Raw genomic sequence first — 69,541 nt, 5'->3', positions numbered from 1 at the left:
CTGGCTCCTGGAGGCCCGTCCCTGTGAGGCCTTCTGGGTGACAAAAGGGACACTGAGGCCCAGAGAAGGGCAGGTGTCGCCTGAAGCTCTGTCTGCTGGTCAGTGGCCGAATCAGGTGGGTCTGGTGCACGGATAGGTGCACGGGCGTGGGAGAAAGAATCTTCCAGAGCTCGGTGAAGAATGGTGTTCCCGTGCTCTGTGCTCACCCTCCAGAAGTTTCCAGCATCTGACAGGCCGATATGCCCCGCACAGCTGTTCTCATCGCTGGCGTGGGGCCCCTTTCCTGGGCATCGGGTGCCAAGCTGCCTTCTTCCAGGTGGCATCTCTGGGCCCTCCCGTGCCCTCCCTGGTGGGGATTTGGGTTGTTCCCAGTGGGGCGGGGTACCCGGCCGGCCGACACCACGAGCATCCCCAGGCCTCCTGGACGGCTTTCAGGAGCGCAGTGGCCGGGTCGAGAGCATGTCCCTCGCGTCCCCACGTCGACAGGACCCAGACGGCATCTTGGTCACCTGAGGGTGAAGTGCAGGCGTTCAGAGTTGTGCTGGGGAGATGCGGAAGAGGCTGTCACGGCTGCCAAACCCAGGCTGTCCCCAGAGAAACTGTGACAGCGCACCGCCTGGCCGAGACGGCCTGGGGGAGGTTCCTGGCGTGCTGGGACCGCCTCGGGTGGACGGCACGGCTCCCTTACCTCCGAGAAGTCCTGTCCCTGCTAGTTGGAGGGTCCTGGAGCCTCCGGCTGCTTGGCGGCCGTCAGCCGGTGAGGGGGCCTTCACGTGACAGCTGCCCACCCTCCGCAGTGCTGGGGATGTGGGGAAGCCTGGGCCCAGCGCTCGGGTCCCCGCCTCTCCTCCCTCAGCCGGAACTAGCTCCTGACGGGGCTGCTCCGATGCTCCTTGGAGGCCGAGGACAGGTGATGGCCGTCTGTTCATGCCACCTGCCAAAGGCTCCCCTGAGCCCCGCACTGCCGTGTGCCCCGGGGACTAAACGGGAGAAAACACTGTGACAGGCGCCTGGCGGCGCGCGTAGGGCTTGGGTCCTAGGAGAAGATCTCCCACCTTCTTCTTGAGAGCAAGGAGGGCCGTGGAGGGTTGGTGTAGCAAACCACCCTGAAACTTGTTGGCTTAAGGCAACAGTAGCCGTCGATCCTCCTCTACCGTTTCTGTGGGTCAGGAACTGAGAAGCAGCTCAGGGGTGGTCCTGGCTGGCGCTGCATCCTCTGCGGGCTTGACCAGGGCCGGAGGAGCTGCTCCCGGGGTCGCCGCCGCGTGGCGGGCCGGCTTGTCCCCCTGCAGGACCCCGGGAGGGGGGCAGGGAGCTGCTTGAGCGTCCTCACAACATGGTGGCCGGCTCCCCAGCACACGTGGTCGGGGCCCAGGGGAAGCCACCGCCTTGAAGTCCTGCACTGTCACTCACACGCTGTCCTCCTGGTCACCTGGCCCTCGGGTGGCCCGCTCGGCTCAGCCGGGTCCCAGCAGTGGCCTTTCTCCAAGATGGCCCTCGTGGCACCAACCTGTGGCCCATTTTCTCACACTCCTGACTCTTCTCACTGGGACCCAGCGTCTGATACGCGGGATGCTTCCGTCAGTGTCTGGGTTGAGCTGGGCCCCAGGCCTCCCTGCTTGCCTTGTGCCCAGGCCTAAATGGCCCCTGGGGGGCCTGCGGGGACTGTTTTGTGTCTTGGGGGGAGCATTGCAGCCTGGTGGGATGTGTGTTCCAACTCCGGCCGCCTGACCTCAGGTATGTCCCTGGGCTCCCTGGCCTCGGTTTCCTTGTCTGTCAAATGGGGATAAAAGAGGAACCCCCTCCTCAGGCATAAAGGTTTCAGCACAGCATCCGGCCGAGAGTCAAGCCAGTGTGACGGGACTGTCCCAGCGGCAGCTGCCCTAAGCCAGGCTGTGCGCCGCGTCTGTCTGTCGGCCTCTGCCCTGGGAGGGCTGTGCTGGGCCATGCGGGCCTGGGGGGAGGCTAGAGGCAGATGAGGGCCACTCACTTCCCGGCTGCAGGCTGCTGTCGGTGGCTATGGGGAAGGGGGGGCGAGGGTGGCACCTGTGACGCGGGGCAGCGCCGGGCACGGCGAGAGGGCCCAGCCAGCTCTGCACACCGAGGCCGCGTGCGTTAGGAACGCAGCTCTGGCGCTTCCGGTGTGTCTTCTGCATCTTTATTGCAGCTGAACTCCTGCTACTCCTTTTCATGGAGACAACCAGTCAGTCACAGCCCCCATGCGGCATCTGTCTGCCTGAAGACGGTCTGTAGGGTGAGGGCGTTGATGTTGCTGGAGTCACAACTGGGCAATAAAAAGCCCAGCCAACAGAGCACCCAGCCAGGCAGGAGGTTGGAGCAGCCAATGAAACGGGGACATGTCGGTGGCTGAGACAGGGAGGCCCCTGGTCGTCCCGGCCATCTGGTATCCATCCACAGGCCTGTGGCCACGGACCCTCCCCAGGCTCCAGAAGTTTCCATGTTTGTGCAGGTCACTGGCCTGGAGACTGTCCCAAACTTCTCCACAGAATCAGTTTCCATTGCCTGTTACTCAATGGTCTTTTTCATTAAAAAAAAAAAAAAGAATAAAAAAGTTTTAAAAGGAGGGCAGAGGAGTCACCCTCAAGGCTTGCTTAGCGTTCACTTCGGAAGGCGCAGGAGTGAGGAGGTGTCTGCCCGGGAAGGGCCAGGCTCCGCAGGAAGCGGGTCGGGGGAGAGCTGCCTCTGTGCCGCCCGTCCCTCTCCATCCCCACGGCCACCTCCCCGCGAGGCCACCTCCACTGCCCTCTGCAGCAGCAGCAGTGTCCGGGTCACCCCTCTCTTGCCAGAGGTGACTTAGTCATCTGTCCTCACCCCAATCTGATTATCTCTCCCATGAGGAAAAACCCAGAGTCCCAACTTGAAGGCTGCTCGCTCTTAAGCTGCGGGTCAGGCTGGACCTCCCCTCCCCTTACCCCCGCCCAACCCTCCCGGAGCTCCCGCCGCGGGCACCTCTGCGCTCTCCTCACCTGGCTCCCTCTTCCCCTCTTTCGGTGCACGGCTGAGGCCCCAGAGACGCACGGCTGAGGCCCCAGAGGCACCCGGCTGGGCTCGGGGCCCTCCTCTGCACCCCCGTTCCCCAGGAGCTCAGCGCAGCCATCCACTTCCACCCTCGGACAGCGGCCTCTGCGACGCCCCGTTGAGCCTCCCTCCTTCCGTGTCCCCAGGCTTGGCCAGTGTAGGTGCCTGTGGGCGTCCAAGCAGAGCCTTGTCCAGAGCTCAGCTGCATCCCTATCGTGATGGTGGGAGTGGGCGTGGGGCCGAGGGAGCCGCCCGGGACCTGTGAGCAGGCAGCCCAGGGGGCCAGGAGGAAATGAAGAAGACCTTTCTCCTCTACAGTTCCCCTTGGTCTTGGCCCAGCCAATGTGGGGCCTAGGTGGCCAGTTAGCTCTAAGCTAGCGGCCTTAGCCCCCAGAGATCCCACCGTAGACAGAGCTCCTGTTCTGCACTGGATATCTGAGTCCTTGTAGGGGGTACATGCGGAGAGGTTGAGGATGGACCGCGATGCTCTATGCCCCGTGGGGAGAGGCGGGGGCATCCCAGCAGGCGCGTTGTGTGGCCAAGACATGGTGGTGATCAATGGAATATTTATAAATGGATTATTTCCTGCCATATCAATAAACAAAGGAGGTCACAGTCACCAATGATGGCAGCCCTCCGACATGAGCAGGTGAGCCCTGAGGAAACGCAGGGTGTGAGAACACAGGACACAGGCCCCAGAAAGCTAAGGTGTACGTCAGTCAAGGAATGATTTCAGTGAGCCCAGACTCTTGCATCTTCCCATACACAGAGAAGTGCTAACTTCCTTTTTTTTTTTTTTTTTTTTTTGCAGTTCGCGGGCCTCTCACTCCTGTGGCCTCTCCCGCACAGGCTCCGGACGCACAGGCTCAGCGGCCATGACTCACGGGCCCAGCCGCTCTGCGGCATGTGGGATCTTCCCGGACCAGGGCACAAACCCGCGTCCCCTGCATCGGCAGGCGGACTCTCAACCTCCGCGCCACCAGGGAAACCCAAGCGCTAACTTCCTTAACTTGAGATATCTGGTTTTCTTTAATTAACAATAATCCTCTGACAGTTCCCCACTACCTGCCCTTTGTTGCAAAACTCCAGTATATCCCGGAGCCCCCCCGGCCTCCTCGGAGCAGTTTCTCAGAGCCATCTGAAACGCTGTCTCCCGGGCTGCAGTCCTCATTTTGCCCCCAATAAAACTTAACTCGCAACTCTCACGTTGTGCATTTTTTAAAGTCAACAGTGGGGTTCCCAGCTACATCCCATGCGGGTGAAAACCTGACACCCACTGGGGCCAACCTGTGTGGAGGGCATCCGTGTTTGCGGCCCCTAGGGGCCATCTTGGGGCTTCCCGGGCAGGCAGGCCTCTTGGGGTAGAGCCAGAAGGTCTGAGCCACTGCGGCTCTGGAGCGCCGGTGTCCTGCTTCTGTTCGGCTCACTTAGCTGACCTCTGCATGCCCGGCCCTGACCCACGTCCCTTGCTTCACTGTCACTGGGCCCGATGGCCTCAGCTCACGTGCTAATTCTAGGTCTGGAGCTGCAGCTGAAGTCACCCGGGCCCTGCAGGCCGGCTGAACTGAGGGCCAGGAAGTGGAGGTGGGCTCTGGGTGCCCTACAGCCCTTGATCTTCCTCTCTCGTCTCCAGAGAAGGGCCCCACCTGCGCGTAGGTACGTGACCGGGAGCCCGGGCGTGACCTGGGGGGCGGGGAATGGATGAAAGTGTCGAAGCCCTGTACAAGCAGCCTGCAGTTACACCATGATGACCAGACACTCCAGACTCGGGGCCCTCCGGGGATGCACCCAGGCGGCTCTCCCGGGCATCCCTCTGCCTACACAGTGGCTCGGTTACCCCGGAGCCTCCCCCGGGGATGTCCCTAACTCCCCCCCTAGCAGCCGTGCCCCCAGGGGAGGAGAGGCCACCCTCGCTGGCAAGGAGCCTTCAGAAGGCAAGTGACCACGGAAGCCTGGACCTTTGTGAGTCCCGTGTCTTCAGTGGATGCCCACCTGCCAGACGGAAGGTCTGGGGAGAGCAGTGCAGGGCTCCCAGGAGGCCTTGGTGGCCTAGAAACTATTTTGAATAAGGCGTTTGGGTCCCCCAAATCTCTGATCTGCCTGAAAGCAGAGACGCCCAAAAGAACTCCAAAGAATCCAATTGTCATAAATCCCGTCCTCGGAGGCACCAGTAAAGACTGTTTGCACGAGCGTGCCGGGGCTTACACACCGCACCCGAGCAGACACGTGCAAAGCTGTCACAGCTCCTGCCCTTCTCCTAGGGGCCCAGGAAGCCTTCCGGAAAGTCACGTGTTTTCCTGCCAGTACCCTTCTCCCCCTCCCCTTCCCCATCATGTACCCGTAAGGCGGCATATAAGCCCCACGTTCTAATTGCCTGAGTCAAATTTTTCTGTGAACTCCCAAGTACAAATGCAAAGGAATAAAAATCTGTCTTTTCTCTCCCATAATCTCTCTCTTGCCTCCAAAACTGAACATAAGAGGACAGGGGAAAAGTTTCACCTCCCTAACGGGAGATGTTTCCAGAACCTCTCACACGTTGAAGGGAGCCGGGGTGAGCAGGGGTGGTAGGCCCAGGGTGGGGGTCAGCTGACCTCTTTCCTGCTGTGCACCACGTGGTCTGGGTCCCTGCCTCTGCCTGGCAAGCCTGGTGAACTCCTATTCACCTGTCCAAGCCCTTCCCTCCCTCCTTGCCTGAGTGTCTGTTTTTGCTGCCCTCCATGAATCAGGTCCTGCACCAGGTAGTTTAGGTAAAGTGATGTCCTTACTGTTTAGAAGCAGGTACAGACAGGGGAGGCGAGGCTTAGAGGGCCCACAGGGCTGACACTTGTGCTGCGCTGACCAGGCCGGCCCCTCCCCTGGGACACCCCACGACCCAGCTGTTAGGGACCACACACTGCCCCCAGCTCAACCATTTGCTCCGAGGTCCAGGCGAGTTCCTGTGCCTCTCTGGACTCCAGTTTCTCCCCTGCACCATGAGGCCTTTTTACCAGCAGACCTGGGCCCCTTCTGGCCCAGAAAGTCTGCGCAGAGTAGGAAACCAGCCACACGGATTCAGCGTTGCTATTGTATTTAGCAACTGCAGAAACAAACTCACCATGAGCTGTATTTTGGCCCTAAAAAGAGGCCATTTGAAGAGGGTGGGCTGGCCTTTCTGGGCCTGTGTGTCCGGCAGCTGGGAGCTGGGGCTGGCCGGGAGAGGAGGCCGGAGGAGCCTGGGGTCAGGCGTGTTTTATGTCAGGATGTCTCGGGCTGCGCGGGAGCCTCAGCGTTTTGCCAGAACAACGTTTAAAACATCTCGGGAAACATGCAGCCACTTCGTTTCCACGGGACGTGGCCCAGTCCTCCCAGCTCCTCCGTGAGGGTGGGGGACTGGGCGGCGGGGGAGTGGGGGACGCCGGCTCCAGAGAGAGAGAGAGAGAGAGGCTGCGGCCCTTGGGGGGCTCCATGCTCGCCGGTGCCCGGCCTGCAGCAGGCCCTGCCCCCTCCCTGCCCCCTCCTTCCCACCCTGTCCCTGCATTCCCCCTTACCTCCCTCTCTTCCTGTTTCCCCCCCTACTCCCTCTCTCCCCTCCTCTCTCCCCCTACCAGCCTCCCGGACTCCCTCACCACCCGCCCCAGAGTGTCAGAGCTCAGTCTCTGTTTCCTTCACCCCCGAGACCGCCCTGGGACCTGGGCATAAACCCATTTCACAGATGAGCAACCAAGGCCGGGGTAGGGGCCTGGCTGAGTCCAACCCACCCAGTGTGGAAGCTGGGAGCTGGACCAGCTGCAGAACTTGCGGGCCCCAGTGCAAAAGGAAACTGCAGGGGTCCTCGTTCGAGGATAATTAAAAATCTCACAACCACAGAGCACGGCCTCCTGAGCGCGGCCTGTCTGGGTCTTCGCCCCACCCCACTTGCACTCATGCCCGAGGCCGCGGGTGTGACTGGCCCCAGGTCCTGCTCACAGGCCCTCCTGCCCCACTGACCCTGACGGGCCCTGAAGTTGCGGACACTAGGAGGCAGAGGAAGCCTACCCAAGCAGGGGCCTGGCCACGGGCAGCCCGGGGGACCTGAGGGGTGTCCTGGGCTGGGGTGGTGGCTCACTCTTCCTCAGGTGGTACCCCGGGCCTCGGGGTTGCAGGAACCGTCTGGAGGCTCAGTGCCGGGCCTTGAGGCTCTTGCAGATGGAGGGTTTGACCGGGCCTTACTCTGGAGCCGCAGGCCTGGGGCAGGTCACCCCAGTTCCCAGCAGGCAAGGCGGAAGTCACGGCGCCGACCACAGGAGCTTTTCTGAGGACCCTTCCCTTCACATGTGGTCATTGGCATGCCACGTGCCGGGCCCTGTCCTCCCATGTCCTAGGTCCAGACAGAGTCCGTTCACTAGCGGGGTGTTGGGCTGTCACGTCTGTGAGGGGCACTTGGTGCCCTCTGGGGACCCTCAGTTCCACCCTGCCAGGGTTCCCAGCTGGAATCAGAGCCCCAGGACCTGACCCTGCCCCACTGTCAGCTTTTCCCAGGAGGAGGCTGGGTGGTCTGAGCTTGGGGCTTCTCTGGCCTTCGGGGTGCAAACTGCATGTGATCGTGGCTCTGGCCCCTGCGGTGAGCAGGGCCCCAAGGTGCAGGGGGAGCTGGGGAGGAGGCTGCGGCCTGCCCTCCACGAGGTCCCGCCCAGGCTTGTGTCCCGTCTTCCCACTCGGGGCATCTCCCGGGGAGTGAGGGAAGCACTTGGCTTTCCTCCCCAGCTTTTCTTCTTGTCCGGGCTGCGCCTCACATCTGCTCGGGAAGCCTGCCCTGACACCCGCATTGGGTGTCCGTTTGGGAGGCCGAGGGGTGCTGGGACTGGGCTGGCTTTGGGGAAGAAGCTCTGTGAGCCTCTGACTTGGGCCGACTTTCTTTCGTCTTGGAAACTCGGGAGGTGACGGGGCTCCGTCTAAGCGCCAGGGCTGAGCTCGGCCAAGCACTGGGGCTCGGCTTCGTGGTCCTGACCTGGGCTGAGCCTGGTGGCTGGAGCACCCGGCAGCTGCATGGCTGGGGAGGGGGTAATGTGACCCCCCCGGGCATCTGTGACGGGGGTGGCCGTCCCCCCTGCTTGGGCTGTCGTGAGATCACCCGCATTCAGTGCCTGGGTCCCCGAGCACGGCACAGTCCCGGGTCAGTGCAGCCCTATGGCTCCTGCCTTTCTCTGGGGAGATCTGCAAGGAGGCGGGTGGCTTGTGTGTGGAGGGGGAACTGGAAGAGGGCCTTGCGGGCCCTGCGTACCCCCCAGCAGCCACCCGCACTGCCCTCGGGATGAGGCCAAGCCCTGCTGGTGCCCCTCCCGTGGACCTCTCTTCTCCCCCAAACACCCTGCTCCTGCGGCTTCCCCTGGGGGAGCATTTGCAGACCCCTCGGGGTGGGAGGATGTGCTGGGCAAACTCCCAGAACCTTCCAGAGCCACCTCCTGGGTGTTCCGTCATCACGGGCTTCCCCCGCAGTGCCTCACATCTGAGGTCTGCAAGCAGCAGGGCAGCAGCGGCTGGAGCAGGGCCAGCCTGGGGCCAGGCCGTCCCCTGCCTGCTCCGTGCCGGCGCTTTCCGTCAGTGCTGCCTTGGACGGTGCCGGCCTCCTGGTCTGGACGGTGGGACTGCCGGGGGAGGATTTAGCCTGGCCTGGAGATAGTGCCCCACGTCCACCTTGGAGACACTTCACGCACAGACACTCCAGGCACACAGTTGGCACTCAGTGTGTTTAGGGAGAGGGTGGCCTGTACAACCGCAGGAGACACTCGCTTTCCTCCCCAGGCATCAGCTGTCTGCACCATCAAGACAAGGGGAGGGCCAGAGGCAGCTCCGTCCCGGCTCTGGGATGCCACCGGGGCCTGGTCTGGCCTCCCTCTCGCTCCCTTCCACCGTGGCCTCCTGGGAGCCCCTCCTGCCTCAGGGCCTTTGCGTTTGCCGCACCCTCTGCCTGGAGCACCTTCCCAGAACTCCAGGCTCTCTCCGCCACCGCCGTGTCCTCACTCGGGTGTCGCTTCTGAGGGTCCCCGCCCCCCCAACCCTGCTCTCCATCTCCTCCCTGCATCTTCCTTCCTCAGGTGGGGTCGGCAACCCATATGCTTGTTTATTTGTTCTCTTCGGGGGACCCAGAGCAGAGACATAGGCTTTGTTCCGGGCTGTGTCCCTGGTGCCAGGGCAGACCTCGCACACAGAGGCGTGGCTTTGGCCCCGAGGGAAAGCGTGGTCCTGGGAGCTGGGTGAGCCCCTGCTGCTGGTGGGGGAGACCTGCATGTCCCGCACCCTGACCAGCTCCTGGGCCCTGTCCCTGCTGTCCTGGGCTCGGGGGACAGGCACAAGCCAGTTCTGCAGGGCAGAGGAGGGCAGAGTTGGAGAAGGGCATGAAGGGGAGGGGCGTGAAGGGCCAGCGGAGAGGAGGGGGTGCCGCTGGTCCCAGTAGGGTCCTCCCCACCCCCTGGGGAGCCTGCCTGGGTGAGGCTGCTGGCCGGGGCGGGCGCTCAGGAACTGCCACGTGGACGCGGCCTGCACTCTTCCTCTTCTGCACCCATGTTCAGGAAATGAACTTTTTCCTCCTCCTTTTCTGGGTGGCTTCCCGGGGGTGGGGGGTGGGGCTGTGAGGGGAGGCGGGCCCTGGCCCAGGAGATGCTCCTGAGCGCCTCTCCCCACCCAGGGCTCTCCCCTCTCCCAACCAGGCCCCCCCAAAACAAGCCACACCCCAACTCCGCCCGCCCCGGAGCCCTGAAGCCCAGGGAGGGTGTGGGTTGGCTGGGATGCAGCCAGGGTCAGCGGTCCCTCCAGCCCTGACACATTATCAGAGTGGGGCTCCCTGGAAGCTTCCAGAGCCCCTGGAGGGTCTCAGCACAAGTCCGTGAACACACACGGGACCCCCACCTGCACCGCCGGCTGCCTCGCTTTGACCCTCTGTGTGCCGGGCTGAGAGCTGCAGGGGTGGCCAGGTGGGTGTGGACCCGATGTGCGGCTTTGGTGGTGCACAGGCTGGTCCCAGCCTGGCCACGTCTCAGCTCTGCAGCCTTGAGCGAGTGGCTTTCGCTGCCTGAGCCTCAGTTTCCCTGCCTCTGTAACGGTGTAAATGCTCAGTCAGTGGGAAGAGTTGTGGCCACCGAGGCGACTGCTTGTGTCCCCCGGAGCTGGTGGGGCAGCCTCAAGGGACCAAGTGAGGCCAGAGCCCTGGGAGGGAGGAGGGTGTGGGAGCGGGCACACAGGGATGCCTGCCCACCGCATCCTGCCGCCTCCCAGGCCGGCTTCTCCTGTGTCAACCCCGAGACAAGCTTGCTCCCCAGCCCTGCCATCAGCAAGTCTAGGACTGTGGCCTGGACGCCACCATTGCTCCTGCACCGCGACTGACTCAGCCCGTGGGGAGCCCGGAGGGAAGGGGCGGGGCGGCCGGCCGAGCAGATGCCTGGGCCCGGGCCTGGAGCGGCCCAGCTGCCCCACTCTGGGCAGAAGTCCAGCCGTGCCCTGGAGCCAGGCTCTGGGGCAGGGGCGCGCTGATGAAATCAGAATTAGACACAAGCTCACGTCCCCTCCGCCCCCTCCTCCCTCTGGCGGGAGTCACTCACCCCTCCTTGTAAGTGTGTTCTTGAGCACACTTTGGAAGGGGAAGGAATTTTAAGTCTTTGTGAAGTTTTATTTGGGAATACAGAGACCAGGTGGACAAAATTAGTTGCACCTAGGTTTTATAACACTTGTGACATCTATTCAGAATGCTTCAGGGGCTTCCCTGGTGGCGCAGAGGTTGAGAGTCCGTCTGCCGATGCAGGGGACACGAGTTCATGCCCTGGTCCGGGAAGATCCCACATGCCGTGGAGCGGCTGGGCCCGTGAGCCCTGGCCGCTGAGCCTGCGCATCCGGAGCCTGTTGCTCCGCAACGGGAGAGGCCACAACAGTGAGAGGCCCACGTACCGCCAAAAAAAATAATAATTTTATATATATATATATATATATATATATATATATATATAAGACTTATACAATGAAAGCTACAAAACATTATTGAAAGCAATTAAAGAAGGCTGAAATAAATGGAAAGATATCCCACATTCATGGATCAAAAGACTTTATACTATTAAGATAGTGGGCTTCCCTGGTGGTGCAGTGGTTGAGAGTCTGCCTGCCAATGCAGGGGCCACGGGTTCGTGCCCTGGTCCGAGAAGATCCCACATGCCGCGGAGCGGCTGGGCCCATGAGCCATGGCCGCTGAGCCTGTGCGTCCGGAGCCTGTGCTCCGCAACGGGAGAGGCCACAACAGTGAGAGGCCCACGTACAGGAAAAAAAAAAAAAAAGAATGATTCAAGTGCAGTTTTTGATACTCCTTTCAAGGGAAGTGGGAAAACGTTTTTGAATTCAGTACTTGAGGAAAATTCAAGTCCCTTGGGATGCAGTTCTAAGCCAGCTTTTGTTTCTCTCTTAAAAGGTCAGAAGTCCTGGGGCTCTGGGTGGGGGGGGGGCGGGGAGGGCGTCCGGGTGGTTCTGGCTGGGATGCTGTTGTCCAGGGCCGTGCGGCTGAGCAGAGCAGGTGGTGAGCCTGCTGTCAGTTCTCAGTTTGCACCCCCAAACCCAGCGAGCCCCTCTGCACCCCAGCTTGCAGGTGGAGGGCTTTCCTCCTCCCCCATCTCGCTGTGTGGGACCCTGGACCACCGAGGAGCAAGCCGAGGGGCTGGCTGCGCTACAGGGGGACGGCTCTAGGACACGTGACCCTGCCCTCGGAGGGGCCCGCTTCCACCCTGCCGGGGCCACGGAGTGCCAGGAGGTGCCTTTCAAAAGGCGCGCGATTCTCCGCTGAGGACAGCCTGCTCCAGCCTAGGGGCCTCTCTGTTTCTCCCACTGAGGCGGGTCTGTTTTCCCGGCCAGGGGACAAGCCCAGTGTCCGCAGTCTCTCCCAAAGCATCCTCCTTCCCGGATGACTCTATGACCCGGTCGCTGCTCTGGCGTCCTCAGACCGAGTCCTGTGTGTTCCCCGTCTCTCCACTGCTGGGGTGGCGCCCCCTCGTCCCTAATCAGGCTATGACTTAACCCTAGTTATGGGCCCTGCGTGCAGGGGAGGTGGGGTGCTGTTACCAACCAGGGTCCTTGGCCTCCTTAAGCAACAGAAATTGACAAGAGGCCAGATAAGAAGTTCAGGCGAGGCTGTACCGCGGCCCCTGCTGCAGCGGGGGTGGGGGGAGCGAGCGAGAATAAACAGGTTCCCTTGCTCGCTTTCTCCCTGAGGGAGGGGCCAGCTGCTTCCTTATATGGGGCGAGGGTAGGGTGCCCGCCCCCTTGGCGGTGTTGCGTGTTGCGTGCAGGGGGCATGCGCAGTACCCTGCTTTTGCTCTCGACTCTTCAGAAGTGGCGGTTGGGTTGTTTTGGTCTCTTTGTATCTTTTGTCCAGAATTTGCCCCGCCTGCGCATGCACGCAGTTATTTTTAGTCCCTTATGGTTTCTTTGTATTTCGCCGCTCCAGGAGGCGTGTGTCCACCCGGGTCCCGGGTCCCAGGTCCCAGCCTGCCTCAACCACACTTACTGTCTCACAGGGGAGGCCCCCCACTCTGTGGGCAGGGGTGGGGTGTAGCTCGCAGGGCTGGGTGGGCTCCAGCTGTGGCTCGGAAGGCTTGGAGGACCTGGGGACGGGCATCTTCAGATATTTCATCCCGTGTGCCGTGGTTCCAGCTTCCCCCAGCCAGGCCCCTGACCTTGGCCCGGCAGGCCTGCCTGGTCGGACGTTTGGCTGTCTGTGGAGTCCAGCCACTCTGACCATCCTGGCCCTCGGACTTGTGCTGGGTGTTCTCAGCCGCGCCCCCCCCCCCCAGGGTCCCTGGCTTGCACACCTGCGCTCTAACTGCCTGCCCTGGCCCCCAGGGGTCCCTCGTCTTTCTCTGGGACATTGGTGGGCTTCGCAGTGACCATCCAGTCTTTAGTCCTCACAGATACCATCTGGTCCCTTCCAGCAGCGCAGTCCCAGTTCCTCCTGTTCAAAGTTTCGACACCTGGGCCGCCAGCCCTGCAGGGGGTTTGAGCCTTGCGAGCCAGCAGGGATGGAATCCGTGAGCGTTTCGCTCCCCACCCCTCTGGAAGGGGGGCTGCCTTCTCAGACCACTCGGGAACCACTGTCTCAGGCTGGGTGTTCCGGAAGCAGATGCTGTGCCGGAGGTGGGGGGCCGGATGTGTGTGAGGGGTCCACACTGCGCAGGGCAGGGGGAGGTGGGACTGGGCCAAGAAAGTGTCTGCAGGGGCTTCAGGCCTGTAAGGCGTCGCCTATCCCCGAGGGCGCCCCAGAGCCACTGCCCCCGACAGAGCATCCAACGTTAGGCTGCGGTGGCTGAACCTCTAGAGTGACCTCTCGCTCGCTCTGAATGTGGGGTGAAGGGAGGGGCGAGACCTCGAAGGAGGTGACAGCTAGAGGCTGAGCGCTGAGCGCTCCCTGGGGCTGGGTGGCGGGATCCCGCTGGAGGAGCTGTGCCAAGCCCAGGTCCTACGGGGACATCAGGGCTCAGTCATGCTTGAAAGGACTGCTGCCTTCCCCAATTTTACAGCAGTGCCAGGAGAGGGCTGACGCAGCCCGGGGGTGGGGCTCGGCCTCCAGCACCCTGGACGCCTCTGGTCTTTACCGTCCGTCTTCCTGGTGGGCTGGTGGCTCTGTGCGGGCAGGGGTGCGGTCTGCGGTCTGCCGCTGTAGCCGTTCTGGGCACGGCTCAGCTGTGTCTATTTTGAGCACCAACTGTGTGCCAGGCTCTGATTATTTCCCAGAGGAGTGCCGAATGGGTGCACGGCGTGGCTACCCTCGTGTGTCTCCTGCTGGGTCCCCCACCTTGTCGGGACCTGGGGCTTTGATTCCGGGGTGGTGAGTCTGAGCGGGGAGCCTCGTGCAGCCGCAGGACCTCGATGGCCTTTTAAACATTTGAAGGGGGGAAAAGCTCCGTGTTTAGTTTGCTCATGGGTTGGCAGAGAAGTGACCTTTCAGGCCATTTGTGAAGCGGCAGTAAACTGTGACTGAGGCAGGAACTGGGTCAGGACGTGTCAGCGAATGGGTGAGGCCAGTGGTCCTGTCACAGAACCGGCTCCCTCGGGGCTCCTCTGTCTGCTGGACTATGTGGGTCTCCTCGCCAGCCTCTGACTCACCTTGGGGACAGATTCACTGGCTGGACTCAGAAGGGCGAGTGGCCACGTGGAGTCTGGGCCGGAGGCACTGCCATTCACGCATCCATTCCAGGGAGAACAACCCCTGGCTCAGAAAGGCCTGTCACCTTGGTATAACGCTGTCACCCCAAACCTATTTCACTGTGGAATCTTCTTTTCTCAAAACACCTGTTACTCTTGCATGCACACTGGTGTTTGACGGAAAATGTTTTGGGAAGTTTTGACAATAAAGTTTCCTTTATTGTCAAAGGAAATAAGAGAAAGTCCAGGGTAGATTCCCTTGTCCATGGTTGAGGGAGAGACATAAGCCTCTCTTTGCAGATGGCCATGGGGGTCTCTTATGGACTGAATGGGCCACCCCCTTCATCTAACCCCCAGTGAGACTATATTTGGACATGGGGCCTTTATGGAGGTAATTAAGGTTAAATGATGTCATAAGGGTGGGGCCCTGATCCTATATAATTAGTGTCCTTATAAGGAGAGGTGAGTCTCTCTTTCTCTCCCTGCCATGTGAGGACAGTGGGAAGGTGGCCATCTAAAAGCCAGGAAGAGAGCTCTCACCAGAGACTGAACTGGTTGGAACTTTGATCTTGGACTCTCAGCCTCTAGAGCTGTGAGAAATGCTTTGCTGTCCAGGCCCCAGTCTATGGCATTTTGTTATGGCCGCCTGAGCAGACTAAGAAAGGGTCTGAATGTCCAAATGCTTAGCAATGCTAATGCAGCATGAATGGTGGCTTTGGTTAAGCAAATACAACCATGACACCCTTGGGTGGTAGCCAGAGAGAACTGAGCTTGGGGAGCCTCTGGTGAGCTGGAGACCTTGGGAAAGAAAGGGGCGACAGGATCCCACTGGAGCCGAGGTAGGTTCCCAAGTCACAGTTGGCTTAGAAACCTTGAGCATGAGTTTGTGTTTTTGAGGCTGACCTTCTTTCTGGTTAATGGGTCTTGGGAGCCAGAGTGGTCTTCAATATTTGAGTAGTCCTTTGTGCATTTTAGCATGATCACTGAAGTTAGAGATATTATTTTCTTTAAAACGCTCAGCAGAGTAAATCCTCCGTCCAGTCTAGCTGCCACTTTGAGCATCTCGTGCTCACCACCAACGTAGCAGTGTGAAATGACACACTTTTGTCATCTCGCGGTTTCTGGGGCAGGAGGCTGGGTTGCATCTGGAGGCTCAGCTGGGGAAGAGTCCAAGCTCCTGTGGCTGTTGGGGGAGGATCCAGGTGCTTGTGGGGTGTCACATGAGCGCTTCCGTTTCTTGCTGGCCGTCACCTGGAAGCTGCCCTCAGTTCCTCGCTGGCCGTCGCGGGGGCTGCCCTCAGGTCACCCTCAGTCACGTGGGGCCCTCTCACATGGCAGCTCCTTCATCAAAGCCAGTAAGGGAGACAGTCTCCCAGAAAGATGGGCGTTATGCAGTTCTGTAAAGTACTCGCAAAGGGGACATTCCATAACTGTTGCTATAGTCTAGTGATTACAAACAGGGGACAGCTCAGCCCCCACTCAAGGGGAGGGGGTTACACCAGAAGGCTTGGATCACAAAGCCACTTTAGGATTCATCCAGCAGAGTCTGTTCTTTGGCCCCCAGTGATTCATGTCCCTCCCGCCTGTAAAAAATACAGTTATCCTTCCAAGGGTCCCAAGAGTCTCCTCCCATTACCGCATTTGCTCAAAGTCCAGAGGCTCCGCAGTTGGGTGTTGGGTGAGGGGCTGACCCCCACCCCCCCCATTTTTTCTGTTTTTGGCCACTCCATGCTGCACGGTGTGCAGGATCTCAGTTCCCTGACCAGGGATCGACCCTGAGCCCCCTGCAGTGAAAGTGGAGTCCTAACCACTGCACCGCCTGGGGAGTCCCCGAACCCCCATATCTGCCCAAGGTGCATGAGAAGGAGAGCGGGAAGAGATGCTACAGAGGACGAGGGACCACAACAGCCAGGCCTGCGGGGGGGTGGGGGGGGGCACTGCAGCCAGGGGAGGTGCCCACTCAGCACGGGTGCCTGGGCTTCTGCACGGAGTTTCATCCTTGGGATTATGCGGGGTGGAGATGCGCACCCTGAAATTTACATCGAGTTTGTTTTACACACAAACAAGTGATGTGCAGCCCTTGGCTCTTCCAGCATCCCTCCGCAGAGCCCTTGGGCGACTGTGCTGGCGCTGGCTTGGCCTGGTCCTGGGCTCGAGGGGAAGCAGGTCGCACCCTCCAATGCAGAGCATGATGAGGACCTAGCCGGCCCCGGACCCTGAGGGCCTGACCTTGGGTTCACCAGGACAGAGGCCAGGGACATACACTTCCTCTCAGAGCCGGGCCAGGTCAGTGGAGGGACAATAGGAAATGTCCCACTTCCGACTTGCCCAGGGCCCGTATCTGTCAAATGGGAAGAGCGGCCCGGCTGTGTGCGCCTCACTGGACGGTAATGAGTGTCAGGTGGGAGGCTGGCCTCTTCAGGCGCTAGGAGGTGTGGGGGCACGCACCCACAGGTAGGATCAGCGTGCAGCGTTGTCCAGGGGCCCGGGTGCTGTGCGCCGTGCCTGGGGAGGCGGGCAGTGGGATAACCCCTCCAGACACATTTGGCCTCATCTGTTGAAGCTCAGCCTGCCGTACGCTGTGACTCAAGGCTCTTCCCCTCGGGAAACGCACACATGGGCCCCAGGAGATGTGTACCAACATATTTCAACAGCCCAAAGCGAGAGGCAGGCCAACTGTCCCTCCACAGGAAAATGGGTAAGTAACTTGTCGTGTGTATAGGCGAACAACATTCAGCAATGGAGATAAAGGATCTTTAGCTGTGTAAACGCACGACGAATGTCAAACGTAACGTGCAGAAGAGACCGGATACCAGGAAGAGGTAAGCAGCACTGCGCCGCTGACGTGAAGCTGGGAAACGGGCAGACGGCACTGAGCTCCGGGATCTCGGGTGAACAAAGAGGTGGGGAAGTGAGAGGAAATGTGGGACCGGGGGCCAAAAGAGGGTGGTTCTGGGGACTGGGATGCAGAGTGGTCTCAAGACGATAGGTAAAGTTTTCTTTCTTTCTTTTTTTTTTTTTTGCGTTATGCGGGCCTCTCACTGTTGCGGCCTCTCCCGTTGCGGAGCACAGGCTCCGGACGCGCAGGCTCAGCGGCCATGGCTCATGGGCCCAGCCGCTCCGCGGCATGTGGGATCCTCCCGGACCGGGGCACGAACCCGCGTCCCCTGCATCGGCAGGCGGACTCCCAACCACTGCGCCACCAGGGAAGTCCTAAAGTTTTCTTTCTTAATCTGGGTGGTGGGCATGGGAATGCCGGTTTCATTTTTATTGTCTTTAAAATAAAATATCCCCACGTTATAACCTTTTCTATATCTGGTACCTAGGATAATACATACAGAACGGCTTCCCAGGTGTCATCATGTCCTTTACACACGTTACCCTCCCTTAATCCTCACCACCCATCCATAACCACCTTGTTGTTGCCCCCATGAAAGATGGTCCATCGGGCTGCTGCTGGGGACCAGGCTCCGGGTCAGTGATGACATTTCCCAGCACCTCTGTCGCGCCTGGGTGGAGCCACGTGGCCAAGGTCCAGCCAGGGGAATGTGGGCACCGTCTTGATCCCTGGTCCCTAAACCCTCCACACAACCCCCCACGCGCTCCCTTCCTACGCTGACTGGGTGTTGACTTGGACACTGATGCCCATGGTGACTTTGGGAAACCACACTTGGAAGAGCCTCTGTGAGCCTGGGTCCCTGCACAGCTCCCTGGCTTGGAAGACCAGGCCACCCGCCTGCACGATCGTTGGATGTGACACAAGAGGAAGCAAACTTCTATTTTCTTGGGCCACTGAGATTTGGGCCTTAGGTATGACAGCGGGGGTCAGCAGACTATAGCCTGGGAGCCACATTTGTTACCTGCTTTCGTGTGGACCTGAGCTAAGAATGGTTTTCCATGCAAGGCTGGGGTGACTTCAGCTGTGCCGAAGCTGGGCTGGCCTCCCGTCTCCACACATCTCCTTGGTTCTGAGATTAACTTTTCAGTTCATGGTTCACGGTCCTGTGGGCTGGAGAGCTTATCCAAGGATAATAACCACGGGCTCATGAAATCATAGGATTCCTGGGGCTGGGCGGGACCACAGGGGGCCCTCTGCTCCATCTCCTTGTTGGACAGAGCGAGAGACTGGCCCACAGCAGGCAGGGCGGGCCAATCTCAAATGACCTCGTGTCGGGAGGTCTGGAAGCTGAGCCCTGGCGTCCTCTGGAGGCCTGGCCACCTTATGCTCTCTCCGCTCTGTGCCTGAGGCAGTGGTCCCTGCTCTGGGTCCCTGTACCAGGGGGTTAGCTAGAGAGCGGGAGTCCCTCCACATCTGGGTTTGAGCTCAGGTCATGGGCCCCCATCTGCTTTGCTGGGGCTCTGCGTCACATGGTGTGGAACAGAAACCCAGATCAAAGGAAGCCGTGTCCGCTGACCCTCTGTTCTTTTCCTGGGTGTGTCCCTTCCTCTGTGAGGAGGACGATGGGCAGGGCTGGATGTAGACATCCCTGGACGTCCCAGCAACAGCCTCGCCACCAGGAACACGCTCTGTGGCCATGAGCACAGCAAGCCCTCTTCCCATCTGCTGTTGGAGACTCTGACGGGATTCCCCTCGCTTTGTCGACACAGTGATGCCTCCTCCGACCTCCTGGAATCTGTCTCACTATCTTCCCCGGCAAAGACTGCTAATGACGAGTGAACGCCTTTTCTCATATTGACGTATTGACAAACTTGACCTCTGGGAAAGCGACCCAGCTTCCAGCTCTCCATCTGGTGGCCAGGGCTGTCTATACCCCACACGTCTGACACAGGAGCTTCCCACTCTGTTTTCCTCTTTTCGTCGGACGGGGGAGGCCTGCTCTGCTCGCCCGGACTCCTGGTTCCTTCATTGATCTGCGGGCACTGCCGGTGGTGGGGCTGCCTCAGCGGCTGCACCACAAAACCACGGCGCCCACTCAGTAGATCGGGCTGCTCCTGCTTGGTTCTCCTCTGAGCGTTCCTCGGACACCCAGGCTCCACCCGGAAGCCTGTACAGAGAGAGCACGGCTACGTGTGTGCCTCTGACCACCCGGACCCGGAAGTGCTTGGGGCACTTCCTCTTCCCTTCCATTGGTGGGAACTAATCACACGGTTCCACTCAGCTGCAAGGGAGGCTGGGAAACTGGCGGGGCACCGGCCCCCAGCATAACTACACCTCGGAAAGGGAGGCAGATACTGGCGGGTCAGCTGGTCATTTCTGCCCCTGGCTCAGGCCTCCCCATCTTGGCCTGGTAACGCTTCCTTTAACTTTCCACAATCTCAGCCATTGTGTGTTGATTTTATGGTCAGGTGATCAGATCTGAGGGCCATCTACCATCTGCCTTCAGATCTTCTGTGCCATCTCTTGTATGCTAGTGCTAGATGAGGGGACAGTGGGAAACTCGGCCAAGTACTGGGTTGAACTTTTGGCTAGACTTTGTGGGTGAGCAGACTGTCCCATATCCTCCACCAGCTGCGTCTCCTGCATTTCGATCTGCATTGCCGCTGGGATCACGGAAGCAGAAGGTGGGTGTTTTGGTGGAGGTATCTTTCTAGCTGAAGCAGGAGGGGCTGCTCTAAGACAGGGGCAGATTCTTAGCACCTCCGCCACAGCCCACGGGCCATTGTTAGTTGGCCACTGAGCCCCGAAGAAGCCTCAGAATCCTTCTTAACATAGAGCCCCAGGGGAAAATAAATGAAGGCCAATAAAATGAGAAAAGCAAAGACTGCTTATTCAGGTCTTGCTATAGCAAGGGAGTCATGTATCACGACTTTCATTTTGGCAGAGACTCAGAGGCAGGCAGGGGAGTGGGGTTTTGTTTTTAATTAATTTATTTTACTTATTTATTTTTGGCTGCATTGGGTCTTCGTTGCTGCGCATGGGCTTTCTCTAGTTGCGGTGCGCGGGCTTCTCATTGTGGTGGCTTCTCTTGCCGCGGAGCACAGGCTCTAGGTGCGCGGGCTTCAGTAGTTGTGGCTTGCGGGCTCTAGAGCGCAGGCTCAGTAGTTGTGGCGCATGGGCTTAGTTGCTCCGCGACATGTGGGATCTTCCTGGACCAGGGCTCTAACGCGTGTCCCCTACACTGGCAGGCGGATTCTTAACCACCGCGCCACCAGAGAAGTCCCAGAGTGGGTAAGTTTTATAGTGGAAAAAAGGGGACGGATATGCCGTGATTGGAGGCTGCTGGTCTGGGGAAGCTGTAGGAGGGCTAACCAGAAGCAGGCATCCTATGTGATGGGTTAGGGTGTATAGAGTAGATGCTGGAATCAGTTCCTTACTACTGATAACTGGTTTTCCAGAATCTCGGCTGTAGCAGTGAGGAAGGGTCTACTCCTTGCAGACAGATATGATGCCTGATACCACCTGGAAGGAAGCATCCTCTCCCTCAGGATTTCGGGAGACGATGAAAGTTGCAAATGGCTGAGCCTACAAATTAGCATGAAAACTCTGGGGAGGACACTCTGAAGTCACCCACGACGTGGGTATGTCCGACATCTAGAAGAGGCAGGCAGTGGGACCGGAGGATACATGACCAGCTCCTTCTTGCCAGAGAGCTTGGGGCTTCACCCGGTGATGCTGTGAGGGCAGACTTTTGCTCTGGTCTTTTCCCTCTTTTCTGCATAGGTGGTCCTGAAAGAGCAGTTCTGGGGTCAGTGGCCTGCGTTCAAATCCTGGCTTCACCGTGTGGGATCCTGGGCAATCTAATGACCCTTCAGAACCTCCCGATTGTAAAACTGGGGTGATGGCGGTGCCTGCCATGTTGGGCTGTTGGGCGGAATCCACGAGATAAAGGGGGAGAACACTTTGCCTGGGACCTTCCCTGAGTGACCGCTCGGCAAAGATACCCAAGGATCACGTTACTGTGTTTCTGTCTGTGCCATGCTGCTCCCAACCTGGCCTGTGTGCACCTAAGGGACTGGAGCTCTTCATCGTCACTGGAGGAACCCTTCCAGCAGAGCGTTTGTGTCTCGCTGCTTTTCCTCCAATAAACTCTCCAGAAAGAGTTGTCTGTTCCCAGAGGGCTCTGTTTGCCATGTGTGCCTCCACGATTCTTCCCGTCTTGCTTCTTCATTTGCACGCTTGTTATCCTGGGTCTGTGCTCTCTCCGTAGATGAAGAATGGGCTTCATCATAATCTGAGCCCCAAACAGGATCCTTTCGTGGCCAGAAATACGGCCCCCAGGACAGTGGTCCTGTGGCTATTATTACCGAGCCGGGATCCTGGGATACAGTAGGTACATAACAAAGTCATTCACACACAGCAATTGCCTAGTGTGTGCCAGGCACAGTGTAAATGCTTGAAGAAGAGTGGTTTTCCCCCTATTTACGGACGAGGCTCTGGGGTAAGTGACTTGCCATGGGCCACGGAGGGGCCGAGAGCCATGATTCGAAGGCCGGTCCAGCTCCAGGGATGCCTACTTAACTGCTCCGGTGCCCTGACCTCCCCGGTGGTAGCAATTTCCCTGCTCTCCCCGCCGCACCCACTTGCCTCCCAGCCCCTCCAGCTACAGCAAGTGTGGGGTAAATACTTGTCGTGGTGGAGTTGGAGCACGGACCACTGCTGACGCGTGTAAAATTCTGTACGCGCCCTCGGAGTTGGGGAAATGGGTGTCAGGGAAGGTTTTGGAGAAGGTGGGACATGGATTCTCTCAAAGACTGGTCATGGCGGCCCTGTCAGGCCTCATCAGCCCACCAGAAGGGCTGTGTCTAGCCCTCCAGCTGGGGCCTGTGCAGCCAGCGGGCCCAGATCTGCCTCTGAAGGACTTCAACACCGGCATGAAGAAACAGTCCCTATGTTTCAGAAGAGCCCGCTCAGCCCCGCCCAGCATCTGCTAGAGATTAAGGATCAGTGAATTCGCTCCCCGCCCGCCCCTGCCCTCGAGCGTTACTGGTTTGCTGTGTCTCTAAATGGACAGTTAAGATTAAAGTGAGTTCCAGGATTTTGTGCAATCCTTGAAGATAAGAAGTCCAGCTGGGGTTTGGAGCAGAATTCTTTGTGCTGCCGAAGCATTCCTGAGAGTCCAGTCACAGAGAGGCCGAGCTTCCCACGTGTACCGCTTGCCGTCACCAGCTGGGGGGGCTGGCGGGGGGCTGGGGCCCAGATCGGATGGCATTTCATTCACGCCTTCATTCAGAGACTTGCTGAGTTCCTGCTCTGGGCTGGTACCTTGCCCAGTGCCGGGAATACAATGATGAGAAAGAAAGGAAAACCAAAAGTACCCCCAGCCTGTTCCTGCTCCGGAGAAGCTAGCCCTGTAGAGGAGAGGAGAGATTTAGCCAAGTAGCCGGGAACTGAGTGTAATTACCTGGGCGGGAGGTGCTGAAAAGGCAGGTGCCGGAACCACGGAAGAAGCAACGGGACCAGAGCTGTCTCGGGGGCCGGGGAGGGGTGGGGGCTTCCTGGAGGAAGCGGCTTTTGAGGAAGCGGCTTTTGACGGATGAGTAGGAACTAGTGAGGGGGAGGGACAGCCTGTGCTCCGTGGCTGGAGGGAGTGGGGCCGGTCCAGGGCTCTAAGGAGGTGACGCTGGAGCAAAGGCACAGGCGACAGTGGGGAGGCAGTGGGACAGGTTGGTGAGAATGGATGGCCAGCCGGGCTGGAGCAAGGTCCTGGAATGGACCCTGTAGTCTCGGAGAGATCCCGGCGTTTGGGAAGACAGGGGAGCATGGAACGTCACCATTTACTGACCGATGAGGCAGTATTTCAATATTTTGTGCCCCGTCCCAGTGGTCCTGTGTCCCAGAGGCACTGCAGCCCTGGAGCAATGGGAAGATTTTCATGGGAGTAGAGTGTGTGGTGGGGATGTCATCAGGCGGCATCTGGCTAAGCCCCGCTGACTGCAGGGTGAGGACAGGCTGTCAAGGACGTGAAGGGGATGTACCACCAGGTACCAGGGTCCCACTGTCCTCTGGGCGCGAGAGGGCGCTGGACACTCGGCCAGGCTGGGCAGGGTGGACGTGGGGTGGACCTGGAGTGGAGGAGTGCTGGGCTCTGGGTCTGCCTGGGTGAGTCCACCTTGAAGCCTCCTTTCCTGGCGCAGGTGGCAAATTCGGCAGTGTCTCCGTCCCTTCGTCGTGTGGTCGATTCTGGGGAATGACTTTGTACTTTTCCTTCTCCTTTTCAGACACAGCTGACCTCTTCCTGCCCAGGAGGGCCTCAGGGCCTTAGTTTGTTGTAGACTGGCTTCCCACCAAGTCAGACCCCCAGGCGAAGATTCGGATGCAAATAATTTACATTGGCGGTGACGCTAGGAGTCACTCGGGGCGGGGCCACCGACGGGAGTGTGCCTGACTGAGCGGGCCTCTGAGTCGTCCCGATGAGGGTGGTGACGGTGCTGGGGTGCTTCTTGGCCCTTCTCATCCCTTATTCTTCGAGGGTCATTCTGGGCTTTCGATCCCCTGCATTCGTGGACAGAGCAACCCCACGTCAGAGAAGCATGGCGAGCGGGGGTCGCTGTGGGAGGGAGCTGTGTGCCGGCGGCCTTGGGGCAGGTTGCGGGCATGTGGGCGGGGCATCCGCCCGGTGGGGATGGCCCGTCCTTTGCACTGTTCAGATCGCTTGAGGCTCTCTGTAAGCCCATCCTGTCCTGTCTTTGACGCTTCAGTGTGGTGGCTCTTAGCACCCCCCCACGCCCACCCCAGAAAACACCTCCCTTCAGGAGAGCTGGTGGGACGAGCTGCAGCACTGTCACTGCAGTGCCCTCCACGGCATCAGCGAGACGCCCCGCCCTGCACCCACGCCCTGTACCCGCACTTCTCCTGGCCTGGGCTGCTTGCTGTGAAATAACCGCAGCCTTCCAGCCCCGGGGTGGCTGCTGTGATTGCCCATGACTGTCATCCCCAGGGCGGCAGCCCCAGGAGGGGGCCCAGGACGATGCCTCCCTGCCCCCGTCACACAGAGAGGGGGCGGAGAGGTAGGTCGGAGAGACTCCTGTCTTTGCTTCACGCTCAGCTGCCGGGAGGAACCCAGAGCCAGAAGGCAATTGTCACGTCAGGGTCACAGGGACCCTTGTAAACTGCCCTGAAGGAAGGGCTTCATCCCTGGGGACTGGGACCCTTGTAAACTGCCCTGAAGGAAGGGCTTCATCCCTGGGGACTGGGACCTCTCATCCTCCAGAGTGTGAAGCTGTGGGGTCGGGAAGCGCAGGTTCCCCCCGGTGGGCACGGGAAGCCGTAGCGAGAAGGCTCACTCCGCCCTCCACACCTTGGCTCGGGGACACGTGTCTTCTAACTACTGGGGTCAGAGCAGTCACTGTACGGTGGCCATAGGTTCAAAATGCATATTGTACCTTGAAGGACAACGGTTCAAAATATATACTGAAAGTTTCTCTTTTCTCTTTCACTTCATATACTTCTATCAAAATGAAATTCACTAACATGTAATTATCCACTTTAAAGTGAGCAATTCAGCGGCATTGAGTGCGTTCACAATGTCGGGTGACCATCACCTCTATCTAGCTCTCCAACATTTTTATCGCCCCACAAGAACACCCCACAGCCATGAAACCATCGCTGCCGTCCTCTTCCTCCCGTCTCCTGGCAACTGCTGATCGGCTCTCTGTCTCCACAGACCTGCTTATTCTGAATGTTTTATATGCATGGGATCGAACGATGCGTGGGTCTTCCGCGCCTGGTTTCTTTCACCGAGTGATGTTTTCTCGGTCCATCCCCGTTGCAGCATGGACCAGTACTACTTCCCCTTTTGTGACTGAATGATACTCCGCTGCGCGGTAGACTGCGTTTGTTCATCCATTCTCCTGTTGCCGGGCACTTGGGCTGTTTCTAGCTTTTGGCTATTAGACACTGTATCTTGAAGGACAGTGTCCTAGCTCCACAGTGGTCATTGTCAAGCCGAGGCAGTAGCTAAGCCTTTCAGGAGCCTTTTATATTCTAGCAGGCTGGAGGTTCTGGGTGACAAGGTATGAGACAGGATCCGTGGGTCCCGGGGTCATGGTCCCATTGTCACTCTACCTTCACCATGACGGGGATCTGCTGGCCTGAGGCACATCCTGCTGGACCCTGTGTTGTTGAGTGAGATGCCCTGTGAGGTCGTGGTGAATGCTGTTGGCAGAGGCTGTGTGGACAGGGAAAGAGAACCCACGCCTGGAGCACTGACCAATGCAGGAAGGCAAATTGCCTCCAGGGCAGAAAGGCTGATGGTTCTGATATACTCGCCTTGACACAGGGATGCTGGCTGGCTGCGCGGAGGAATGGCCGTCGCCCTGTGCGGGGCTCAGCGGTGGTGTTGCTGCTGACAGCTGCACACTCAGCAGGGGCAGAAGCTAGAGCAGCCCCGGTGAGAGGGGCCTGAGGTCGGTGGGCCGCTGCAGAGTCCCCAGCCTCAGCGGCACGCAGCTCTGTTCCCGCACTCATTGTTCAAGCCCTGGGTGATGAGAGAGAGGCTGGCTGACCCTCTCCAGGCGAGCATCCCGCCTTCGTGGCTGTGCTCACACCAGTGCCCCCCAGAGACCATCACCTGCAGGGGAGCCCACCTACCTCTCGCCAAGACCTCCGGGTCCCTGACCTTCCAATCCTGCTCCTTTCAAGCCACTTACCCCTGCCCCAGACGCATGGTGTATGCTAATCTTCTGCCGTTTCTGCTGCCACACGAAGTTGATGACAAGCTTCCTGCTTGACGCTCTGTCTTTCAGGGCCACCCCCAAGTGAGGGGGGCTGGAGCATGGTGGGTGCTGTGGTCTTGACGGGCGTGAGTCACTAGGCGGCCAGTGGGTGGGGAGGGGTGGAAATTACCCGTTAGGAAACCATGAATGGCGTGTGCAGAAGGAAGGCCGAGTGGCCATGGAGTAGAGGCAGAATAGGCTGAACCCCCCCCTGTGGTTTTGTCATTTATTGAATGGTGCAAATCCACAGCTATTTTTTTTTATTGCTCTTGGTAATGCTTTTAAAATTTTGCAATAAACCCATTCAGTGGCAACCAGCAGAAACATGAAAATCGCACTTAAAAAAACGATTGAAGTTTGATTCCTTTTCCTCGAGAAAGTGGAACATTTAACTTGTATGAACTCGGTGTGGACCTTGAGCTCCAACGTGGGGCAGTGGTGACAACGCTGAGTGGGCGGGAGCCAGAGGGCACGGCTGTGGGTGTGGTACCAGCTGGTCACCAGTGGGCGGTCCCCCGAAGCCTGGGGCAATGGCACAGGTGCCGCCGCAGGTCAGGGGCACGTGACTCCGAAGCCCGTCATTTTTTTCAGAGGGAACGTCTGTTCTTTGAAATGGATTTTGCTTGCTTTTTTATTCCAAGTCTTGTTGTACGCGCATCCTCAGAAGAACTTGGCGAGCCATTGAGTGACTCCTGTTCAGATTAGCGACATCAGTTGTTTCAAGCAAGAAATCAGTTAAATTAATTCCAAAAATGTTTTGCTTTTTTTTTTTTAATCCAGTGGATGGAATATAGGTAAAGCAATTGGAAGTTCATTCGAACAAATGTGAAATAGCTGATGTCCTGTCAATCCTGGTGCAAATTCAGTAACAAAACAAACCCTTCAACATTGAAATTTTGTTCATCTTGAAGGGGTTTACGAGATGAATTTGGAAGGATCACAGCACTGTGATAAAAAATACAATATTTTGACTAAATTAAGAAATCCATTATTATTGGGAACTGCTTGTGGTTTGTATGAAATTCCTAACTGCATTTAAGCTAGCTTGATGTGTGGCCAATAGATATAGAAGGTGGAGTCATCAAAATGGACTTCCCTGGCGGTCCAGTGGTTAAGACTCTGCGCTTCCACTGCAGGGGGCACGGGTTCGATCCCTGGTCGGGGAACTAAGGTACCGCATGCCGCGTGGTGCGGCCAAAAAATTAAAATTAAAATTAAACTGAACTATAAAATTTGTTTCAAAGGTGATGTGTCATTAAAGAAAAAACCCTTCAGCGTAGCAGCTTGTACGTTCTCTGTTTGCTGCATGCCATCTGAGTTCAGAAATGTCTGGGCCATCGAAGAATTACCTGGGATGGTATTGAACGTTTTGGAAAAGGAGTCTTTTGCATTGGATTGAAATTCGCTGGGAGAGCTTTCATCAAACGTTTTGACAAAGAGTCAAAGCACGTGAGCTTTTGAATCTTTTAAGAATTGTCATGATTGAAAACAAAGTCTGCAGAGTTGAGGCCACTGATGCTTATCCCTCTGAAAGCAAAGGAGGAAACAGACAAATTTAACTGGAGGGCTCAGACAGTGCATAAGATCCAATTTCAAGTTGTATAATTGTGCTTCGGAAAATCGTACTTGTGGGAAGAATGTTTTGAGGGCGCTTTTAGGTTTAATTGGATACATTTACTTCCTGAAGCTAAATGGAACAAAATTGAGAGAGCTGTTCAAGGGAATCACGTGTAGAGACCACCCATCTGAATGTTGCCTGATAAATAGACTTGCCGAAGAAAGGCTCTCTGAGTAGAGATGCACCTGAAAGAATATTGGGGTTGAAATATGTACACGTTTAGGTAAAACAAAAACAACAAACCAAGACTCCAAACAAATAAACCTAAGATTGCAAATACCCTCCGTTCAGCAGAAATTGCTTTGAGCTTATCGGGTATCTCAGCATTTATCAAGAATATATTTTCTCAAATAGAAATACTATGGTTTACAGAGAAAGGGCTAGCAAAGGCCTCAAGGAATTCAGATTAATTCCCATAAATTTGAATGATCTGCCAGCAATTTCATGAAAAACATAAAAAATAAGACCAACTTGGAATAAACACCAGCAATGAGCATTAAAGGTCCGCGCGGCCGAGATGGGTAACGGACCAAGGATGATAAATACAGACACACGTTTTATTTCACTTTAATGTACTCAGATGTATTTTCCTACTTTTAGAAAGCATTTTATTTTGGGACATAGTTTTGGGATCGAACTATTTTACAGAATCTCCATTACAATACAACCAACTTGCAGGTGAAAGCGCGTTGCCAGCCCGGGTAACTTTGGTTACGGCTGACACCCCTCCGCGGCTGTGTCTGTACTTATAATGCCTGGTACGGTGCCAGGCACTCAGCTCAGTCATGTGGAACTCTAAAATTGGTGTTTATCTTAATGTGGTCTCAAAAAAAATTCTTTTTCATGAAATTTCTGGCAAATCATTCAAGTTCATGGGAATCAATCTGACTTCCTTGAGGCCCTCACTAGCTCTTTCGCTGTCGACCGTCGTATTTTTATTTGAGGAATATCCTCTCGATGGAGTCTGGGATGTCCCGCGGTGGGGATGAACCCAGCGTCACCCTAGCTGGGCTGAGCGAGAGAGATGGCATCGGCCACGACCCCCTGGGCGCCGTCTGGGGAGCACTGCCCCTCAGGCGCCAACTCTGGACCGTAGCCCCGGGGGCACAGGCCCCTTCAGGTCAGACCGGCTCCTCAGCGTGTCCCTGCAGCCAGGACCCAGTGGCCTCCAGACATCTCTTTCCCTCTGCACCCAGACCCTGGGGGAAGGCAGGGTCTCAGCCTTAGGTTGTGGGGAGCAGAGGGCTGGCTGCTCCGGGCCAGCTGTGCGACTTGCTCTGGCTTCTGGTAGCAGATGAGCTTGCGGGCTTCAGCGCAGAGGGTTCCGTGGAGGGGCCTCTAGACGGGAGGGGGATGCAGGGACAGGCCGGCCCAGGCCTGAGGGCCACCTTCCACTGTCTCAGATGGGGGTGCCCGGGGAGCACTGTGCTCCTAGGCGTGGGACCGGTGGGCTGGACCCCTGCGAGGATGGACCAGGAGGGTGGCCAGCGGGTGCGGCCACGGGGCCTGGACCCAGCCTGGCTCTTGCTTGCTTTCAGACCCCGGAGCTCACCCAGACTCCTGCGGCTGCTGCAGAGGGCAGGGCCTGAGCTGGGGAGACCGTCTTGGGGCGGGGTGCCCCTCAGGAGGCGCAGTGCTGCCTCGTGGAAGGCGGGAGGTGGGGACGTGGCGTCTGCAGCCCTCGCCGGCCGGCCTGGTCTGTGGGAGGCCCGGCGGGGTGAGTCATGGGAGCTCAGAGCTGAGCGGAACGGGGCCCAGCTGTTCGCAGGGCGGCGCGGACGTCCCTGTGTTATTGCAAACTGAGCGGGGGTAGGGGTGTGGGCGGGTCCCGCGTGCTGACCTCCCTGGGAAAGGCTGTTGCAGGCCGCAGGCTGCCGGGTGGGTACGGCTCCCCCCGGGTCCAGCCTGCACCGTCTGGCACTGAGGACTTTCCGGGGACCTGAGCCCTTGTGTGCTGGAGCCGGGAGGGTCCTGGGCACACGGCACAGCTGGTCCCCCTGGTCAGGTCTGGGTAGCTGGACAACGTTGGCTGTCTCTCCTGATACGATGGCCTGGGATGGGGAAACCGAGGCACCCAGAAATCAAGTAACAGGCCCAAGGCCCCGAGGTCACCAGGCTTGGAACCCAGAGTTTCCTGGGAATAAATCACTGCTGTCTGTTCTGAGAGCTGTGGTCCAGCCCAGGTGACGAGTGCTTGGCAGTGACCCAGCGCCCCCTCCAGACACGCACATTAGGCTGTTTCTCCCACTAGCAGGAGGCAGCCTCTGGAATCTTCTGCTCCCGCCCCCTGGCAGGTATTTCCACCTGATGAGAACTGATGGGCCATGTGACATTTGGGCCAGATGAGGGTGTTCAGAGGCTCCAGTCTCCAGGGCTGCAGGAACACTACACCTCACAGCGAGCAGCGGACACCCACCCTGGCTGCTGGATTCTGGACGCCCCTTTCCACACCCGAGCTCCCGCTCAGGAGGCCCTCCCTGCAGACCAGACCCCCCCGCCCCAATCCTCTCGGTCCCTCTCTCCCTCCCTGCGAAGCCCCTGGAGACTCCAGGCTCGGAGCCACTGCCTGCATCACCCCACGGCCTTCTCCTCTGTGTCTGTGTCTGTCCTCTTCTCATAAGGACACCGGTCCTTGGGCTTAGGCCCACCCTAACCGAGGAGGATCTTTTCTCCATCCTTAACTAATTACATCTGCACAGACCCTATTTCCCAAGGAGTCACATGCCGAGGTTCTGGGTGGACACGAATTTGGGAGGGGCACTATTCAATCTACTTTCTTATGAAGAGGCAGAGCTAATCAGAGAACGCAGGAAGCACAGACCTCCTCGGCTTCCTGGTTACTGGCCCCTGATTGACAGGTATGTTAACACTACCTGGCTGGATGGTCGTAACACAAGAGACTTCATTATTTGCATACGTTCAGGGCTCATTTAGACTTACCCACTTTTTTTCACCCAACTTTCTATGCACTCCTTCTCTTCTTACAAACATTCCTTCCATCTGGAATCACGTAAGGATATGCCCGGAATTCTCCCTTTAGGATTTCCTGCAGAGATAGTCCGTCGCTGGTGAACTCTCTCTGTGTTGTTATCATCCTGAAAATGTCTTTATTTTGCCCTCATTCTTGGAAAGCATTTTCGCTGGGTATTTTCTTTCAGCTCATTGAAGATGGCCTTTCACGGGCTTCTGGTTTTCATTCCTGTATCGGACAAGTCAGCCGTTAATGTTACTCTTTAGAAAGTAATCTGTCTCCTTCTCTGGCTCTTTTTCAAATACATTTGACCTTTGAACACCACGGGGCTTAGCGACTCCGAACCCCGGCTCCCACCATGCTGTCAAAAATTTGCATATAACTTTTGACTCCCCCCGGAGCTTGACTATTAATAGCTTACGGTTGACCGGAAGTCTTACTGATATCATAAACAGTTGATTATACATATTTTGTATGTTGTATGTATTGTACATGGTATTTTTAAAATAAAGTAAGCTAGAGAAAAGAAAATGTTATTAAGAAACTTGTAAGGAAAAGAAAATACATTTAGAGTATTTATTTATCCATTCTATAAGTTTACATTATCTGTTTACAGGATGAATCGTCTGCCGGTACCTATAGCAATATTGTCTTATATGATACAAAACACAGTACATGTTAATATGTATGACTAGCAGTGGACATCAAAAATGAAAAGATAACGTGAAAAAAATCATTTATATACAGGTGTAACGATTCATGCATTCATAACAAAGACACGGCAGTACGATTGCTTTATGGTCACCTGGTGTCATCAGTACAATTGCCTCACAGTAGCCTAACCTAACACTAACAAATGAATCGTTATAAAATGTTTATGGCATACGGTATTACTGTCATGTTCATAATACAGTATTGGAAACATTGTTACATTAGAAAAAACACCTCTGATGATAGGCTGGTACTGTTTCCGTAGTATCTTCAATTAGGAGAGAGAGAGAGAGAGGCATACAGTAAGGTAATGTGATTGTTTGGAAGCAAAGTTATGAAACAGTAAGAAAATGAGCACATTATTAATTTTATATTAAATATCATTCACCTTATGCCTACGTCAGGATAGAACCGTATCTACATAGATTTTATGCATTCATGACGTGTGTCTTTTTCTTAATTTTTTCGATATTTCTAGCTATGTGGTTTGTCTGCGAGTTTTTTCCTATTGTCTCGAATCTCCAAAAATTTTTCCAATATACTTGTTGGAAAAAAATCTATGTTGAAGTGGATCCGCTCAGTTCAAACCTGTGTGGTTCAAGGGTCAACTGTAGTTCTCTTTCTCTCTGTAGTTTTGCTAAGATGAGTCTAGGTGTAGATTCCCTTTTGTTAATCCTACTTGGGGTTCATCGGGCTTTTCTGGGGATATTTTGTGTGTGTGAGTTCCACCAGTTCTATAAAATTCTCAGACGTCCCCTCTTCAAGTATTACTCTGAGCTTCTGTTTTTTCTCACCTTCTGGAGCGTGGTTAGACCAAGTCATTCTTTTCTCCATGTCACCAAACCTGACACCTTTCCCATCTTCTTGCCTCTCTGCGCTGCAACCTCTAGAACATCTCTGCTCTGTTCTTTGCTTCAGTGCTGTTCCTTCAGTTGAATTGGGTATACTATGAAAATCAAAATCCAATAAATAATTTTAATGAATGTATTTTTCATTCCCAGGTTTCTCCTTGTTTTTACCCTATTGGTTCCTTTTGAATAGTTTCCTGTAGATTTTTCCATCTGGCTCTGATTTCTTTAGGCTTGATAGAGACGTAGTTGTTTTATAATCTATCTGATTTTTCCAGTGTCTGAGCTCTGTGGGTGTGTTTCCTCTCCTGTTGCTCACTCTTTGGGTTACGCGCCCTTCTGCGCTTGTACTGAGACCTGCTTGCTGTCGTGAGTAGATAATTTGTGGAATTCCTTTGAGGTCGAGGCTAAGTGGGGAAAGTCCACATTTGGTCCTTCTGGGTCCTGGGCCACCACAGAGCCAGGGTCACTTTGAGGTAAATTCAGGTGACTCCAGCCCCACGCTCTGTCCTGAGGTGGCTCCCCTGTGGTCCCTGGGGGGGGGCCTTTAGTGCGTCTGTTTCTGGTTCACTTGTGTCCTGAGAGTGGGGCCCTTCATGCTCTAGGCTTTACGAGTTGTGCCTCCTGGGGGCTGTCCAGGGCGTGCGGGCCTGGGCTGGGGTCTCTGTGTCTTGAGGCTATTGAAACCCAAGGTCCCTTTGGCTTTTCCACAAGTTCTCAATTAAGAACATGTTCAGCTGCACTCACGTCTGTGGGCCTGCCCCCCTTAGACTGTGGCCTCCTTATTCCTTACTATCTTGTTACCTCATTGCTTTAAAAAACTTTTTAAAGCACTTTTGTTCCTCAGTGAGAGATTGGCCTGATTAACCTAATCTGTCCTTTTACCAGAAGTGTAAGTGAAGGAAACCTCCCACATCCCCGCATCTTCTCATCCATCCGTCCAACCATCCATGGAAACAACTTAGGTTGTTTCCACGTCTTGGCTATTGTAAATAATGCTGCAGCAAACCTGGGGGTGCAGATGTCTTTTGAAGATAGAGATTTTATTTCCTTTGGATAAATACCCAGAAGTGGAGTTGCTGGATCATATTGTAGTTCTATTTTTAAGTTTTTGAGGAACCGCCGTGCTAAGTTCCATAGTGGCTGCACCAATTTACATGGCTACCAACGAGGGGTTCCCTTTTCTCAAAGTCCTTGCCAACGTTTGTTATCTCTTATCTCTTTGGTAATAGTCACTCTAACAGGTGTGAGATGATATCTCATTATGGTTTTGATTTGCATTTCTCTGATGATTAGCGATGTTGAGTATCTTTTCATGTACCCATTGATCATTTGTATATGTCTTCTTTGGAAAATTGTCTATTCAGTTACTCTGCCAATTTTGAAATCAAATTATTATCAACTTTTGTTACTTCATAGCATGCATTCTTTTTTTTTTTTTTTTTTTGGTGGTACGCGGGTCTCTCACTGTTGTGGCCTCTCCCGTTGCGGAGCACAGGCTCCGAACGCGCAGGCTCAGCAGCCATGGCTCACGGGCACAGCCGCTCCGCGGCATGTGGGATCTTCCCAGACCGGGGCACGAACCTGTGTGCCCTGCATCAGCAGGCGGACTCTCAACCGCTGCGCCACCAGGGAAGCCCAGAACTTCGTTCTTAATATAACTTAGCTATTAGTCCTTTATCAACTATATGATTTGCAAATATTTTCTCCTATTCTGTAGGTTTTGCCTTTTCATTTTGTTGATGTTTTCCTTTGCTTTGCAGAAGATTTTAGTTTGACGTAGTTCTCCTTGTTTATTGTTACTTTTTGTTGCCTTTGCTTTTAGTGTCAAATCCAAAATCTTTGCCAACTTGTTGTCCTGAATCAACTTCTTCCAAACTTCTGCTAATGTTGATATTTTGATCTCTTCCCATTAATCAAGAATGTTCCTAATGGTACCTAGAATGGTGAACACTTTCTAGAAAGCTTTCAATTTACTTGTCCCAGCTGCATCAAAGGAATCACTGTCTATGGCAGCTGTCACCTTACAAAATGTATTTCTTAAATAATAAGACTTGAGAGTGGAAATTCCTCCTTGACCCAGGGGCTGCAGAACGGATGCTGTGTTATCAGCAAGGAAACAACACTGATCTCATTGTACATCATCTCCATCAGAGCTCTGGGGTGACCAGGTGCATCGTCAATGAGCAGTACTATTTTTAAAGGAATCTTTTGTTCTGAGCAGTAGATCTCAACAATGGGCTTGAAATATTCAGCGAACCATGTAGTTAACGGATGTGCTGTCATCCAGGCTTTGTTGCTCCATGTATAGAGCACAGGCAGAGTAGATTTAGCATTATTCTCATGGGCCCTGGGATTCTGGGAATGGTAAATGAGCACTGACTTCAACTTAAAGTCGCCAGCTGCATTAGCCCCTAACGTGAGAGTCAGCCTGTCCTTTGAAGCCAGGCATTGACTTCTCCTCTCTGGCTATGAAAGTCCTGGATGGTGTCTTCTGCCTGGAGAGGCTGTTTTGTCTACACTGAATATCTGTTGCGTGGTGTAGCGCCTTCATGAATGATCTCAGCTGGATCTTCTGGATAACTGGCTGCAGCTTCTCCATCAGCACTTGCTGCTTCCCCTGGCACTTCGACGTTACGAGACGGCTTCTCTCCTTAAACCTCTTCAGCCGACGTCTGTCCGCTTCAGACTTTCCTTCTGCAGCTTCCTCGCCTCTCTCAGCCTTCACAGAATTGAAGAGCGTTAGGACCTTGCTCTGGATGAGACTTTGGCTTAAGGGAACGTTGGGCTGCTCTGATCTTCTATCCAGGCCACTCGAACTTTCTCCATACCAGCAATAAGGCTGTTTTGCTTTCCTATCATTCGTGTCTTCACCGGAGCAGCGCTTTTAATTTCCTGCAAGGACTTTCCTTTGCCTTCACACCTTGGCAAACTGTTTGGTACAAGAGGCCCAGCTTTAGGCCTATCTCAGCTCTTGACATGCCCTTCTCACCAAGCTTCGTCATCTCTAGCTTTTGATTTAAAGTGAGAGCCGTGCAGCTCTCCCTTTCACTTGAACTCTTGGAGGTCATGGTAGGGTTATTAATTGGCCTGATTTCAATACTGTTGTGTCTCAGGGCAAAGGAAGGCCCTAGGAGGGAGAGAGAGAGACGGGGAACAGCCGGTCGGTGGGCCAGCCGGAACACACACATTGATCAATTCAGTTCACCGTCTTATATGGGTGCTGTTCATGGCTCCCCAAGCAATTACGGTAGTAACCTCGAAGGTCACAGATCACCATAATAGATATAACATTAATGAAAAAGTTTGAAATATTGGGAAAATTCCCCAAATGTGACACAGAGACACAAAATGAGCAAACGCTGTTGGAAAAATGGTACCGATAGACTTGTTCAACACAAACCTTTAATTTGTAAAAAACACAGTATCTGCAAGGTGCAGTAAAGTGAGGTCTGTCTGTATTGAAAGGACTATCTCTTCTCTATTGTATAGTTTTGGCTCCTTTGTTGTAAGTGAATAGACCATATATATGTGGGTTCATTTTGGGGCTCTCTATTCTGTTCCCTTGGTTTATGTGTGTGTTTTTATGCCTGTACCATACTGTTTTGATTACTATAGTTTTGTAACATAATTTGAAAGCAGGAATTGTGATGCCTCCAGCTTTGTTCTTCTTTCTCAAGATTGCTTTGGTTATTTGGTTTCATACAAACTAGGATTGTTGGTTCTTTTTCTTTTTTTTTTGGCTGCGCCACATGGCTTGTGGGATGTTCCCTAAACAGGGATTGAACCCAGGCCACATTAGTGAAAGCCTGGAATCCTAACTACTAGGTCACCAGGGAACTTTCCTGGTGTTTTTTGTCTTTTTTGTTTTTAATGACTGTTGTTTTATTTTATTTATTTATTTTTAAAAATGCACCATTTCATTTTATTTTTTATTTACTGCTTTTTAGGCTGTGCCGCACGGCATGTGGGATCTTAGATCCCTGACCAGGGATCAGACTTGCACTGCCCGTAGTAGAAGTGCAGAGTCTTAACCACTGGACTGCCAGGGAAGTCCCTGTCGGTTCTATTTCTATGCAAGATGCCATTGGAATTGTACTGAATCTGCAGATCGCTTTGGGTAGTGTGGACATTTTAACAACATGAATTCTTCCAATTTATGAGCATGGAATATCTTCCCATTTATTTGTACCTTCTTTAATGTCAAGGAAAATTATTTAAAGCTTGAAAATAAGAAAAAAAAAAAGCTATCCTTTCTAAGTCATCCTGGGGCAGTATTTAAGGCTACACAAGGAATTTCCTTATCTAGAGAATGTGCCTGTGGACTTTGCTGTTTACTATTAATTAAGAGTTTGGACTTTGTGAAGTTATGTTAACTTGCAGATTTGCATCTGGCGGTAAGGTGACCCCCAAGGGTTACAGTTCTCTTGCCGGTGGGACCCTGACCTGTGTCACCTTTAACTCACCTGCCCTGATCCTCAAACTGTTGCAGCCTCTTTTTGGTTCCTGTATTAATGAGCTAATGAATTGTTGATCCATGTTCATTTTATATTTGTGTGACAGCCTTGCTTTCAGTTTTCTGAAAGTTACACTCTGACAGCCTCAGAGAAGAGTGAGCAACCTGCAGCTGTGTCCTGTGCAGAGATCACATGCCGGTGTTGGGTCTCGGGCCAGACCAGACCCCCGACGTCTGTGGCCCCCCTGCACTCGGCTCCCCCGTCACACAGGGCCCATTATACCATCGGTCGGAGGTTCTCCTAAGGACCAAATGAGACCCCATTAAGCTCTGCGGTAACAGCTATAATAATGATACTAGGAGGAAGCCTCAGTCTCCATCACCTCCACCCATAACAGGGAAGGCCCCATTTAAAACCTGGGGCGGGGATCAGACAGACACCCTCCACCCTCTGCCTGCTGGATCCTTCTACGTGGGTGGTCCTCAGAGCTGAGCTCCCAGGTCAGCAGCCCCAGGCCCCTGGCTTATCAGGAACTGGCTCCCTCTGGTTTAAACAGCTTTATGAGACGTAATTCACATGCGCATGGTTCTCCCACTTAAGGGGCCCATGGCGTGAGTGTGGTCACAGATGTGCGCAGCCATCACTGCTCTCAACTTTAGGGCACTTTCATCACCTGCAAGAGCACCCCACGCTTTTTAGCCGTGACCCCTACCCCACGCCTCCACCCACTCATCTGCTCTCTGCCTTCATGGATTCGCTCCTTCTGGACATTCCACGTGAATGCGATCATCTAATCTATGGTCTTTGGTGACGGCTGGGAGCTGGGGGAGACTGCAAAGCACCACGGAGGAGGAATGGCGGTGACCCTGCCGGGGCGGAGGGAGGGGAGCCTCGGACCCCCAGCCACGGCTCCGGGACAGCTGGTGGCCCTTCATTCATCCCACTGGCATTTCCTGAACGCCAACCATGTGCTCGGCGCCACGTCGGAGGTTGGGAGACGCCCGTGAACAAGGCACAGGCGGTGCCGACCCTCCCTGGAGGCCCAGCCCAGAGGGGAGCGGTGAGCACTCAGGGGGGCGAGGACTGTGACAGGGCAGCTGTCCTGGTGCCTCTGGTCACCTTGGGCCCACCCGGTGGAGGGCCGCTCGCGAGGTGCCTCCTGAGGCGGGTCCAAGCCCGGACGAGGCGTCATCTGTTTTTACTTTGCCGCCGCCTGGGCCAGAGTGATGTCATCGGAGCTCTCGGCCTGGCGGGTGCTGGCGGCCGGCCACCGTGACAGCTCGACTGGGAACCCCAGCTGATGAAGAGGGCTGTGGCCGTCCAGGCCCCAGTGGGGACCGAGGCCTGGTCCAGGAACCCTGGCCTGAGCCGATGGGCAGGGGTGGGGTCTCCCTCCTGCTGGGATGAGGGGCTAGGCTGCTGCGCTCCCACTCCCACAGCCCCTCACCGCCCTCATGTTGCTAAAGGGCCGGCGGCAGGCCAGCCTGGCCGGGCTCTGTGAGCTGACGCCCGGGCCCAGCCCTGTGGGGAGGCTCTCCCCCCTCCTTGAGGGTTTATCCCCCTTCTGCTGCCCGTGACTGCAGGGCAGGGCCACTGGGGCTGCTGGGCCAAGGGTATGGGCTGCCAAGGGCCTCAGGCTGGGCCACACCGAGTCCTGCACGGATGGGGCGAGAGTCCCGAGGTGTGAGTGGCCTGAGATCTCCAGCTCTGGCCCTGACCCTGGGGTTATGAGCTGACAGCGACCGCCCCACCCCGTGCCAGCCCAGGAAAGCAGGTCATCACCTGTAACCCTCCAGGTGTCCGTGTCCCCACTTTACAGATGAGGAAGCTGAGGCCCAGAGGCCTTGTGCAGAGTGGAGATTGAAACTCACGTCCGGCTGACCCCAAAGCCATGCTCTTGGCTCTGCCCACATGCTGTTACTGGCTCAGGGTAAGGAGTCCTGGACAGCGGGGTCCTGAGCCCTTTTCCGTCTGCACTGTGTGGCCTTGGGAACAAGCAGTCTCTGAGTTGCAATCTCCTCTCCTCACAAAGTGGGGTGGTGGTGGTGCTGGTGACACCTTCCTAGTGGCTTGTTGGGAGGGTTGGGTGAGATGACCGATGTCCTGGGGCCCACATTTGAAGAGCCGGGGGAGGACATGGAGGGAGGGCCGAGCCCCCGCAGGTCACAGTGTCTCTGGATGGGCACCAGGTCTGGGAGAGGTGGCTGGGAGTTGTTGACGTGGCCCGGCTCGCGGGGGATGTGATGCTGGGGCAGGAGGGTAGACGGAGCCCATCTCCCGGGCCTGCTGGGCCTGCCCAGAGCCTCCCCCTGGGGAATCCTGCCCCCCTCTCACCTGCTACCCACCCCTGGTTGACAACACGTTAACAGACGCTCCTGCTTCAGGGTAAGCGGCCTCTCCGTGGCACCTGCATGCACCCTCCAGGGGCTTTCTGGGAGAGCGCGTTAATGCGGCGTGGCGGTAGCCGAGGACGCCTCTGGCGGGGTGCGGTCCTCTGGATGCCACGTTTGGGCTGACTTTCCTGCCAGCTCCTCAGGTTTGGAGACCCTGTAGCCAGGTACGCAGCGTCCCCGCCACATCCCACGCCCACCTGGCCTCTGCCTGCTCTTTCCATTGGCCTATGTTTTTTGTTTGTTTGTTTGTTTTTTGCGGTACGCGGGCCTCTCACTGCTGGGGCCCCTCCCGTTGCGGAGCACAGGCTCCGGAGGCGCAGGCTCAGCGGCCATGGCTCACGGGCCCAGCCGCTCGGCGGCATGTGGGATCCTCCTGGACCGGGGCACGAACCTGCGTCCCCTGCATCGGCAGGCGGACTCCCAACCACTGCGCCACCAGGGAAGCCCTGACCTATGTTTTTATTCCCTAAAAGACGCTGTCATTTGCATTTGTGCTACCCCTTCCAGGAGGCCTTCTCTCTGTGTGTCACAGTGTGGGCGTCCTGCTGGGCCTCTCTAATCTTGTTCTTCAGTTAATCTTATCCCCTAAGCCAGCCTGCAGGCCATTTAAATGTCTGTGGGCTGTTGACCCGGAGAGACATTTCCCAGACTAACCACGCCCCGCCGCTCTTCCATACTTTGAACTCTTCATTATCCTAAATGATACGGCTGAGAACATCTTTGTATATAGAGCTCCTCGCCCACCCATTCCAAAAAAATGATTTTCCCTTGGACGGACTGAAAGGCTCTGAGCCTCTAACTGCCTCTCTGTGCGTCCCCAGGGCACTCGGGGGACACGGAGCTGGGTCCATCACCCCCTGGCTTCTGCTGCCGGGCTTCTGACCCAGACTCCCGTGGGCCGTGAGTGCTGCCCCCGCCCTGGCCTGTGAGCCGGCCTCCTGCCCTCTGACTCGCCCGGCTTTGTTCAAAGTGTCTTTCTCGTGCTTGAACTATTAAAAGAGAAAGAATTCTGTCTTCTTTCCCCCCTGGAAGGCTAAAATGTGCCCCTGTGTTTCTTGCCTTCTCCATTTAGGGAAATGTCAGCCCAGGTTCACTGTCAGCATCTCCCCCCACCAGCCCCCCAAAGACCCGGGCTTCAGCCTGAATCCTGCTCTTCCTGCCGGGTGAGAAGCACAACTTCTCAGCCTCAGCAAGTGCGAGAGCGCCCTTGGAGGGGCGGGTGCGCCTGAGCTGGTGGTGCCCCTTCCTGTCCTGGGCCCTGTGGGTGCAAACCCACGGCAAGCCGGTTGTTTCCACAAACCCTCAGGCCGGGCTCTTGCGGTTCCAGGCCGGCCCCTGCACGTGGATCCTCTCTTGGACCCATTTCTCAGATTCCTGCTCAAGTCCTGCTTCCCACACCCCCTCCGGTCCTCCCGGAGCTCCAGCCCTGGGCTGTTACTGTCACATATGGTTCTCACCCCATCAGACCCAGGGGCCCTTTTCTAACATATTTTTACCAGTTCCTTTATGATCCAGAACTGAAATGCAGAGATGATACAGCTACTCTCACACATGATCCTGTGAATGAAGAATGTTGCCTGCACTTACAGCCGCCGAGCCATCACAACTGGGAGAGATGAACGTCTGTTGTTTGCAGCCCCCCGTTTGCGGTCACCTGTTACAGCAGCCCCAGGACATTTCCACGCCAAGTCAATCAACTCGTGGTGCAAAGGAGATGCTTTAAACGGCTTCCCAGGTGCTGCTCTCCATGGGCCTCTGTCGTGGGTGCTCTCAGCAAGCCCTTTACACAGAGCAGCAAACAGGCTCAGAGATGCTGGGTGACCTGTCCAGGGCACACAGCCAGGAAGAGGGCGCTGGGTTCCAACCCACGTCTGTCTGACCCTGGGCGATGCACTCAGCCTGTTTTGTCTGTGGGTCCCATCAGGGGCGCAGGGGTGGGTGACGTGGGTGCCCTCCGCCCCCTCCCTACATTCAGGGGGTCCCTCCTGGCGCCTTCGCTGGCTTGTGCCTCGGCCCCGCCTCTCCCCGGGACCTTGTTGGGGAGCGGGCTCTGTCCTCTCTCTGTGCCAATGAGGTCACCGCTCCTGGCGCTCAGTAACCAAGACACAAACCTGAACCGTGGCCCCCGCTGTGGGCTGGGCAGCGTGGGCCTGCGTGGGCTAGGGGTGTCCAGGGCCTGGGCCCAGCGGGAGGGCCGGGCGGTGGCTCTGGGGCCTGGGTTGGTCTGTCCTCCTAGTGTTTGTGTGACAGCCACAGGGCTGGCCCTGATCGCTGGGGACGCGTCTCAGCAGGTCTGAGGGTTCGTCGAGTTTCCTGAGCTCCGCTGCAGGGCCTGACAGGAGCTGCTTCTTGGGTCAAGCGCCAAAACTCTCCACACCCATGCAATTCCCAAGAAGAACAGTGCTAACCCCTTAAGTACGTGTGAGCATGTCTACGGAGTTTGGTTTTGGCCCAAATGTTGTTATTCCCCCAGAAACCCCCGTTATTCACGTTTTGCCCGTTTATGTTTGGGTATCCAGGCAGATGCCCGCTCTGCCACCCGGAGAGAGGGGCTGCGTCGCCCCCGAGCTGACCGCCTGCACCCCCCTTGCCCGGCCCGAGGCCCACGGGGACCCCGAGGTGGGAGGGGGGAGGAGCTGCAGACTGGCTTTCCTCCACCCCTTTCAGGCCAGAGTGGGCATCCGCCCTCTTCTCTCTGCCTCTCCGTCTTCTCCTCCCCACCCCCCATTTTTTATTATTATGAGAGTTTTCAGATGTTCCACATTTCAAACAGAAAGGAAGAAAACGCCAGCAGGCCCACGCTGGCCCACGCGGCCACCGCCTGGCCTCAGCGACACCCTGGCAGTCTTCTCCCAGCTCCCTCCTCACGGGTGGGAGGTGGGTGTGTGCATGCAGGGCTTCTCAAGCACCCGTCTCCCTGCTGATGGGGTAACAGCTCCCACCGGGCTCTCCTCCCCAGTCTCCCCCTCCCTGGCCAGACATCTGTAACCAGTCCCTCTACATAATGCGCTCAGCTCCCCAGGCTGCCCGTGCTTCTGTCCGGACCCTGATGGATGGATAGCCGCGGGAGGCTTCTGCCCCTCCTCCCCTTCCACTTTTTCTCTTCTCATTCGAAAGAAAGTTGCAGACACCCCATGCTTCACCTCCAAACCCTCTGGCTTTTTTGGCCTCCGCTAAAAGGAAGGTCGCGCTCCATCATCAGCGTGATACCGTCCTGGCCCTGGAGAACTTTGCAGTCTCCTCACTCTATCTTTCATTTCTTCAGTTGTGCAGAGAGGCACCTTCTGGCTTTCTGGGTTTTGGGACCTAGAATGTAATCCGCATCTCCCGCTTGGCTCCGCCTCTGATCTATTTCACGGGAGAACACCCCCCGCCCCCTTCACGTTTTCCCAGGACACTGACTCATGGACGTTTTGGAGAGCAAGCCGGTCGCCTCGTGCACTGTCGTAGTCTGGATGTCCTCGGGCGTCGTTTTCCTTGCTTCCCCTGTCCCCTGTGTTTCACCTGCAAAGGCTGGATGAGGTGAAAGTGAACGTTTTTGAGAAGATCACTTCCTGTCCGACCTGGCATCACATCACGGGCCTTTCTGAAGCTGGCAGGTTGCTTCAGCGGACACTCGCCAGGTTCCCCCTGCTGTGCCAGGAACATCCAGGACCCGGCTCCTCCCTCTTCCTTGCTGCAGGCCGGGGCCTGGGTGCCGCTGAGGTGTATGTGGCTGCCCCGTCTTGGCTCTGCTGGAGACCCCACGCAGCCTTCAGGGCTGCTGGTGCCGCCCTGTGCCGGGGGGTCACGGAGCGCCCTCGCTGCCTTCCGGCCCGTCGGACCTTCAGCAGAAGGAGGCTGGCCTAGGTCTGAGGGTGGTGGCCTGGGGTCTGCAGCTCTGCCTCGCGCTTTCCGCAGCCTTGCGGACACTTCTGACTGGACGGCGTGCAGCTGGGATGACCGAGTCGCAGGTAATGGTGAGGGGGTCAGTCAGGAGCTTTCTCCATCTCCAAGGCCTCAGCTGTGCCCTCTCCTCCGTCTCTCCTTCTTCCTCCAGGGAGCCCGCCTGTGTTCAGACATGCTGCAGGAGAAGGCAGAGTTGGGGCCTCTCGTCCAGGACTTCTCACTGCCAAGCTGCAGAGATCCGCAACCCAAGATGCACTGACCAGCTGGCAGCTCTGAGCCGTGTTCGAATCCCAGCCTTGAGATGCAGCCAGAGCTGCTCAGATGTTTCCACTCAGGGTTTGGCAAAGATGTCCCGACAGGGAACAAAAGCTAAGAAAGGCAGTGCCCTGGGGGTCGAGGGCAGGGAGGAGGGCTGCTGCCCTTTGGGAGTTTGCTGTTGGGCTTCCGCCGGTCTCCTCCTCCGAGGGTGCGGCCACGACAGGCGGGCAGGGGGCGCGGGGCGGGAGCGGCCCTCCGACCTCCCCGGGATGCCGGCTCTAGCCATCGCTTCTGGCGTTGGTCAGTTTGTGTTACACAGAGCCATCTACAGAGCCAAGGGGGACAAAACTTTTGTGTGTAACCCAGGGAAACAGAATCCACAGCCTGGGCAGCTCCCGGGTGTGGGCCGCCAGTGAGGGGTCCCGGAGCCCAGGAGCTGGGAGCCGGTGGTGTCATGGAAAGAGGTCTTTGGCTGCCAAAACTCAGAAAGAGCTGGACGCCTAGACCAATGCTAACGCAGAAACCCCCAGCTCACCTTCATCTGCCGTGCGTTCTCAGGAGAGACGAGTTTAAAAGAGCCCAAACTTCATCCTTTCGATTCAGGTATTTTCTTAATGGAAATCTCGCCTCATTCCATGAGGATTTTAGGCAGCTCCCGGGAGACGCGTAGAGAAAAGTATACAGTGTGGAAGCAGGAGGAACACTCAGGGCCCAAAGTCTGGAACCAGAGCGGGGGATGGTTGCACAAGGTCGAGAATTGCGTAAATGCCCTTGAAGTTTCCACTGTAAAGTGGTTACAATGGTAAATTTTATGTTTTGCGTTTTCTACTACAGTAAAATACAATATTAAAAGAAAACAAGAGTCCGGGCCAGGGAAGATTGTCATTGGAATGGGGTGGAACGGAAGAGGGCTTTTCACCAAAAGGCCTTCCCAGCTGATGAAATGGAGGTGGGGTTTGCTCTCCACTCTTCAGTCGGCAGCCAAAGGGCAAAGAAAACCGCATTCATATCCTTCTGAAAGTAGAAGCTGAGCCCCTACGGTGTCAGGCCTGTGTGGGGGACACAGTGCTGGTAATGAGGAGACCCAAATAGCCCTGCCCTTGGGGATCCCGCGGCGGTAGGAAGCCCTTTATACAGCTGCCCCTCGTGGTGAGGACAGCAGCGTGATTTCCACGCGGGGCGTTTGTTTTCAGGCCCTGGACTCTCCAAGAAATCTCCCCCGGCCTCCTACGGGGAACAGGGTCCAGAATTGGGCACCACGCAGGAGACGAGGAAATAATCTGATACTCTATGGACTTTGAATCAAGAAACTCAAATGAGAGAAAAGTCGGGCTTATGACACAACAGGACATGCACTGAAAGTGACAGGCCTGGAAGATGGCAAGACACCCGGAGAAGGGGGAATCAAGTGGCTGCAGACGTTCCAGAAACTTCCTGGAGGAGAGAACGCTGAGGCAGACGCCCGGGGCCAAGGGAGGTCTTGTGCGCAGGGGGAACCGTTTTGCCACCTTCCCCCACCCCGTTCCTAGGCAACCGCGCATTTGCGCCCGAGGACCTACGCGCCTGGCAGGAGAATTGGGAGGGGCCTCCCCGTGGGGCTGCTCCGGTGTCCTCACAGGGGCAGGTAGCGTGGTGGCTGCTTCCCCAGAGAGCTGGGGAGGCTGCAGTGACCTTTGTGACCCAGTCTTGGAAGCCACGCAGGCCTGCTTCAGGGCGGGAGGGGACCACCGTCCTGGCGGCAGGAGGAGGGGAAGTAGAAGACGGAAGAGGGGCTGTGATCAAAGCGCTCACAGCTGAGAAGGGGCGGCAGTTGATGACAGGCATGTGTCCTGAGATTCGGGAAGCTGGGTGACGAGAGGTAAGCCACGGCAGACACACAATAGCACATGGGGGCTGTGAACGGAGAGAAGGTCCTATGTAATCAGACAGACAGAAAAGACTGATTCCCCATCAAGGACAGCCATGCTGACAACAGACTCTCAAAGAACAGCGACGGGAAGGCATCTCCTAAGGCGCTCCAAACAGCACTCCCCTTCCTTCCATCATATGCCCATAAAAGGCCATTTAAAAAACGTGGGATAGGGCTTCCCTGGTGGCGCAGTGGTTGAGAGTCCGCCTGCCGATGCAGGGGACGCGGGTTCGTGCCCCGGTCCGGGAAGATCCCACATGCCGTGGAGCGGCTGGGCCGGTGAGCCATGGCCGCTGAGCCTGTGCGTCCAGAGCCTGTGCTCCGCAGCGGGAGAGGCCACAGAAGTGAGAGGCCCGCGTACCGCAAAAAAAAACAAAAACAACAAAACAAAACAAAACAAAACAAAAAAACATTGGGTAAAGACAATGTCAGACAAACAAGATCTGAGTTAGAGCTCCACAGACGCTCAGGAAAAGGACTCAGAAAATATATGATTCAAGAGGAAAGAGAATGATCCAAAGGGAGAAGGAGATGCCAGAAGGAATGGTTTGCAAAGGTTTTGTTTAGAGTTTCTCACATGTTTACCAAACACAGAAGGAGGCTGTGCTTGGAGGTCAGGGAGGGAGGGGTGGGGGTGGGCTCAGGCACAGCCTGCATCCCCTGCAGGCAAAGTGGCCACCACTGTCCCAAGGGCGCTCCTACACGCCTGCACGCGCACACACGCATTCAGTCAGACTGGTGCTGCTGTTGGAAGAAATGGTAAAAAGAAGAGACCCAGCCCAGCACCAGCCTCGTCCGCTGTGACTGTAGAAGACAAATCTCATTTGAGGGATGAAAAAGATAGAACTCAGGTACCAGCCAAGAATAACAAGAAAGGTGGGAGGGTTGATAGGAGTGAAAGTAGTTCAGATTCCTGCTCTCGTTTCAGGGAAAGGTAGAGAAATCAATTTTCAGCTTAGATAGGCACGTCAAACCTCTAAGGATAACTGCTAGAAACAAATAGAGTGGAAAAAGCAGCAGAGGGGAAAGACAGAACTGAAGAGAACCTCAGTCCCTAGAAAGGCAGGACAGGGCTGGGCGGGGAGCCTGGAGGGGTCAGGATGGATAGCAAGAGCTCAAGGAAGACAGAGTGATTTCAAGTACACCCGCCATCACACTAAACATACAAGGACAAAACTTACCAGTTAAAAGATGCTGACAGATGGGAGAAATATATCAAACCTAGGCTGTGCTGTTTACATACGAAATTCCTCACGAGGGGAGAAAACAAAGGCAGGGCCACCAAGGACCCGGATCCTTGGCAAGTGAAGTCTTGGGTCACCCCACCAGCAGAGGTCATGCAGAGGTCAAGGGGCAATGGAACCCTAGGTGGAAGGAAGCCCCACATTGTTCCTGTCCCCCCTGCCCCTTTCCATTTGCCCTGCAGGAAAAGCGCTGGTACAGCCGGTTGTACGTTTCAGGGGGGAGCGTGTCCTGTAATCATACTGACACTGCCCACGATGATGTGGCAGCTCCTGGGACATGGTCCATCCTCTGTGCTGGGGACATGAGCTTTTCAACCAGAGGGAGGACAGGACTGGATGAGTGTTGAGGGGCAGAGGGGTGGAATGTGTCTCATTATTTTTTTTTTTTTTTTTTTTTGCGGTACACGGGCCTCTCACTGTTGTGGCCTCTCCCGTTGTGGAGCACAGGCTCCGGACGCGCAGGCCCAGTGGCCACGGCTCACGGGCCCAGCCCCTCCGCGGCATGTGGGATCTTCCTGGACCGGGACACGAACCCGCATCCCCCGCATCGGCAGGCGGACTCTCAACCACTGCGCCACCAGGGAAGCCCTGATTTTTTTAAAAAAAAAAAACAGCTTTATTGGGATGTAACTCACATACCAAAAAGTTCACCCATTTTAATGTATGATTTAGTGGTATTAATTACATTGACAATGTTGTACAACCATCCCCACTATTTATTTTCAAAACACTTTCATCACCCCGACAGAAACTCTGTCACTGCTACGTAACAACGTCCCATCTCCCGCAGCCCCTGGTAACCTCCGATCTACTTTCTGTCTCTGTGAATTTGCCTCTTCTCAATATGTCATGTACAGTATTTGTCCTTTTGTGTCTGGTTTCTTTCGTCAGCGTCATGTTTTCAAGGTTCGTCCATGTGGTAGCACGAATCAGTGCCATTCCTTTTTAGGGCTAAATACTATTCCACTGTAGGGATGGCCATGTATTGTTTATCCTGCGTCTGCTGGTGGGTGCACGTGTCTGCACCTTTAGCTAGCGTGGGAAGTGCTGCTGTGAGCCTATGTGTACCTGGACTTGGGTTCCCGTTTCCAGTTCCTTTGGGTCTGTACCCAGGAGTGGACTCACTGGGTCATCTGGAAACTCCACGTTTAGCTTTCTGTTTTCCAAGGTGGCTGCACCATTTTACATTTGTTGGTGTTTTGCTTGCCCCTCTGTACCCATGGTCCGCCTTTCGCCCCTCTGCTCTGTCCTGAGGGTGGTCCTGGGTAGACCATATCAAAGGCACCTTGCTCCTCTGGCTTCCAGGTGGACTCAGCCACTGGGTGGGGGTGGGAAGAAAGGAGGGAGGGGAGTAGGCAGGCTCTGTGACCCGCCCCCCCCAGGTCATCTCTGCTGGCCGTGTATCTCCTCCCAGGCTGATTTCTCCACGTGGGGTCTGGAAACTACCTCCCCTCCTCCCGGGGGGCTGGGATGGCAGCCCCCAGTCACCATGCTGTCCCTAGGGCACCCGTTCTCCTGCACCACTGCAATCGTCCCTTTGGGAATAAACCCTCCTTGAATGATCTTGTCCTGAGAGAGCACTTGCCTCCTGTTGGGGCCCTGACTCAGGCGAGTTGGAAATCAGACCCTCTGCAGGTTCCGATTGGCGTGGCCCTCTCTGTCTCATCCACATCCAGCCCCACACCAAGCCCAGCGCCCAGCACACGGCAAATCTCAGTAGATTTTTTTTTTTTTTGATAAATAAAGGAATGATTTCAGGATTCAGATCAGGTCCCTGTATTCTAAGCACAACAGAGACTCAGAGCCCCTGGCCTGGGTCCTGAGAACAGAAAGACTGGCTTTCCCTTTAGGGGCCTCCCATCTACAGGACGAACCAAACAGGGCATTCCCAGAAGAGGTGGAATTTCCTCCGGCAGAAGACCTCGAAAGCCCTGCAGTCGACGTTCTGCCCACTTGGGCTTACCTGGGCAGGGGACCAATCCTCTCGAAGTTCAGCGTCTTCATCCGTGAGATGGGGAAATTGCTAGCCTTACTGTGATGACTGCAGAGAAGGCTTGCAGAGAGGGGCTCGCCTTGCCTGGCGCATACAGGGAGGCCTGGGGTAGCCTCTGTGATGACCTCATACCTCACACCTGATGATACGTCCTTAGGGCGCTGAGTGCCCCTCCTGAAATGCTCGTGGTCTGACAGTGTTGACGTGTCTTCTCAGCACGGCCCGCCACATGTCTTGTAACCAGGGCAGAGGCACAGATGCCGAGACCAGCGGGTTCCAAACCGCCGGTCACTTCTCACCCTGCCTGCCCCACGGCACACAGAAGGAGGCTTAGTTTCCACTGAGAGAGGCGGGCAGGAAGGGTTTCTTGGGGGGTTGTGGGGTTGCTGGGGCGGATGGAGATGAGGGTACTTCCTTCTCACAGGGTGCCTGGGGAAGGGGCGCCAGGGAGCCCCCGGCAGCCTGACTTGTGTTCTGTGGCTTGTGGCTGGTGGACCAGCTGTGTTTGGAGCCCAGCCCTGCCCGGCTGTGTTCTTAGTAAGTAGCATCGAGTACAGATGCTCGGGAAGCATTTGCTGAATAAATAAACACCGGACATACAAGTCCAGAGAAACCTACAAAACAGGAAAGAGCGCAAAGAAGTTTATAAGTGCCCGTTAAGATGCCCACGCTGGGGTCTTCCCTGGTGGCGCAGCGGTTGAGAGTCCGCCTGCCGATGCAGGGGACACAGGTTCGTGCCCCGGTCTGGGAGGATCCCACATGCCGCGGAGCGGCTGGGCCGGTGAGCCATGGCCTCTGAGCCTGCGCGTCCAGAGCCTGTGCTCCGCAACGGGGGAGGCCACAACAGTGAGAGGCCCGCGTACCAGGAAAAAAAGACAAAACAGAACGCCAACGCACGGAAACAGCTCCAAACCCATAGATAGGGATTGGGACGAGTGAATTGTGGTGGGTCCGCGTGGCAGAATGCTACTCAGCAGTACAAGGATGGGTAACGGTTCCGTGAATCAGCAGGGATGAATATAGAACAGAAGTGAGGGAGCGAGGCAAGTGGGAGACGTGATAATCGATGCTCGGGCCGTAAATGCCACACCTGCCGCTGCCGCAAGATGACCACAGACTTGACAGCTTAACGCAGTGCACACGTGCGATCTCACAGTCCTGGGGGTCAGAAGTGCAAGAGCCGCCTCACTGGACTGCAGCCTGGGTGTCAGCAGGGCGGGGTCCTTCCGGAGGCTCCAGGGGGCCATCGGCCGCCCAGCCTGTCCCAGCTCTGGAGGCGCCTGCGTTCCTCGGCCCTTCCTGGGCTCCCGGAAGCGTCTTCCCTCCTAGACCTCAGCCTTCGTCCTCACATCTTCTCTCCGCTCTGACCTCCTGCCTCCCTCCCGTAGGGACCCTCGTGACACCACAGGACCCAGCCCCATCGCGCAAGGTAACCTCCATCTCCAGATCCTTCCCTTAATCATCTGCAGAGTCCTCTCCGATAACCGAGTCACGGGTTTGGGGACTTAGAGCATCTTTGGGGGCACCGTTCTCCCCGTCACACGGGGATTCAAGAGAAAGGTGGTCTCAGGGATTCCTTGGCGGTCCAGTGGTTAGGACTCCGCGCTTTCACTGCCGAGGGCCTGGGCTCAGTCCCTGGTCGAGGAACTAAGATCCTGCAAGGTGCGCAGCATGGCCAAAAAATAAAGAAGAGAGAGATGATCTCTGGGGGCGGGTGGGATGGGATGCAGGCGGTGCACAGAGGGGCTGTTTCATTATTATTATTATAAAGAACGGGAGAAGCAGCATCTGGGCCCCCCCACGTTCCCCCAACCCTCTCCCTCAGCGTCCTCCAGACAGCTCAGTCCCCAGGGCTGCACCTCTGTGCCCAGGGATGCTTGGCCATCATGACGGGCGGGGGGTCGTGGTGGTGTATAAATACCCCAGCTCCCTACCCTTGGGGATGTTACTTCTGGAACCTTTTCCCAGCATGCCCCTGCAGCACCGCACCCCCAGTCCCCTGCTGTGAGAACTGACTTCACACATTCTTGTGTGTTTTTTTGCGGAGAGGTTAACAGTCCAGTGGACTTTGGTACGTTCAAATGTTGTCCGACGGTTACCTCTATCTACTTGGAATACATTTCCCTCAGCTGAATAGCAACCTGTACCCGTCACTCCCGCTCATCCCCTGCATGTCTCGCTTCTCCCCTCAGCACCATGTCTTCGGGGTTCGAGTATAGCTTGTGTCAGCGCTTCACCTCTTTGCACGGCTGAATGACACTCCGTTCTGTGGGTGCCCACGCGTGATTCATCCATCCAGCACGGTACCGCTGCCGTATCAGCGCTGTGTGCCCGGGCCAGTCCTCATGTGTCCACCTGGAGAGGATGCTCTTAACTGGTGCCTCCCCTTTCCTGTGGCCCACTCCCCGCCCCCAGCGTTCTCTCCATCCTCCAAGTGAACAGCCTGCCCTCCAATCCCTGTCTCTGTTTCTGGAGAAACTAAAATGGCACAGAAACTTCATGAACGTTGACGTTCGTGGTGTCTGAGCCATCTCCTCTAAGCCCGTGCTGTCCCGCGTGGCAGCCCAGTCACGGCCGTGAATTGAGATCGAATCAGATTCCACCTGAAGGTTTCCAGGCAGGCAGGTCACGTTTCCAGTGCCCCAGGCCCCACGTGTCCGTCCAGCGCTGCTGAATCGCACGGGCAGAGGTAGGACATCCCCCATCACAGAAAGGACTACTGGGCAGTGCTGCTATGCACTTTCCGATGTGTTTGAAATATTTTACACTTAAAAGTGTACATTTTTGACACTTAAAAGTCCCCAAACAAACAACGAAAGCAAGCTGAGTTTGGGGCCCGAGGGGAGCAGGTGAGGAGGGGGGCAGAGCCGGCTGGAAGGTGCTGGTGGCACTGGCCTGGGTGAGCTGCCTCGGGGAAGCCGGGACTCAGCCTCTCAGCCTGGAACAGGGTCCCTGGCGAGCTGGGCGGGTCTGGGGACATGGATGGGGCGCTGGATGGGATTGGGGGCGCTGCGTTAGCACCCTGATCATTGGAGCAGGGACCCCATCTGAGGGCCAAAGACAGGAGCTGCAGGCCAGGACCTTACTGGGCTGTTGGTGAAACTCCACAGATGTCTGTGCAGTGATGTGACCCCGCAGGGCTACCCGGGGCAGGCAGAGTGGGCACTTCCACGCTGGGAGGGGTCCCATGCCCCCACCCTCCACCCTGGAGGTCACTGCTGCTGGGGGGCAGGGCCACCTTACTGCTGCTTCCTGGAATGTCTGGTTCAAGGCCACTCCTGCCCACCAGCTGGGCCCCCGGCTCTCTGACTCCTCGGTTCCGTGTCTGGGAGATGAGGCCCCCTGGCCTCCCACTGTGCTGGGACACCCACCTCCTCCTATATCTGGCCTCCTTTCTTATGCATCTTCTTAATTTAACCAGCACTTCTGGAGAACTCACCGTGTGCCCTGACGGCTTTTAAACATTCGGCAAATTTTAGCTCCTTGAGGATGTCGTGCTCCCGTGAGACAGGTGCCCTTACGAAGTTCACTTTCCAGACGAGGAACCTGAGGCGGGCAGGATGCACGAACTGTCCCCCGTCACACAGTCAGGGTGGCCGCGCCTGGCGCAGAGTCCCCGCGCGAGGGCAGCAGGAGCTGTCCTCCTGTAACACATTAAGCTGCTTGGGAGTGAGAGGCAGGGCCCTTGCTCAGCCTTCCCCGGCCCCCCTGTGCTTTGGCTGGATGGAAGCAACATCTCGAAGCAGAGGAAGGAGCTGGCAGCCCTCAACCTGTCGGCAGGGAGGCCGCAGGGACCGGCAGCCCTGCCTGGGGCGATGCCCGGCTGCGCTCTCCACTCACGCTCACACTCTGAAGACTTGGAACTGGGCAGCCCGTGTGTCCATGTGTCCATCCCGACGCGGCGTTTCTGCTGCAAGTTTTGTCCTCCTTCCCGGGCTTCCTGGACCACAGTGGTCCCCTCCCTGGAATGGACGTTCTGGGACTGCTCAAAGAACATTCTAGAGGAGTGACGTGAGGTCCACCCATTGGAGGGGCCTCGCTGTCCTTTGTGGGGTCTCAACACCGCCCCCCTTTGAGCTGCTGCAAGTTCAAGTTTCTTGGGGGGATCCTCCCCCCAGGAAAGTACATGGGGCGCTTTCTCATGGACTTGGCCCCTTCCCTTCGGAGCCAGAACACTGGGCACGGGCTGGAGACGATTAAACAAATAATGTGGGAATAAATATAAACAAGGGTGCCAGGGACCACGGAGGCCAGCTCTGCACTGGGTCCTCCTTCCCCAGGTCTCCCAAGACCCATCATGTGGAAATTAAAACTCCATCTTCCAGGAAATTAATGAAAACCGCATTTACGAGCAGCTGTTCTCGGGTGTGAACTCTGTTGAGAGGCCAGTGGGTCCAGGGGTGAACTGCAGAGGCCCCGTCCATCCTCCGTCTGTAAAGGGCCCCTGGGAACGCAGCGCTGGGGGCAGACAGGTGAGGCTCCACGCTCAGGGCAGCCGCAGTCAGGAGGTGACTGGATTTGCCCTCAGGGGGAGAGAGACACCCAACGGGCTGATCTTCCTTAAATACATCCTTTGAACCCTGTGCTGGTACAAGCACAGGGTTTGCTCTGGGCCTCAGCACGCGTCCCTGGCGTGCCAGCAGCCCCTGGCGTACCCAGCAGCTGTTACTTTAATTAGCAATCCAAGCATGTTTTTGTAAGCTGAAGGGGTGCACTAAATGTCTAAGATTCCATATTTCTGGCCACTTCTATTGCAAGAGCTTGAACAGTGGGCTAAACACTCTAAGCATCACTTAATGCCACGCTTGCAGCAAACTCTGAAGAAGGTTCCGTTCTCACCTCCAGTTTACAGAGGGGAACGCAAGGATCAAAGAGGGGGAGTAACTTTCCCCAGGTCACTCAGCTAGGAAGCGGCTCCCCAAGTCTACGCTGGGAACCCCTGTGCTCCACCCAGTGGAGGGGTCTTGGAGGGCTGTGTGCCAACACTGGGCCAGGCGGGGTTGAAACAACGACTCAGAAGTGGACTCTCTGCTCCCTTACCCTGGAGATGTCATCTGCCAGGGGCCCGGGGGGTAATTCCCTTGCTTTATCGTGGTCCAGAGGAAGGCGGAGTGTTTTGCTAAAAGCTTGCCCACTGGCATCACAAAGAACTCATCTTCTGGACTACAGACTCCTGTGCTGGATTGAGTAGCAAAAGGTATTTTCCACATGAAAGTCATCTGCATGGGAGCCTCACAGATGGAAATAAAATATTTACCATTTGGAACGAAATTGCAACTGGAGCAAGAAGCGAAGGAGGTGGGGGCAGTGGGGGAGGCCTCAAATACAGACAGCTGCTGCCTAGCTGTGGCTGTAAGTGGGGGCAGTGGAGGAGGCCTCAGATACGGACAGCTGCTGCCTAGCTGTGGCTGTAAGTGGGGGCAGTGGAGGAGGCCTCAGACACGGATAGCTGCTGCCTAGCTGTGGCTGTGGGAGAAGGGACTGGGCCTTGAGGCTGGGCCCGGGGCTGCTCTGTCCCCCTCCGGCCGTATTGGGCTTTCCAGGCCTTCGTCTAGGGGCACGTCTGCCTGCTGCCCAGGCCCAGGTCCCCTCCCCAGCGCCGCGAGCCTTGGGCCGGCTGAGGCTCTGTCCTCACGGTGGGCCCACGGTGGTCCCTCCCCCACCCCTGCCCATGTGCTCCCCTTTAACCTGCCTCCTCTCTGTCCCCCCGCCCATGGCCTCACTGTGACCAGCTGTGCTCTCTCCCCCGCGGACCCCGCTACCCCATGGAGATGTCCAGAGAGGCCCTGGGGACCCAGAAGGTCCAGGTGAAAGGATCTCTGGCAGCCGTCATCCAGGCCACCCTTCATTCCGGGAAGCTGAGGGCCGAGTGGGAAGGGAGCTTGCCCAGACGGCTCCTGGACTGAATGGCTACGTCCAGGCCCCTCCAGCTCTCACTGTCTGTGACTCTGGTTTTCCTGAAGGAACGTCAGTTGTAACACACAAGGTGATCGCGGCTGAACCGGAGACAATGATGGAGAATTATTTCCTTATCAGCGGAGTGGAGATTCCACTGCTCGTCCTTCCCAGCTGGGCAGTCCAATCCCTCTTCCCCGCTCGCCCCTCTCCCGGGACGGGCGAGTCACGCGCGGTGTGAAGGGTGACCAGGTGTCTGGAGAACGAGCCCTGTGCTGCCCGCTATTGGGCCACGCCACTCCCTCTAGGGCCCCGAAAGCAGCCCCTAGGGGCCTCCCCTTACAGCTGGTGAGGACCCTGGGATGGTCTTACCATGGGAGACATTTGTTAATACCTTGTTCTTAGTTTCCCGGGGACTGAGGCCCGCCGCCACCCCCCCCCCCCGCCCGTCCCTAGGCCCTGCCCTCAGAGTGACCTCCACACTGGCCTGCAGTGCCCCAGGGAGCCATGCCTCATCTGCAGGACAAGCCCCCCCCTGTAGATTCTCTGGTTCAACTAGAGGGAAGAATCCCCCTGGACCTCTGCCAAGGGTGTGGGGAGCGCGTCTGGAGCGGCTCCAGAGCCGGAACCCAGAGGAGGGGGATCCTCCCAGCCTTTACGACTGGCTTCAGATGACTTCCTGGAAGTGGCCGAGCGTGGCTCGCAGCCCCGGGGCCTCGTCGGGGAGCAATGCTCCGTGCAGGGGAGAAGCACTGCCTGGCCAGCCTGGTTGGGCTCCAGCAGGCAGGAGGGGCTGCAGCTTCGCTTGTCCAGCATCTGTGGAGCCCGCGGGTGCTCTGGACTCCTTTCCAGCACCCTGGCACCTTCCTGTGGCCTCCAGGATGGTGATGGTCTGCTCAGGACACAGCGGAGTCACCAAATCTTCCTGTTTTCCAGGACTGCTCACCCAGTCAGGTCCGCCCTACAATTTGCTGTTAGAGCGCTTAGGTGGAGAGAATCAGCCTCACACGTTTTGCAAGGATGATACAAACCACTTCAAGAAATAAACCGTTAGCCCGAGCCCCTCACGCCCACCGTGATAAGAATAGCACTGGCTGCCGGGGAGCGGCTTCCGCCATGTGCCAGGTTCCGTGCCAGGCCTCACCTGCTGTGTGACCTTGGGCAGGGACCCAACCTCTCTGTGCCTCGGTTTCCTTGTCTGCATCACGAGGAGGATGAGGGTGTCTACGTCACAGGGAAGCGTCCAGAGCAGCTCCCGCGGCTAGTGCCTCGGTGCTGGGGCAACACCTCCGTTGTTTGCAGTGTTCTTGCCTTTACAAGCAATGGGGCTGTAAACACTCTCTTGTGTGTATCTTGGCGTACTTCCTTAAGAGTAAGTAAAGTCGTGGAGCGGAATTCCTAACTGAGAGGCTGAAGGTGCATGTTAAGTGTCGACTGGGGTGAGCAGAGTGTCCCGCCAACAAGAACACGATTGGCCTTGCACCGTGGCCTCGGGCCGGCCTCTTCTGCCGAACCCTCGCCAATACCGGGTATTGAAAACGTTCACATTTCTGCCAATATAATAGCTCAGAAATCACTTGAGTTGGGTTTCACATCTTTTCATCTAATTGGAGGCTTTTTGATTTGTATAAGCTCTTAGTTTATTAAGGAATGGAGCCTCGGTCTATCCTGTGGCAGGATTTTGGTTTTGTTTTTTGGCCGCTAGATTATCTTTGAATTTGGATAATCTGTATGTTATAAGGACGTACATATGCACACATGTGTGTACATGTGTACGCTTTGCAGAACCTTCACATTTTTTGTATTCAAATCAGTCAATATCCTCTGATATGACTTCTTTTGGGTACAGTCTAGAATGTTTTTTCCCACGCCAAGACTGTATTATAAATCCATGTGTGATTTTGCCCCTACTTTTTATGGTCTTATTTTTCATGTTTAAAACTCCATCCTTCTGGAATTTGTTTTGGTGCAAGGAGAGAGTAGGACTTCAGTTCTTCCTTAAGCTTTTTGCCTCCAAATGACTAGTCATTTGCGGGACCATAATTTACAGGACATTCCATCTTCTCCCTCCAACTTATCATCTTCTAAGAGCCCACATGTCTTTCTGGGGTTATTTCTGGATTTGCTCCGTTCCGCCGATGGGCTGACATCTCCAGTACCAAGCTGTTTTAAATGTGGTGGCTTTAATGTCAGAGAGGGCTGCTTTGGTGACTTCGGTACTGAAGCAGAAATTCCTAGTCTGTCCTCATGAGTTCATTATTTTATTTGAACTGAAAAATTATCTCTTAAATTCCCTGCAACACCACCGCGGAGAATACTACTGATATTTTCCTGAGGATTCAGTTCCATGAATAGATAATTCTAGGAAGAAATGGCAGTCTTATATTTAATATGCCTCCTATCCACGAAGAGTTTCCTCTTCCATTTTTGTCTGATTTCTAGAACTTAGGTTCAATGCTTTCCTCGTATAGATATCTTTGTCAAACAGGCTTAGTCATTTTGGAATGCTTTAGTGTTTTGTAAATAGGTTCTGTTCTTCCTTTACGTGTTCTTGCTGGCTTTGTTTCTTTATAGGAAAGCGGTCGATATTGTCCACTGATTTTGTGACCAGGCCCTGGGCAGGGTGGATGCCAAGCCCGTGTATCTCTTGGGTACCATCTCTGCAGAGGACGGGGCTTGGGTGGGGCGTCTAGGCTCCAGATGCAGGGAGGTTGTTTGAAGTTGGGAGAACAGCTTATCTTTTGCATCCTAGACCAGCTCTCTGCCTCCTCTCATTAAAAAATGTAGAAACTGGGGACAGGGAAAGGAAAGGATTACCCCGCACTGGACCGTCTGCGGGAGGCGCTTGTAATTAGCACAGCCTTTAATAACTGAGATTCCTTCTCCAGCTCACTGGAGGCAGCCTGAAGACACCAGCGGTGAGTCACACGTGGGTGCCGTTGATGGACGGTGGCCCGGGAGAGCCAAACTTCCTCCCACCCGGAGCTCCCGCCGGGGTAGGTTTCCCCTTCAAATAACAAACTAATTTTCTTTTCTTTTTAAGAAAGGCCTCGATGCGGTTACACAGCAATGGGAAAAAAGAGCGTACCTGGCGACACAGATGAATCTCACTTAAGGCGTCATTCGAGGCAGTGGGGGCCACTCTGGGCGCAGGTGAAGGGACAGAGGTGGGAGGGGCTCACGGGCTCTCAGCGGCCGCCACCTGGCTGTCGACACCTGGGCGCGTACTCCGTGATCGTTCACTGAGCCACACTTGGTTGCTTTCTGCGCTTTCCCGTCACGCGCATCCCATGAAAAAATAGTTTCAAAAAAGTTCCAGGGTGCATTTTAGTAAAGTTCATTGTTCTGAGCGGTAAAGTCTAAGCCGGGGAACATCTGGATTTCCAGGTCGCAGGAAATTACAGGCCTCGTTTGGAATACCAACGACACGGCCCCCACATCCATCAAAGGCGGGATGGGGAGTGAAAGCATTTCTCCCGAGGCGGGCCCAGCAGCGGGGCGGATTGCCCTCCTCGAGAAGAACCCATGGAGTATTTTTAGTGCCTGAAAGTCATCTTGCCCTCCTAAGTTTGAACTTCATGTCGCAAGGAAGAGAGCGTGTGTGCCTCTTCCCCAGAGAACGGAGGCTCAGCTGAAGTTACAGAGCAGCGTTTGTGGCCTCAGTCAGCGAGAAGCCAAACTCCCTTGCACTTCAACGGGCTGAATTTTCATTCTGACCAACCAGGGCCGTGGTGGTTTGGCCCGATTACAGACTCCAGACCCGCGGTTGGCACAGTCCACGGCCCCTTATGTCTTCAGGAGGTTTTCAGGTGGGAGGCATCCGTGGTCTGACACATGGGGACCCTCCTCTGGGCAGTGGGTCCGAGGCCGGGCAGCCTACATCTTCTCGGGTTGCAGGGAGAGCGGTGGAACCCCATCCATCATATTCCCCAAGGACCAGGAAGAGGTTTGGTTGACTGGGAAAAGTGCAACGTGAGCTCCTTCTGGTGGGTTCTGCATTCTTTCCTAGTGAAGTATTGTGCATGGAAAACCAGAATATATGGTCAGCATTCTTCCTATAAACAGAGCAATTGTACATTGTGGAGGAATTACTTAGCGATGACTGGGGGGAGGTTGCCATGGTTACCCTTCCCCCACCACGTGGTCCCAGCTGCTGCCTACGTGGAACTGGGCAGTTCAGTGCCCAACGGGCATGTGGCTGCAGAGGCACCGCTGTCTTGCTTCTCCGTTTCCGACAGGACCTTGCGAGAGCGGGGCTGTCATTACCAGCGTGTTTTTAAGTTTCCCCGGCGTCTGTCACAGGAAGTCCCTGTGGAAGCCCAGGAGGTGAAATGGACTGAGGTGGGATGCTCTCGGCATCGTCTGGGGGAGCAGTACCCCCAGCCCCGCGGGCAGCCTCTGAGGCCCAGTGGACCCCTTGGGGCTCCAGAAAACACTGTATGAAAACTACCAGACTCTTCAACATCTGCCCAGAGGATCTGTTTCTCACCCTCTAAATGCCGCACCTTAGAAAGTTCATCTCCAGTCTGTATAGATCCAGGCAGGCCTGAGTTCTTTCTAGCATGAGGCTGCCTACTGTGTACATGGAGTTCTTTCTCACTGGTTTTCAGTAGAATCTCAGATGTTTTCCTAGAGGAATCTAAGCCTGGCTCCCGCCCATGTTGCAAATCCCAGTCAAGAGTTCCACGTGCACACGGAGCGGCGGCGCTTTTTTCCACGGCTAGTTTACGTGCAGCAAGTTCTTCCAACACCCCCTCGAAACGCAGTCAGTGGACAGTCAATCCCTATGACTTCCTCGTACAGCTAATTAAAAGCACGCTCGCCGCGGGACGAGGCTCCTCGTGCTGTCCTGCCCCTGTTTGCTGGAGGGACGTCTGGGGGACCGTCAGGGACAGCTGCCTATCAAGTGCCCGTGTCCCCCCCCCCCATGCAGGGTGCAGCTTCGGGACCCCTCCCTCTACACCTGGTCGTGGCAACTCTGGGGCCGGGGTTTGGACTTCCGACTGGAAGATGGATTCTGTGGAAGCCTTGGAAATACAGAATTATGCGCAGATGGTTTTGGGGGGTGCTTTGGGGACCAAGGCCTAAACGAGTGAGGAGCACGGGCCTGGGCAGAGGGAGAGATGGGCTGTGGAGCAGAGGCACCAGGGCCGCAGCGCACCCCACGGGGAACGCTGGAGCGGGTGGCGGCCTCCAGGGAAGGGGCAGAGACTCTGTATCCTGCCTCACAAGTCACTGGCTGTGGGTGGCCCAGGGAGGGATGACCCTGCACAGCGGGCTCCTCTAGCCCAGAGCGGTTGCCAGAGAGACGCGGCTGCAGCGTGGGCCGTGAGCACCAGGATCCTGCCGCACAAGCCTTGGCCCGGTGGCCACTCCAGTCACCCCAGGGGTACACACTCCACCTGGGAAAACAGCTCCTCCTGGGCTCCGGTTGAGCCCTTCTCCGGGGACACTTAACAGAACAGGTTGGGGGTGAACACAGCATGCCCCCCCCTTGCCCCGTTGCCGCTGGTCTCAAAGGGGAAAAGGACGGCCAGTCACCCTGTTGGTGGAGTTACTTCCCTCTCAGCTGCTGGTCTCCTGGCACGAGGAGGCTGAAGTTACCGGGGGGCGGTTGGGGGGACAGCTGGGGGAGCTCTTACTGTGTCTGGTGAAAGCGATTCTCTCTGGAACCCGGAGTTGTGTGGATAGAAGGACAAGCTCCCCCTACTTAATCGCTGGGAGTGCTGGTGGGAGGGACCACCCAGCCTGCCCTCCCCTTGACTCTTAGACCCGTCTGTGTGTTGACCCTCTTGGCAACAGGTCACTGATTTAGGGGGGATGCCATGTCCAGGAGGGGGCCCCGTCCTCACGCTCACAGGGTGTCGTCTCCAAGCTCACCCCTCAGCTGCATCTTCAAAGGCCTGTCCGTGGCTCCGTCAGGCCACAGCTCCTGGGACGTGGAATGCCCGAGCCGGGGCAGGCTGACCCGCCAGAGCTGATGGTGTGCGTCTCCCCCAGCTCTGTGTCAGAGACGTCACGATGAGAGCTCGGGATCCGACAAGGTGGGAATATTCACGCCACGGAAATCGGCAAGTGGTTCAAAGTGGGGCTGTCCTCCCCCCAACCCCTTGAGCTGGTAGTTAAACACTTTCCGGCACAGAGCGGGAGCGCCCACAGCTGCGCTTCCCAGCTACGCAGCACGCGTGCCTGGGTCTGTGTATCGCACGCGTGTATGTTGCCGTCTTTCACCCTCACTACAGCCCCATCATACAGGCGTTGTCTCCACTTCACTGATGGGGAAAATCGGTGCAGAGAGTTCAGGGAACTTCCCAGAGTCCCACATTGAACCCAGGTGTGTCTGACTCCAGACCCCGCCTCCTGAAACCCTCACTGTCCCGTGGATGTGTCTGGTTATGTTTCCCTTCTGGCTGAAATTCATTCCGTCGCTGACACCCAAACCATTTCTGACCACGGAGATCAACAGCGTCACTTCTTCCCCAAGTCCCTCCTTGTCGGGACACCGACTTTGGCCTCTCAGGGGGTGAGCGACTGGACAAAGCAGAGTGTCAGGACTTCTCGGGTTCTTGCTGACTTTCCCGGGGAGCCAGAATCTGTGGAATCCCCGTCACAGGCCAGCCTCGTAGGAGGGAGCCCTGGAGCCTCCTGAGCGCTTCTGTCTGGGTTTCTGCCTGCCCAGCGGGAGCCACGGTGCCAGCCTGGCGCTGGGGTCGGCACGGCGTGCAGGGGACGGGACACCGGTCCCCGGAGGAGCTGAGGGTCCCAGCCGTACCATTTGCCTCCAAAGTTGTGCGGGTGGTTTATGGGAGAAAGCCAGACTTCCCAGCCCCACGCTGGGCTGAAATCACGTGCAATTCATAGTACACACACTTAGCGAGACAGAGACACTGAGACATTCTTAAAATATTTCGTAAAAAGCATTAAGGCTGTCATTTGGGAGAAAATAAATGTTTTTTTTTTTTTTTTTTTTTGCGTTACGTGGGCCTCTCACTGTTGTGGCCTCTCCCGTTGGGGAGCACAGGCTCCGGACATGCAGGCTCAGCGGCCATGGATCACGGGCCCAGCCGCTCCGCGGCATGTGGGATCTTCCCGGACCAGGGCACGAACCTGTGTCCCCCGCATCGGCAGGTGGACTCTCAACCACTGCGCCACCAGGGAAGCCCAATAAATGTTTTATTAGGCTTCTTTTCCCTTATTCCAGTGTACACGATTTGTTTTTTGTTTAGCCCTGCATCCTGGGGGGCGGAGGTAGGTGGGCGCTGCCCTTGGCGGCGTGTGGGCCTCTGAAGGCCTTCCCTGGCTGGGGGTGCTCTGCCGTCAGAGCTGGGGGGCTTGCTCCGATGCTCCGCAGGGACCTTGCGGGGGCCTCCCTGAGCCGACCTCGAGGCAGGAGGTTCTCGGGCCTCCGGCTGCCTCTACTCCTCTGCCTCTTGCTGCCTGCGGGACGTTTGGAATATCCATTCCAAGTGCTTGGGCCAAGTTCATGCTCTTTTCCCGCCATCAGAAAAGGAGGTTTTCTGTCTGATGGCAATAACTTTCACTGTGAGCCGCTGACCCCCATCTCTGGTTTGTCGCGGGAACCTGCTCTGGGGCAAAATGGGGGCCTGGTGGCTCGAGACGGTGACCTCACTGCTTCTCAGCTTCTGAGCCCCGTCCCGTTCCCGCGTCTGGTCAGCCCTCAGGACTGCGTTCTCGGCATCATGCATTCAGCAAGCCTTGCTGAGCTGCACAAGGTCAGCCTGGCGCAGGCACGGGGCCCACCGGGAGGGCTCAGCTATGGCCCCTGCTCAGCATTGGGGAACCAGGGTGGACATGTGAGCAGACCTGAAGGAAACACAGGCTGTAGCTGCTGCCTGTGGGAGACCCTCACCCCCAGGCCCCTGGGGAGCCATCTGTGTCCCTCCCCCAGACCTGGGACCCATGGCCCACTTGCTGCAGTTCCCATGTAATTGAAGGGGGACAAGGGGACACGCCCCATGACCAGCACTCACAGGTCCGTGAGTGGCAGTGCCAGCCCCTGGCCTGGATCTCACCAGCCCTCGGACCCCCAGGCCCAGCCCTCTCTGCGCTCACCCAGCCCTCCTCCCAGGACTGGGTGCACCTATGGGCTGTGCCCAGACAGCATGAGTGGTGAGGGGGAAAGGGCAGGGACAGGGCAACCCCCTGGGGATGGGCTAGGATCCCCAGCAGGGAGCATCCTTGATCTCCGTGGTGGTCACGCTACCCAGCTGGGTCCTGCTCACTCAGGTGCTGCCAACCCTGCTGCTTCTTCCACCCCCAGAGCCCTGCCTTCCCTGTCCTCTCCTCCCTGATGTTCTGGACAACTGTAGCTTGGTGTCCCCTCTACTGCCAGCTCTGAGAGCTCAGGCAGGCCCCTGCTCGCCTTTGGGCTTCCCTTTCATCTCTACGTAGAGAGATGTTTTTCACTGACAGTTCTGATCAGTTACAAGTGGTGGCCCACGGCGGTGTTGAGAGGGATTCTGAGGCAGACTCGAATCTGTAGGAAGGAGAGCGGTGGTTGATTAGCAATGTCTGTCTTGGGAATGAGAAGGAAGAGGGGCCAGGTCAGATGGGTGCCTGTCCTTGGCTGTCCTGCAGTAGACACCTCCACCCCTTTTACACCCTCTGTGAGGGAGACACGGTGCCCGCCCTCGTTTTGGAGCTGAGGGAGCGAGGCCTGGAGAAGCTACACAGCCGGGGGCAGAGCCCGCTGTCAGGCTGGGTGCGAGGTGGGCTTGAGGCGCCGTCGTCCCAGAAAATGGAAAGGTTGGGTCACCAAGGTCTCGTGTCCTGGCTCCCCGTCCCCCAACCCAAGCAGAAACCCCAGAGGTGCCGGGAGCCGCCCTGCAGGAGCCCCCGAGGTGAGAGGGCATCCTGCTCGAGCCAGGGAGCGAGGCTTCTGCGGGGATGGGGCGGGGAGGGCTGGAGCTCCCAGCGGCCTGGCTCTGTTGCATCAGCCTCCCCGGCCCCGCCTGCCGCTGCCGAGCGGCGATCGCAGCTGTTCTGAAGCTCAGGCAGTCCGGTCTGACGGCCCCTCTCCCCTCCGGCCCCTGCTCTGTAGGCGCAGAGGGACACGTCCATTCTCCCTTGCTTAGATCTGGAAAGCTCTTTTTCACACGTGTTGACTGTTCTGCATAAGAGGTTTGTCTTATTCATCCCTCAATCCCCAAAGCCTTGGCACAGGCTGGGGACAGAGAAAAGCCGTTCCTGTGACTGATTCGTGCTCCCTCGTCATGAGGCATTAGAGTCACAGTGACACCAGCGGGTGTCGGAGCCGATGGAGGCCCCATTGAGCCCTAGGTGATAGGACCGTTCATCTCGGGAGCCTCCTCACGGAGATGGGACAGGAGGTCGGTACGCCCTTCTCTGACCCGCTCCGCTGCCAGCCAGTGGTTGGTCTGGGGCCCGCTGCCCTCTCCCTCCACCCAAGCCTCTTTCAAACCCCCTCCCTGACGGTGCAGCCCCAGCGGAGGAGAGCTATAAATCAGCCTTCTCTCTGGGATGATTAAAAAAAATCTCTCTATTAACAGCTGACTCACAGTCTAAAAATGTGCTCATGGCATAGCTGTGGCCGCTGCCCCTGGTTTGGTGGGACCAGCCCGAGCTCACTCAGCCAGCCATTCTGCAGAGGACGGCCCTTTCCAAGCAGGCGCCGCCGCCAGCGACTTCCTGTCCGCCAGCCACCCTCCGCTGTTCCTTCCCCGCCTTCAGCCCTGGGGTTTGGCCCGAGACCCTGATAGAGGGGGATGGGGGGAAGAAGCCATCTGGAGGGGAATCAGTGTGCAGATGAGAAAGGAAATTGCCCTGAGATGATTGAAATGACAAACAGAAGGGAAGCTAGGATGGCCAAGTCGAATAGAAGGGGGCGAGGGGAGGGGCTGGGGTCCGTGCCCAGCAGGACTCTGGGTCCCCTGCCTGGCCAAGCAGTGCTCTGCTCTGCTGACCTGGGGGCTGGCGGACAGGGCCCGGGTGGGCATCCCTGGGAGCGGTGGGCTGGGCAGGCACGGCCGGAACCCCTGGAGATGGAGAGGGTCTTTCAAGAGCTGAGGGGGGAGGTTCTCCCGGGGAACCTGCTGTCGGTGACCTAAGACGATCCACGTGGTCGCAGAGGGACCACCAGCTGCAGGCTGGGCCCTGGTGCTGTTTGTCCCTTTAGCAGTGAGAAAACGGAGGGTTTGCTCCCGCCGGTGCCTGCATCCCGCAGCCACCCTTCCTGGACCACGCTTTCCTCGCGGGCAGGGCCGTGCGCGGCCTTTCACCGGGCGCTGGCCTCAGGCCCTTGGTAAACATCCCGAAGGATAAACTCTGAGCTTAAGCGGCTCCACGGTTTAGGTTCTGGTTTTGCCGAGGCCCCTCACAAAACACATCTCCCTCGGCCGAGCCAGCCTGCCGTGCTTTCTCTCCAAGCAACTGGAAGTGACTGGTTAGGGGCTGGGAGTGACGGAACGCCGCCACCAAGCCGGACGGGTCCAGCCGGCGGGGACAGTGGCCACACTGACTGCCGTCGGTGAGCAGGCCTTCGGGGGCTTCCCGACCCCGCAGCTTCCTCGGGCCTCAGAGGCGTCTGGAGGCTGGATGGCGATGGGCTAGGGGCGCGGCTTCCCACGCCGCTCCTCTTGGGTCCTGGGTGGCTCTGCTGCCGCTCAGAAGCCCAGGCAGCTGCCAGCCATCTGGGGCAGAAGGAACAGAGGGCACTGCCCCGAGGACGCCCCCAGTGGCCTGTGAACGTTGCCACAGCCATGGCTCTTGTCACTGGACCTGCACACAGCAGACGCTTCTAGAATGCCCACTGCGTGCCAGCCACAGTGCCGGTCCGGCGGACCCAGCCCGTATGAGCCCGGCCTCCGTGTTTGGTCGGGAGAGCGGAGGCGGGGGCTGTGGTCTCCTTCGGCACTTTCCGCCCCATTCTCCTGGACTCCCCGGGGGGGGGGCAGGGGACAGAGGCAGCCACCCCCCTACCCCCGCACTGTGCCTTGTGTCCAGACTTTCAGTGAGTCCCCCTGGGAGCCGGCTGTGATGACGCAGGTGGCCACTTCCAGCCCCCAGGACTCGACAGACACACACAGGGTTCACATCTGTGTGAGCTTCTCCACTCATACTCTGGGACCCTTCAACTCCCCCGTAGTCCCTAGAATCCCAGCTCCCCCAGGTGCACTGCCAGAGCCTTCAGGGAACTTCCCAGGCGACTCTGGAAGGTTCTAGGTCCCTCCATCTTCACAGAAAAACGTGCAGATGCACCTGGTGATGACGGTGATGTTTTGCTGTTTCCGACACCTCTGATGAGATCCCAGGCTGAGAACATCTCTATCTATCTCCTTACATTTTCTTGCTGAGAGCCATTCCAGGCAGAGGAGACGGAGGAAGGTCGGGGAGGGGGCGTTTAATTTTCCCATGAATATACGGAGTGCTCTGGCCACAGAGCGACACCCACCCACTCGGGGCTCGGACAGTGCTGGGTCTTGAGGGAGCCGTAGAGCGAGCTGGGTCCTGCAGGCCCGGGGGAGAGAGCCAGGTGCGGGGAGGTGGGGCGGGCGCTCCAGGCGACACAGGTGAGCTGATGCGGGAATGCAGGGAAGTAGGCGGCTCAGATAAGCACATATAGAGAGATGGGCAAGGGTGAGAGCTGGAGTGTGAGGACTAGAGGGGGTGGCCCAGCCCCAGCCCAGAGGAGGCAGGTGGAGTGGAGGCTGGCGCAGGCTGGGGGCTTAGCCGGGTTCCCTCCTCCTTGGTCTGAGAGCGACTGGGGTTGGAGTCTGCCTTGACTGTTACCTGGCCCCTGGGATTCGGTTCTCATCTGAGACGCGGGCTGACTCCTGCTGTGCCTCTGGGAGGACTGGGTGACGACACTTCAGCTGTTACAGTGTCCTGTCCATGTAGGCCCCAGGGGTCCACCCTGGCGAGCCGTCTGCGAGTCTGCAAGTGAGGAGTGCCACCCAAGCCGAGCCCTGGACTGAGCACAAATTAGTAACCGGCAGTAAACTCTGGAGGCGGGCTCAGGTGGTCACCTGGTAAGTTACAGATGAGCCCCTTGTCCGTTCGCAGCAGGACAGACATCACCAATCCATCCCGCCTCATTCCTGCCCGGTCGGAGGCTGACCTCGCCCTGCTGTCCTGTCAGCCCCGGGGAGACACCTCAGCGGCACACAAGGTGACATCCAGTGGCCGTCCTGGCCAGGGGTCCACCACGGTCCCAGGGAGGAGTTGGGCTGAGAGCAAGCACACATGATGTGTGACCTTTGTCTTTTGAGGACAAACCGTGGAATGTGTGCTTGGGGCAGGGATCAGAGGAGGTCTGGGACTGGGGCATCTGGAGAGCAGACACGAAGGCTGAGCTCATTCTCATGCTGGGCCAGCAGCTCCCATGAGGCCACACGAGGTGGCCGGGGCTGGGGGTGGGGATCAGGGTGGGGCTCCAATTATCCAGGGAAGCCCAGAGGGTAAGTGGTCCCCAGGTGATGAACCCTCATGGGGGGAATGTCCAGTGGCTGCAGGGCTCTCGGATGCTCTGGGTACAAGAAAACTGGGGCTTTGGGAGGGCGCCTGAGGTGTGTCGGGTGGAGAGGAGGACTCGGGCCTGGTGTCCATCCCACTCACCATGACTGTGCTGTGTGGCCTGGGGCAGGTCGCTTGCCCTCTCTGGGCCACTGTTTCCCTATGATGAATCTGCCACGTCCCTTGGTGGCCATCATCACGTGGATGCTGCTTTCTAGGCCAACAGTTGTTGAAGCGGCACAGATGAAGGGACAGCTGGGGGAGTGTGGGACCCTGGTGTGGAAACGCCTTGGAACTTATTAAAGAGGCTGAAGGTCATGGGAAGTTTCTCTCTCGACCACAGAGCTTGTCAGGGTGGGGAGGACACTTTGAAGCCTTTGATACATTGCTTACCACGTTTGGAAGCAAGGCACTGAGGGCCAGCTTGGACGGCAGATGAAACAGACCCTTTTGTTTTCAGACAGCAAAGTGAGGCCCAGAGCAGGCGGGGCCTTCTCCGGGGTCCCCGGAGGCAGCCTAATCCGGAGGTTCTGATTCTAAAGCAGTAGAGAGTGGAGGTCTCCCCCAGCCCAGCTGCCGTCTTGTTGGGTGTTTCCGGGACATGCTCCTTCCTCAGAGAGCTTCCGGTCTCACGAGGCAAAACCTGAGGTCTGTGTGAGCAGAACGGGGTCAATGGGAGCGTTTCGTGAGCACCTGCTGTGTGCCAGCCTGCGTCAGGAGCGTCCACGCTCTCTGGGGGGCCTGTCCGTCCACCTGAAGACATCGCACTGCGGGTGCCAGGGGCAGGGTCCAGGGTGTGGGCAGGGAACCAGCAAACGTGGCGAGCGGCAGTGGTCGCTGCGTCCTCCCAGCACGTTGGGCAGTTTTGAGCGCCCCACTTTACAGATGGGGAAACAGAGACCCACGGGGTCAGCCGCTTGCTCCGGGGCTGCATGAGAGTCAGGGCAGAGCAGCTTTGCGTCCAGCTTTGCCTGAGGCTACAGCCCCCGCGCTTCACCGCTGGGCTCCGTGCCCACGGCAGAGGCGGATTCCTGCCAAACTTTCCTGGCTGCCTTGGGGCGGGAACTGGGGAGCCGTCTCTCACTGATGGTGGCTGGACCGTGCATTAGAGAGAAAGCACCAGCATGGTCGGGGGTGGGGCCACTTGGACCACGTCAGCCCTGCGCCTGCAGAGCCTCTGGCCCAGATGGCCGGGCTCTTCCTATACATTATGTGTCTGCCTGAGATGTGAAGTCTGCAAGGAAACAGATTGACGCCAGAACACTGGGGGCTCAGGAATCCCCCGGGGGGGAAATGTTCTAATAGGCAGGAAGTGAGCTGGAGCTGGGCTGTGCGCCTCACGCACCGTGATTCAGAGTCCCCGGCCCAGCCAATCAGCTTCCTGGAGCAGCCACTTGGCCTGCAGATGTACGCGGAGGACAGACAGGGGCCCACATGAGGGAACGAGGAGTCTGTCAGAGGGCAGAGTCTCCTTACCTTTCGAGTCTCCCCGCAGTCACAGGGCGAGTCTCCACCTGCCATATGCAATCGGGTCCCCTCACGTTTCTGTCTGTGCTACTCTCCTGGGTCAGGGTGATGGTTTCAAGGCTTGTGGCCGATGAGAAGAACACGCTGGAAAAGATGAAAGGTTAGACAGTTTTGCAACGCTCCCGGTAAAATGTGGTTCCTAGGCTTCCCAGCCAAGGCCCTCTCGCGAAGAGCTGGGCCCTGCGTGTTGCAGAGAATAAAGCCCGGGTTGGGAGGCAGCCCGGCCCAGTGGGTAAGGACCCAGCGATGGCATCAGACCCCCTGGGTGCAAATCCTCACTCACCACTCAGAGCTTTGTGACCCTGGGCAGCCACGGGGCCTTTGAACTTTGACTCCCTGGTCAAGAGGTGGGGTAATGCTGCCTGCAGGGGGAGTCCCTGTTCACGGGATGTGTCCCTCCTCTGCCCGGACCCTGACGCGGCCTCAGTAGGACCCAGGCACTGGGCTGCAGCTTTGGGTCAAGTACTACAGGGGCCCTCACGGCGGAGGCAGATCACTGAGATCCAGGGATGGACCCACCCGGAACCACGGAAGGACCCTTGGCGATCCTAGGGTGGGACCTTCTGCAGGGAGGGGAGGGGCTGTGGGATGCAGGAGCAGCAAAGGTCGATGAGGTTGTTGTGACCTCGACAACATAGCAAAGGATACACAGCTTCTGTGTGTAGCAGACGTTGTTCTAACGCATTTTGTGTGTTAGCTCATGGACTCCTCGGGACAACATACCAGGCAGCTGTATTATTCTCCTTATTTTCCCGTTGGAGAAACTGGGACACAGAGGTGCTGAAGCCACTCACCCCAGTCTCCCGGCTGGGAAATGGAGGAGCTGGGACTCAAACCCTGGCCGCTTCTCCTGTGGGTTCACCCAATGCCCTGGGCCCGCTGGGTCCTTGGCAGTGGAGGCCAAGGGGAGAGCTGGTTTATGTGGAATTCCAGATCCCCTTCACTTCGTTTTGTTTGCTGAGAGGTACGTGTTGAAGTTATTAATTATTTTCGCATATGGATGACCAATGGTTACAGCCTCGGTTGTTCAAAAGATGATTCTTTCTCCGTCGCATCGTCTTCACATCATTGTCAAAAATCAGTTGAACAGCGCCAAAGAGCAATGAATTACTTAAGCGTAAACTTCATAAAATATGTGTAGGATCTATAGATGGAAAAGCACAAAACACTGGTGAAAAAAATCAAACTCTTAACTATGTGGAGGGAAAAGACAAACCAGAGATGGGGATAAAGATTTGCAAATCTTGTATCAGTAAAGGACATGTATTTAGAACATAGTAAGAACACCGCAAGCTCAATGATAAGAAAACAACCGAATTAAAAACGAGTAAAGATCTGAACAAACTCTTCACCCAAAATGGTGCATGGCAAATAGGCATGTGAAAGCATGTGGAGCAACAGGAAAGCTCGTTCGGGGCTGGTGGGAGCAAAATGACGCAGCCTCTCTGGAGGCCAGTTTAGCAGTTTCTTCTAAAGTTAGATGTAGACCTGCCGTGGGATCCAGAATCACACTCCTGTGTATTGTTACCTATGTGAGCTGAAAACTCACGCT

General features: G+C 56.7%; 3 long non-coding RNA genes across 3 annotated transcripts; 1 reads left to right on the top strand and 2 right to left on the bottom strand.

Annotated features, from left to right (window-relative positions):
• The first annotated feature begins 37,334 nt into the window (after positions 1-37,334).
• Positions 37,335-43,865, top strand: LOC141279023 (uncharacterized). The gene is made up of 3 exons (XR_012332756.1): positions 37,335-37,450; positions 38,210-43,532; positions 43,764-43,865. It is a non-coding gene; the product is annotated as an uncharacterized lncRNA (long non-coding RNA).
• Positions 42,730-54,391, bottom strand: LOC141279022 (uncharacterized). The gene is made up of 3 exons (XR_012332755.1): positions 50,313-54,391; positions 43,465-49,730; positions 42,730-42,846 (listed from the first exon to the last, which is right to left on the bottom strand). It is a non-coding gene; the product is annotated as an uncharacterized lncRNA (long non-coding RNA).
• Positions 54,392-58,880: 4,489 nt separating this feature from the next.
• On the bottom strand, positions 58,881-69,065 carry LOC141279021 (uncharacterized). Its single transcript, XR_012332754.1, has 3 exons — positions 68,784-69,065; positions 67,939-68,073; positions 58,881-67,112 (listed from the first exon to the last, which is right to left on the bottom strand). It is a non-coding gene; the product is annotated as an uncharacterized lncRNA (long non-coding RNA).
• Positions 69,066-69,541: the final 476 nt, after the last annotated feature.

Source organism: Tursiops truncatus, chromosome 6 (genome assembly GCF_011762595.2).
Source record: "Tursiops truncatus isolate mTurTru1 chromosome 6, mTurTru1.mat.Y, whole genome shotgun sequence".
Classification (NCBI taxonomy): domain Eukaryota; kingdom Metazoa; phylum Chordata; class Mammalia; order Artiodactyla; family Delphinidae; genus Tursiops; species Tursiops truncatus.
Note: the sequence above shows the minus strand (reverse complement) of the source record. Positions and strands in the feature narration are given on the sequence as shown.